Genomic DNA, 72,089 nt, shown 5'->3' on the forward strand with positions numbered 1-72,089 from the left:
AGTTGTGATGAAGTTGGTGGCCGGTGGCGGGGGGGGGCAGGGGACGGAAGGTTAGGTACTGACCAGATGGTGGGGGGAGGGAGGGAGCCTTGTATTTATTTGCAGTCATTTAGTCATTAGCTCTCCCTGAGAGCTTTGGGGGGGGTTCATCTTTGTCCTCAGGGTCACCTGAATCAGAGTACAGTTGGTTGTGGAATCTTCTTGGAACTGTTGCAAGGGCTGCGTTGTAGACTGGAGATAAGTATCCATCCTCCCCCCACCCACCATCCAATCTCAACTGTCAGTACCTATCTTTCCATCCTGCCACCACAATAGATGAAGTTTCTTGGTGGGAAATGAAATGTTTTGGTCTTTTTCCTCAATGGGAAAAAAACAGTCCAGTTGCCTTTTGGAAAAGCACTTTTGAGAATGCCAAGAGCCGTTCTTTCTCTGGGATCAATAAGGCCCAGGCGCTCTTTCCACTTGCTGTTTCCTGTTAGTAAAAATGTCTGCTCTTATTTTATGTAGAATAACTATGTAGAACTGTTACAGTGCTTATTAGGTCCCCAGCCATACATGTTTTACTCATTCTTGTTCCTGGAAGTTTTTATCTAATCAAAATAGACAATGTTGGGGATGAGAGAGAGGCTCAATCTGGTGTCCACTTCAGTATCATTGCAGTGCCAAGCAAAGGCCTGAGTTTTAAATAGTCTTTTAATCATATCTTAATCATGTTATAAATTGTGTTGTTTTATATTTTGACAATTACCTTGCTGCTGCTTAGGTTGTTTGGTGTCTTTATTTGACATTTTGTTGCATTTTATTAGGTATGTTTTAATTTGGATTACATTTTTAGTATGTTTTAATGTAAATGGCCCAGAGAGTTCTGGCTATTGGAAGATAAAGGTTATGGAGGAGGGGGAGGAGGGGGAGGAGGAGGAGGAGGAGGAGGAGGAGGAGGAGGAGGAGGAGGAGGAGAGAAAGAAAGAAAGAAAGAAAGAAAGAAAGAAAGAAAGAAAGAAAGAAAGAAAGAAAGAAAGAAAGAAAGAAAGAAGACATTTCTATTTCATTTTCTCTAGTCTTAATGTTTGTGATATGGCATCTTCATTTTATCCTGAATAACCTGTAAGATAAGTGAGGCTGAGAAATGATCACTAACTCAAAGTCACCAGATAAACTCTGGTGGCAAGGATGGAACTGAACCTAGATTTCTCCAATCCAAGTACAACTCCTCGTATACTATCCTTGTGTTACTTTTTCCTGCCCAAATGTGGTCCTAATTTTTACTTGTTTCTTGATTTTTTCCCAGCATAGTGGTTTCCAATGCTAGCTATGTTCCTTCAAGACTGGATTCCTGGAAACCCTGTTATTAGATCTTGAATGGCTTATTTGGTCATACTTTGTATAATTCTTCTGTATTTGGTTTCCAATTTCTCTTCCAGAAAGCCAAAGTGGTGCATTTTATCATAAGACTGTACAGTATTGTGTTTCTGATACTTAATCGTCAGGTACGGTGGAGTAGTGCCCTCTAGTGGACATTGTACACGAATGCAGCTGTCATAAAATTCAGGCCAGAACTCCATAGAAACATAGCAATTATTAATTTCACTAAAAAATCATGTTGTAACACAAAACAAACAAAATCGAACACAGTAATATATAAGTTTTTTTTCTTTTTTATATATTGATGAAGCTACTCTAGAAATATTACTCTTAGTTGCACCCTTTTTTAGATATTTCAGACAAATTATCTTGAGCTACATGATTACTAACTTTTTAGCTACCATTCATCTCTTTTAGTAATTGGGAGACAAACTTATCAACGAAATCAGTCCTTAACAGTTTTTCAGCTTTGATAAATTTCTGCTTCAGAATTATAAATATTGTTTTTCTAAAATATTTGGGTTTTGTGAATTGTTTGATATTCCTTTTTCAAAGAATTCAGGAAGTTTAATCATCTTTGGCTAGAGCAACTGGCAGCACCTAGTAAACTTTGACTGAGCACCAAATAAATAAATAAATAAATAAATAAATAAATAAATAAATAAATAAATAAATAAATAAATAAGCAAGCAAGCAAGCAAGCAAGCAAGCAAGCAAGCCATCAAAGCAGAACTAGATTTGACTAGTGATTGGTCAGAAGATTCTAAGGCAATTACAGAGCTATAAACTGGACTGGGAAGTAAAATGAATTAATTCATCCAGAAATGAAGATATTGATGACAATGACAGACACAATGGGAAGCCCAGTGCTTTTTTTGCAAAAAAAGGTGCCAGAACTCACATACGTAATACAACCTGCCTTGCCTACCCTACAAGGTTTACCTTTGTAGTTGAAAAAACCCCCTTCATTTTTAGTGTATCTAAAAGACTAGGATTTTGTTCAAGGTAAATTAATACTATTAATGTTACTATTCAATTTGTGGCTTTAAATTACAAGAAGGCATTTTATTAATCTTTTGGGACATTTACCATTGGCATACCCATTTAGTTTAATGAGTGGAAATGTCAGCTTTCTATGTGGAATAAAATTGTCCCAATAAAACAAAATTTGGTGATAATAATAATAATAATAATAATAATAATAATAATAATAATAATAATAATAATAATAATAAATAAAGTTGGAAGGGACCTTGGAGGTCATCTAGTCCAACCCCCTGCTCAGGCAAGAAACTCTATACCATTTTGGACAAATGTCTGTCCAGTCTCTTCTTTAAAACTTCCAGTGTTGGAGCATTCACCACTTCTGTGGTTCACTTAACAGCTGCAGTGATTTAGCAAAAAAAAAGTCATAAAAATTACAGTTGATTCAGTTAACAACTACCTTCCTCAGCAATGCAAAGTCTAGTCCCAAATGGGTTTGTAAATCAAAGACTATCTGTAAGTGAGAAAATTATGAATTTTACAACTACAAATTGACATCCTAGGCATCAGCAAATCGAGATGGACTGGTATGGGACACTTTCAGTCAGAAAATTACACTGTTTATTACTCAGGACATGAAAAACAAATAAGAAATTATATCAAGTTTGATTTTAAATTGGCAAAGCATGCAAGCAACAAAGGCTGCTTGTGTTTGAAGCCTGGAATGTCATAGCTGGAAACTTTAAAGAGATAAAAGTAGTTGGATGTACGGCTTAAGAAACTAAATTGAAGCAGGAGATCAACCTATCATTTTTTGTCATTCCAATGGTTTTTGAACCCAAAATATCTTTTATATCTTTTATACATGGATGTCATCAGATGCAGTGCATAGAAATCAAAATGACTACTATATATTACTGATAAAAGGCCCTGGAGAAGCTCAATTGTAACATCAAAGGCATGGCCAGGTGCTGACTGTGGAATAAATCACAAACTGCTCCTGTGCTAATTCCAAATTAAACAACAAGAAGAAAAAGAAAGCCAATCAGTTTCCATGATATGATCTTGAGCATATACCCATTATTTTCAAGGAGAACTTCAGGAATCTCTTTGAAGTCCTAAACCTGACTGATAAGAGAACAACAGAACTCTGGAATAAATTTAAAGAAGTCCTTAAGGCTGAATGTGAAAAAGACCATCAAATATGAAGAAACAGAAGGAAAAAACCTGGATGTCAGAACAAACCCTGGAAATTGCCAAGAACAGAAGAGAAGCCAAAAGCTAAGAAAGACAAAAATCTCAGGAAGGAACTTAACAAAGATGAGAAGAAATATTACAACATTTGTAAGAACCTAAAGATTGAAAATTGACATGAAAATCAAAGCCCTTCCAAAGATGTACTACTTTCAGAAGGGGATTCCAGCCTTAATCGTCATACCAAAGGACAGATAGTTACCAATTTAAATAAGATCAAAGACAGAAGTATATTGAAATTTTTACCCTAGAGATGTCAACATCCAAGATGCCTTAGAAGACATTCCTTGTTTACAAGAACCTGTAGTGCTTTCACTACCAAATTGGAAGTTTTCAGGAATGGATGGAATACCTTCAGAATTGTGGCAAATGGAAGAAAAATCAGTAAAGGTTCTTTTTTTTATTGAAAAGTTTTACAGTACATTTAATTTTTACCACAACAAAACAAAACCCCTCCCAACCCCCTCCCCTCTTCCCAACCCTCCCCAACACCTCCCTCCCTCCCCCTCCCCCCTCCCCGACTTCCCAGAGCTAAATACAACGTATAAAAATACAAACAATCCTAGTCTACCATATGCAAACAACAATAAACTATTAAATCTATCGCACTTTAACTCTTATAAAATAACTACAAGCCACATAAATATCACATCAGTACTTATTCAAATGCTAAGTGAAACTTTTTAGTCCCATATTTATTCTGAATATAATCAATCCATTTTTTCCACTCCACAATATATCTCTGTTGCGAATGGTCTTTCAAGTACGCTGAGATCTTTGCCATTTCCACCAGGTTGGAAACTTTTAAAGTCCATTCTTCTATAGTCGGCAGTTCTTCCTTCTTCCAATATTGCCCTACTAAAAGTCTTGCTTAATGTCCACAACAGTAGTGTCAGTAGTAATGCCCAGTAAAAACAATTGTGGACAAAACTTTATCCTTTTCTTAAATATCTTCTGCATATTCCACCAAATTTTGATCCAAAATGCTTTAACCTTTTTACAGGTCCACCATATATGAAAATACGTTGCATCTTCACAACCACACCTCCAACATTTAGGCTGGCAGTTCAGATACATACTTGCTAATTTTTTAGGATCTAAATGCCACCTATAAAACATTTTATAAAAGTTCTCTCTTAAATTTTGAGCTTGCGTAAATTTTACATTTCTCACCCAAATCTTTTCCCAAGTATCCATTGTAATGACTTCTTGAAAATTCTGAGCCCACTTTATCATACAGTCTTTAACAAGTTCTGTCTCTGAATCAATTTCTATCAGTGCAAGATATATCCGTTTGATATGTGCTTGACCTTGATCTCTAATTTGCTTTACCAAATTTTCATCAGTCATTGAAAAACCAATTTTCTGATCTTCTTTCCACCTGGCCTGTAATTGCCCATACTGAAACCAAGTTTGAACAATCTTTTCTTCTTGTAAGATATTATACGGCTTCAAATACCATACATTCCTTTCCAAACTTAAAATTTCCTTATATGTAGTCACATCATGTTTAAACCCAACATTTATATTTTCTATTGCGTGTTTCGGTATTGCCCATAAAGGTATCTTATAATTTAGCTTATGTCTATACTTTTTCCAAACTCGCAACAGAGCATGTCTTAAAATATGCACCTTAAATACATTATCCACCTTCTTATCATACAATAGGTATGCATGCCAACCGAATAGCAAATCATGACCTTCAAGATTTAATAATCTCACTTGTGTTAAATTAATCCAATCACTTATCGCTGACAAAGCAGCAGCTTCATAGTATAGTTTAAGATTAGGCATTTTAAGACCACCTCTCTCACGCGTATCCTGCATAATCTTAAATTTAACTTGTGGCCTTTTCCCTGCCCAGACAAATTTATTAATACCGTTTTGCCATTCCTCCAGGTTTGAATCCTTTTTAAGAATAGGTATCATTTGAAATAAAAATAGAAATATCGAAATCAGTAAAGGTTCTAACTAAGCTATTCCAGCAAATCTGGAGAATGAAACAGTGACCAATAGACTGGAAGAGGTCAATCAAATACCAATCTCATGCCACGGGATTACAGGCACAAATGACCAGGCTCAAATTATCCTACTTTGGACACATTATGCAAAGCCTTTGCTCTCCAATGCTCTCCATTGCTCTCCAATGGTGACAAGAAACAGAAGAAGTGAATGACCACTAGCATTATAGAGGGGTTCAATTACAGTGCTGATGAATACACTATTACTGATAGAAACCCTAAAAAATCATATTAGGAACATATCATTATGGGGGGAATCAGGCTATTCTCCAAAGCACCTGAAGACAGGATGAAAACTAATCAGGGAGAGAACAAACCTAGATCTAAGGAGAAATTTCCTGACAGTTAGAACAATTAATCAGTGGAACAACCTGCCTCCAAAAGCTGTGAATGCTCCAACTCTGGAAGTTTTTAAGAAGAGACTGGACAACCATTTGTCTGAAATGGTATAGAGTTTCCTGCCTGAGCAGGGGGTTGGATTAGATGACCTCCAAGATCCCTTCCAACTACTACTACTTCTTCTTCTTCTTCTTCTTCTTCTTCTTCTTCTTCTTCTTCTTCTTCTTCTTCTTCTTCTTCTTCTTCTTCTTCTTCTTCTTGTTATAAACTTTTATTCATAAAACATGAAACTCAGTCAACTGAACACTCAAATTGACTGGCACTAATGGTTGACACCGGTTGCTGCCAGCATCCTAGGTATCAACCAGGTATCTGCTTAAAATGTAAAATGTTCTGAGTAGCACACTTTTTTGTAGCTTTGCTGGAGTGATTGCAGGAAGCTGCAATTTCTTGATGTATTTTGCAAAGTTTTTGGACATAGTTCCCAGTGCCCTGATGACAATGGGTATCACTGTTACACATTTCATCCATAATTGCACAGTTTTGATGGCCAGGTCACGGTATTTCGTAATTTTTTCCAGTTCTTTTTCTTCGACTCTGGCATCTCCTGGTACAGTGATATCAATCAGCTGTACACTTCAGTTATTATTATTATTATTATTATTATTATTATTATTATTATTATTATTATTATTATTATTATTATTATTATTACCTGGGATAGGTAGATGTGGATGTTTGATGGTATTACAGATATCGTCGCAGGATGGAAGCAGTTCTACACTTGCTTGTCTTTGCCACAGTCTTTCTATTTCTATTTGTACGTCTTTGTATTTTGTTATCTTCTCCAGTTCTTTCTCATCTATTCTGCTGTCTCCAGGCACTGCCCCGACATCTATACAGACTTTTTTGTCTTTCTTATCGACAATTGTTAAGTCCAGGGTGTTATGTTGCAGGTGCTTGTCTGTCTATGCAATCTTCTTGCAGCAACTTGGTCCACTGTTTCTTCAGCTTCTTTGCATAGTAGGCACTTACTGTCTGTTGCTGTCTTCTCAATTGTGACTTTGTATGCATTTGTCCTTAAGGCTTGGTCTTGTGCAGCCAGAATTAGTCCCTCGGTCTCTTTCTTCAACTTTCCTGCTCTTAGCTATTGCCAGGTCTTGTTATTATCTCCTTTTCCAGCTATTTTTTAATGTACTGGCCATGTAGTGCTTTGTCTTCCCATGACTCTATTCTGTTCTTCATTTGCTCTTTCTTGTAGGCCAGTTTGGTCTCTCCAGTAGTCAGTAAGCCTTCCTGATATACTAATTTCAGTGCATCTTCATCATTGTCCTTCAGATATTCTTCCAAAGCCATTTTTTCTTCTTCAACCATCTGATGTACTTGCAGCATTCCACATCCACCTATTTGCCTTGGTAGATAGAGTCTGTCAATGTCACTGCGTGGATGAAGGGCATGATTCATTGTCATTATTTTTCTGGTCTTCCTATCCATTGCTTTTAGTTCTGCTTGAGTCCAGCCCTCTATTCCAGCTGTGTATTTAATGACTGGAATTGCCCAGATATTGATTGCCTTCATGGTATTTCCTCATTGAGTTAGGACTTTAAGATCTTCTTCACTTTCTTGATGTATTCACCCCTAACCTTTTTCTTGACTTCAGTGTGCTTGATGTTATCAGCTTGAAGGATACCCAAGTATTTCTGGTAATCTTCCTCATCCAGACTTTTATCGTTATTTTCCTGTGGCATCTTGATTCCTTCAGTTTTCACTATTTTTCCTTATTTGAGAGTAAGTGTGGCACATTTGTCCAAGCCAAACTCCATTGCAATATTTTGGCTATATATATGAACAGTGTTCAGCAGCGATTCTATTTCAGATGATGTTTTTCCGTACAGCTTCAGATCATCCATGTAAAGGAGGTGGGATAGTCTGGCAGATGTTTTTGATGTTTGATAGCCATGTCCTGAGTTATTCAGTATTGTTGACAGAGGAAACAGTGCAATAACAAATAGTCGTGGTGATAATGAATCTCCTTGAAATATTCCTCTCTTGATATTAACCTCTCCCAGTCTTTCACCACTGACCTGCAACTCTGTCTTCCATTGTGCCATCGATCTTTGCACAAATTTTCTGATGTTTCTACTGACTCCTGTTATTTCTAGGCACTTGATTATCCAATCATGTGGCAGAGAGTCAAATGCCTTTTGTAATCAATCCATGCCACATTCAGGTTGGTCTTCCTTTTCTTGTAGTTTTCCAAGATCATTTTGTCTATTAGGAGTCGATCTTTTGTTCCTCTGCTATTGGGGCGGTTTCCTTTCTGTTCCGGTGGAAAGAGATTGTTTTCAACTAGATGCTGTTGTACTGCATCAGCTACCACACCAGTTAGCAATTTGAAAGTTGTTGGTAAGCAGGTAATTGGCCTGTAGTTGCCTGGTGTTTCCCCTTTTGCTGGATTTTCATTATTAGGTAGGTTTTCCCACTTGTTAGCCACTTTTCAATTTCTGTTCCTTGTAGAATATTGTTGACCTGCTTGGCAATGAGTGGGTATATAACAGATGTTTCAACCAAAACACATGCAGCTCATCTTCACCTGGTGCTCTTCCTTGCTCTTTTTTGTTGCTATTACTAGTTCTTTCATTTCAACTTCCATGTTATTTGCATCCACCTCTTTTAACCAAGCCGCATCCTTGTTGTGTTTCTTTGGGTTATCCCATATCTGCTTCCAGAACTTGTAAGATATTATTATTATTATTATTATTATTATTATTATTATTATTATTATTATTGTTGTTGTTGTTGTTGTTGTTGTTGTTGTTGTTGTTGTTGTTGTTGTTAATCACACAGTCAGCTAGATATTCAGACTGGATTTGGCATTTTTGTGTACCTATCGAGTCCTTACCAAGGACCTGGGATAGGCAGATGTGGATGTTTGATGGTATTACAGATATTGTTGCAGGATGGAAGCAGTTCCTAGTAAGGCCGCCTTTTGCAATTGACTAGTGGCGAAATAATAATAATAATAATAATAATAATAATAATAATAATAATAATAATAATAATAATAATAATAATAATAATAATAATAATAATAATATGGAAGGGACCTTGGAGGTCATCTAGTCCAACCCCCGACTCAGGCAGGAAACCCTATACCATTTCAGGCAAATGGCTGTCCAGTCTCTTCTTAAAAACTTCCAGTGTTGGAGCATTCACCACTTCTAGAGACAGGCTGTTCCACTGGTTAATTGTTCTAACTGTCAGGAAGTTTCTCCTTAGTTCTAGGTTGTTCTCTCCTTAACTAGTTTCCATCCATTGCTTCTTGTCCTGCTTTCAGGTGCTTTGGAGAATTGCTTGACTCCCTCTTCTCTGTGGCAGCCCCTGAGATATTGGAACACTGCTATTATGTCACCCCTCACTCTTCTCTTCATTAAACTACACATACCCAATTCCAGCAACCGTTCCCTATATGTTTTAGCCTCCAGTCCCCCAATCATCTTTGTTGCTCTTCACTGTACCCTTTCTAGAGTCTCGACATCTTTTTTACATCGTGGTGACCAAAACTGGATGCAGTATTCCAGGTGTGGCCTTACCAAAGCATTGTAAAGTGGTATTAATACTTCACTTGATCTTGATTCTATCCCTCTGTTCATGCAGCCTAGCACTGTGTTGGCTTTTTTGGCAGCTGCAGCACACTGCTGGCTCATATTGAAGTGATTGTCTACTAGGACTCCGAGATCCCTCTCACAGTTACTACTATTGAGCAAGGTACCACCTATACTATACCTGTGCATTTGATTTTTCCTGCCTAAATGTAGAACTTTACTTTGTTCACCAATGAATTTCATTTTGTTAGATAGCGCCCAGTGTTCGAGTCTGTCCAGATCCTCCTGTATTTTAAGCCTATCTTCTGGAGTATTGGCTATTCCTGCCAGCTTGGTGTCGTCTGCAAATTTTATGAGTTCCCCATCTATCCCCTTATCCAAATCATTAATGAAGATATTGAAGAGCACTGGGCCCACAACAGAGCCCTGGGGCACCCCACTACACACTTCCTTCCATGTAGATGCAGTTCCATTGAGGACCACACACTGAGTAAGGCCGGTCAGCCAGCTATGAATCCATCTGATGGTGATGCTATCTAACCCACATTTTTCTATCTAATCAAGTAGTAGGTTGTGATCTACTTTATCAAATGCCTTACTGAAGTCCAAGTAAATTATATCTACAGCATTCCTCTGGTCCACTAATTTTGTCCCTTGGTCAAAGAATGTAATAAGATTTGTCTGGCATGATCTGTTTTTGACAAACCCATGTTGACCTTTAGTGATGACTTTGTTTGCATCAAGGTGTTCGCTGATTTGTTGTTTGATTATCTTTTTCAGAATCTTCCCAGGTATTGAGGTTAGGCTGATAGGTCTGTAGTCTCCTGGATCTATTTTTTCCAATTTTTGAAGATGGGAACTACATCAGCTCTCTTCCAGTCCTCTGGTACTTCCCCAGTGCTCTAGTTCAGTGGTTCTGAGATCACGACTGCCAGTTTCTTGAGAACTTTGGGGTGTAATCCATCTGGTCCTGGTGATTTGAACTCGTCTAGGCTGGACAGGTGTTCACTTACCATTTTTTTTCCTGTCTTAACTTGTGTTTCTATTCTGTTTTTTATGGCACTGGTTTTGGTAGGTTGGACTGTTTTTTCCCCTCTGTGTAAAGACAGATGCAAAAAACAAGTTAAATAGTTCTGCTTTCTCCCTGTTGCTTGTCACCTTCTTGCCACTTTCCCCCACTAATGGACCAATCATTTCCTTAACTTTTTTCTTGTTTTTTATATGTTGAAAGAAGCATTTTTTGTTATTTTTGACTTTGGTTGCAAGCCTTAGTTCATTTTGAGCCTTAGCTTTCCTCACTTCATCTTTGCAGGCATGGGCTATTTGCTGAAATTCTGAGTTATGTGCCCCTCTTTCCACTTCTTATACTTGTCCTTTTTATCTTTCAATTTATCAGAGAGTTCTTTATGCAGCCATGCTGGTTTCTTTTGAGAGCTGTTATTTTTCTTCTTTGTTGGTATTGTACTAGACTGGGCCTTTATTATCTCACTTTTCAAAATTTCCCAAGCTTCTTTAGTTGTTTTCCCCTTTAGGATTCTCATCCATGGAATTCTTCCCATGGTCTCTCTAAGTTTATTGAAATTAGCTCTTTTAAAGTCCAAGACTCTAGTTTGGCTGTGTTCTATTGCTTGTGCTTCCAGAATGTTGAATTCCAATATTGCATGATCACTTCCCCCCAAGGTTCCTGTGGCTTCGACATTTTCTATCATTTCATCTCTTTTTTTGAGAATTAAATCCAATATGGCTAATCCCCTAGTTCCCTGCTCTACTTTTTGCGAGAGAAAGTTGTCTGCTAGGTTTGTCAGGAATCTGTTTGATCTTCCACTTAGTGCAGAGTTTGTCTCCCAGTTGATATCAGGGTAATTTTTTTTTTCTCCCAGCTCCAAAGATGGCGGACGTGCTGGGGAGAGCTCCGTAACCCCCGGTTGTAAGGCGTCCCCCCAGGAGCCCCCCAGGGATGTCAATAGACCCCTGGGGTGGGGTGAGTATTTGGGCAGCTGAGATGGGCAATGTGCCATCCGCGGCCGCCCCGAATCAGCTGTAGGGCTGCCGGACGTCTCCGCCCCACCGCCTGGGCCGTTGGTGGCCGTTGGCGGCCGTTTTTAAATGGGGCCATCATCCTCGCCCAGCCTCAGCCTCAGCCGCCTGATCTTCTCTGGGCGGCAGCGGCGTCTCCGATGGATCAAAGGGGACGCCGCAGACCATCTGTGAGGCGGAGGCTGCAGAAGATCAGCTGTAAGGCGGAGGCGGCGAAAGTGAAAGTAAGCACAGCAACAGTCGGTGAGAGCGCTCAAAGTCCAAGCCGGTCATCTTCCCCAGGGGGCTGGAAACAGCATCTGGGCGGCGGCGGCGGCGGCGTCTCTGAAGGATCAAGGGAGGCGCCGCAGATCAGCTGTGAGGTGGAGGCGGCTTAGCGAAAGCGAAAGCGGCGAGAGCACCCAAGCCCAAAGCCGGCCATCTACCCAGGGGGCTGGAACAGCAGAGGCGGTTGGCGGTGACATCCTCGGCACACCCTCTGAGCCGCTGCGGCTGCACAGCCAGCAGACTTGCAGCCGACGCCTCCGCTCTACCTCGGCTCACTTAGCCCGCTCCCGAGCAACGGCGGCGTCTCCGTGGATCAGAGGAGGCGCCGCAGATCATCTGTGAGGCGGAGGCGGCGTAGCGAAATCGAAAGCGGTGAGAGCGCCCAAGCCAAAGCCGGCCATCGTCCCAGGGGGCTGGAAACAGCAGAGGCGGTTGGTGGTGACATCTTCGGCACACCCCCTGAGCCGCTGCAGCTGCACAGCGAGCTGACTTGCGGCCGATGCCTCAGCTCTACCTCGGCTCCCCTGGCCCGCTCTCCGGGCAACGGCGGCGTCTCCGAGGATCAATGAAGGCGCCGCGGATCAGCTGGGCGGTGGAAGAGGCGGCAGTGGAGACGACGGTGACCGGGACTGCCTCTCCAGGCCCAATCATTCACCACCCAGGGGCCTTGACAGCGGCGGTAGCGCTGACGGCATGGCATCTCCAGCCCACCCCCTGTACCGCTGCTGCCGCTACAACCATCCTGTGCGGGGCCGGAGTTGCTGTTCGGCCTCGGCTACCTAATCTACTCCCGGATAGCGGCGGCGTCTCCGAGTGATCAAGGAGACGCCGCAGGCCAGCTTTACAACGGTAGCGGCAGCGAATGGGTCCCAACGACTCCTCTATGCTCTATACGGCGGAAGCGGCGGCAACGGAGGCGAGGACGGCGGTGACATCCTCTCCGGTCCCCGGTCGACCGTTTTTGCCCAGGGCCCTCTGACAGCGGCGGTAGCGGCGGAGGCGAGGCATCTACGACTCACACCCTGAGCCACCTCTTTGAAGCGCCTTGATCGGAGACGGCATGACACCAGGGACTCCCATACCTCTGGGAGGCCACGCTCTGGACGGTCCCCAACCAATAGAGGCCCATGGAGCTGTGGCCAGGAACAACGCCCAGAGGATCAGGGAGAGAACTGTTTGGGCGGCTGAACCACCAGAGCTGACGCCAATTAATGAATCCCTCCATCTTGCCTTCTACCCACTCTCAACCACCCTTGCCCACTCTCTCCCCACAGGACATAACGGGCCTGGGTGCAAGCCACGGTGGCAGAGTGGCTTGGCCTTACACCTGCAACCCCATAAAGGTGAGAGCTCTATGGGGTTTGCTTCACCCAGAGTACGTTCTGGACCACCCCCGGAAGCAGAGTCACAACCCATTGTGAGAGGATGAGGAATGGCCTGCTTCTGGGGGTTCGCCCGGCCAAGTGGCAGTGGCAGGGCGACGATCCAGAAACGCACCTACCCGACTCGACCCTCCTACAATTCACCATCCAGGGGACTGCCTTCCCGGAACCCCTTATGACTATGATCGTTCAATACTCCAGCACAGTACTACACGCCCTCAGGGGTTCCCCACTCTCCTGGGTGCGACCCGCCTGCATCACATCCAACCTCGATGACGGGCCCAACCACTGGGCCTCTGAGAGATGGCCGGGCAGGGTCAGGGGCCTCCAGCATAAGCCCAACAAGAGGCCCCTGATTAAGTTCTTAGCTAAGTTTTTTGTGGGGTTAGGGAGGGGGGAGGGAGAAGACTATGGTTGCGTGGGAAAGGCATGCCTTCCAGCCACCATAACGCATGCCAGGCCCACGACCATTCGCGACGGCGTACAACGAGGACCAGTCGCCGATAACACCCAGTGGCGTATTGACAAACATCCCATCCCTAGGATGGTGGGGAATGGCAGAAGGTGCACAGACAGAGGGCCATATCATCACCGGGAGTGTCATCTCCGCTCTGTAAAAGCGGTGAGACGCTCCGACCCTCTGTTCTCCCCCGGAGGACCCGGGAGCAAAGGTGCGCCCCCTCCCATGCTAAGGCTGGTCTACCTGAATGCAAGGTCCGTAGCTAACAAAGCCCACCTCATTCGTGACCTAGTGGAGAGCGAGCATGCGGACCTGGCTTGCATCACGGAAACCTGGCTGGGCCCAGAGGGTGGTGTTCCTCTGGTTGACCTCTGCCCGCCAGGTTTCCAGGTGCTGCACCAGCCTCGGGCTCATGGGAGGGGTGGGGGAGTGGCAGTTATCATCAGGGAATCCCTTAGCCCGCGAGAGACCACCGTCCCTCAGATGGTCGGGTGTGAGTCTCTCCTACTGAGATACGGCCCAGGGGCGTAGTTGGGCCTGCTGCTGGCGTACCTACCACCTAATCGTGCAGCGGCGGCCCTGCTCGAGCTACTCGATGCCCTCTCAGGGTTGGTGGTTGAATTCCCAAGACTCATGGTCTTGGGCGACTTCAATCTACCGTCCCTGGGAGGATCGTCAGAACTAGCTCGGGAGTTCATGGCTTCCATGGCGGCCATGGACCTGTCGCAAATAATTTCTGGACCGACTCATGAGAGAGGCCACACCCCAGACTTGGTGTTCTTGTCTGGACGGTGGCGTGATGATATCGGTGGGGGCACCACAACTGTTACGCCCCTGTCATGGACCGATCACCACCTCCTGTGGCTAGACTTCCCCCTTGCCACCCCCCACCGTAGGTGCACGGTGCCAGTCAGATGGTACCGCCCTAGGCGCCTAATGGACCCTGATAAGTTCCAGGCAGCGCTTAGGGACACGCATGCACTCCCTGCTCACAGCTCGGCGGATGCCTTAGTGGAAGCCTGGGAAAAGGCAGCCACAGAGGCTCTGGACCGAGTTGTACCCTTGCGGCCTCTGACCCGGCGCAGATCCCAGCGAGCCCCATGGTTCACCGAGGAGCTCCGGGAGATGAAGCGTCGGAGACGGGGCCTAGAGAGCCGTTGGAGATCCAGCCGATCCGAATCCAACCGATTGCGACTAAGAATCCTCACCAGGTCTTATCTCGCTGCGATAAGGGTGGCAAAATCCAACTATTTTTCCACCCTCATCGCGTCCGCAGATAATCGCCCGGCTGCCTTGTTCAGGCTGACTCGCTCCCTATTAAACCAAGAGGTGAGGGAGGAACCCTTGCAGGGTCGAGCCGAGGAATTCGGTCAATATCTGCTGGATAAAATTGCTCGGATTCGAACTGGCCTGGACTCCAACTGGGCTGAGATGGAAGAACAAGACATGGACAGTCTTGTCGACGTCATCTGGGATGAATTTGATCCTGACAGGGGGACAGAGGTCGACCCCGAGGCCTCTCGCTTGCGGAGTCCCTCAGGGGTCGGTCCTCTCGCCTCTCCTGTTCAACATCTACATGAAACCGCTGGGTGAGATCATTCGCAGTTTTGGAGTAGGGTTCCATCAGTATGCTGATGACACCCAGCTTTTTATCTCAACTCCAAACAATATCAGTGATGCCCTAGACGTGATGTCCCGCTGCCTGAAAGCGGTCCGGGAATGGATGGGGAGGAACAGGCTTCAACTGAACCCGGACAAGACTGAATGGCTGTACGTTCCGGCAAACCAGGATATTCAGAATGTCCCATTGCTTAACATCGGGGACATGTTACTACCCCCTGTTGATAGGGCCCGCAACCTGGGTGTCCTCCTAGACTCGCAGCTCTCCCTAGAAGACCACATAGGAGCTGTGACCAAGGGGGCCTTCTCCCGGGTTCGACTAGTTCGCCAACTACGGCCTTATCTAGACCTGGATTCCTTACGTACAGTCACCCATGCCCTTGTGACCTCTCGCCTAGACTATTGTAACGCTCTCTACATGGGGCTGCCCTTGAGATCCACTCGGAAGCTTCAGCTGGTGCAAAGTGCGGCGGCACGGACACTCTTGGGAGCCTCCCGATACTCCCATATCACACCTCTCCTCCGTGCGCTGCACTGGCTTCCGGTTGCCTTCCGAGTGAAGTTCAAGGTGCTAACAATGACATACAAAGCCCTACATGGCATGGGTCCGGACTACCTACGGGAGCACCTTCTGCCGATGTCAGCACCCCGCCGTCCTGTGCGCTCCCACAGAGAGGGCCTCCTCAGGGTGCCACCGCTCAAGGAATGTCGGCTGGTGGCCCCCAGGGGGAGGGCATTCTCAGTGGGTGCGCCGGCCCTCTGGAACAGTTTACCAACCGAAATCCGGATGGCCCCCAACCTCTGTACCTTCCGTCGCGACTTAAAAACTTTCCTGTTCCAGCAGTCCGGCCTGGCATGATAGCGTTAATTGGGGTCCCAGTTTGTTTTCACTATTGTTTTTATTACTTTTTATTGTTCATCTGTATACCTTCCTTCCTCTGTACACCGCCCCGAGTCCCTCGGGAGAAGGGCGGTTTATAAAAACTAATAAATAAATAAATAAATAAAATAAATTAAAGTCCCCCATTACTATTGTGATGTGCTTCTTACATACCTTAGTTAGCTGACTAGCAAAAAGTTCATCTATTTCCTCTGCTTGGTTGGGCGGCCTATAGTATACACCTATGGCAATGTCTTTTTTTCCCCTTTTATATTGACCCAAATGCATTCAAGTTTACAGTTTTTGTCATTGTTGTGCTCTATTTCTGTAGAGATAAAGTTATTTCTTATATAGAGAGCAACTCCACCTCCTCTTTTGTTTAGTCTGTTTCTTTTAAATAGTTTAAATCCCTCTAGCTGTGTGTTCCATTTGTAGGTTTCGTCCCACCATGTTTCCGTAATGGCAACAATATCATATCCGCCCTCATTTACCTGAATTTCTAGTTCACCCTGCTTACTGTTCATACTCTGTGCATTAGTGTATAGACATTTGAGTCCTTTATGACTGACCCTGTGTTTACTTGCTGCATAACTTGTGTGGTGCCTGGCTTTTCCTATTTTCTTAGATTGCCGGGGACAGTGATGTTCTGTATCAATTAACTCACTGTCCCCATTGTTTAGTTTAAATGTTCCTCCAGAAAAGCTGTGATTTTATTGCCAAGTAAGTCAGTCCCTTTCTTGGATGGATGCAGACCATCTCTTTTATACATTTTTTCATTGGACCAGCTACAGACATTGTGACTAATATAACCAAAGCCTTCTCCTTTACACCACTCCTTTAGCCACATATTAAATTCTGCTATACGCTGGCCTTTTCCATTTTGCTCCTTATACACTGGTAAAACCTCTGAAAAAGTAAGCCTACAGCCTATTCTGCTAAGTTCCTGACCGAAGCTCTGGAAATCATTCTGCACAGAGAGTACATCTTTTTGGGACAGATTGTTAGTGCCAAGATGTACAATAGCATCCACATCACAGTCCTTGCTGGCATTCTTGATTATTTTAGAAATACGCTTCTTGTCCCTACTGGCAGTAGCACCTGGAAGACACCTGACCTCTTCCAAAATCTCTGTGTCCTTTCCTAAATTTACATCCCTTATAATTGAATCACCAACCAGAAGATGGCTTCTCTTTTTGGATGCCTTTCTGTTCTTGCATGACTGGTGTATAATACCAGATTCACACTTCTCCCTGTCGAAAACAAGTTTTTCATTTTGGACCATGATCCCCTGCTTATTTATTATCACAGATACCTTTACCTGTCCCCTTAATGTCCCTATTAAGGTCAGAAAGGGCACTTAGAGGGTGCTGATAGCACGGAGGCTCAATAGGGTTGAAGGGCTGAACTGGACACCTAATTTCTGCCTGAAGAGCACAGATTACAGACCCTAGATAAATAATCTGTTCTTGTAGACTAGTGATTTGTTTACAGATAGGACAGTTTCGAAGTTTGAAAACGGTACTGCGAAAGACAGCTGCAAAACAAGTGTTGCACTGAACTAAGCCAGACATGCTGAGATACAACAAATCTCAGATGCACTTGCCCTGAATGTACCGCTGCTGTTTTTGATTTTTATTTATATAATTTGGCGCGTGGGCTGCTACTTTTTTGGTGCAGCCCTTCCAAAACTTACAGGATGTAGCACTTCCCAGCAGCTCTGAACAGTTGAAATTCTGCTGAAAAGTGATGGCAATCCAATCAGGGCCCCAAATTCAGTTCAAATACAATGCAAACCAATCAGGGCCCTAGCTACTTTTTTGGTGCAGCCCTTCTAAAACCTACAGGATGTAGAACTTCCCAGCAGCTCTGAACAGTTGAAATTCTGCTGAAAAGCGATGGCGATCCGATCAGGGCCCCAAATACAGTTCAAATACAATGCAAACCAATCAGGGCCCTAGCTACTTTTTTTGGTGCAGCCTTTCCAAAACTTACAGGATGTAGCACTTCCCAGCAGCTCTGAACAGTTGAAATTCTGCTGAAAAGCGATGGCAATCCAATCAGGGCCCCAAATGCAGTTCAAATACAATGCAAACCAATCAGGGCCCTAGCTACTTTTTTGGTGCATCCCTTCCAAAACTTACAGGATGTAGCCATTTATGTTGTTGTTGTTGTTGTTATTGCTGTTGTTGTTATTGCTATTTTATTATAAATTCAAATACATAAATAATTGCCCTTGATTGAACTGAGCATCCAGGAACATGAGTGGCAATCAGGTTTTTTATGTAACTGGCTACCTTCTTGGCTGATGTCTTATGCTCCTTCTGCATTTCAGCACCCTAAATCTAGTAGTTCCATCTTCAGTCTATTGTTGCATAGCTGTTGGGAGATCCTAGTCTTGGAGAAGGAGATCCAACATCAGTACCCTGCACCTCTGTTTCCAAATATGCTTCTTTTTCTCTGACTGGATATGTTAAATTGCCATCATATTGCTTTTCTCCCTCTTTTGGTTGCCTCCTGCTCCAGACATTTAGCTGTCCTTAAGTATTCTGGCCAATTATTCTGTTATTTATTATTTCAATTTATCCTCAGTGTGGCTAAAGTAAGAAATCAAATGTGAAATGTTTAAACAAGAGTTAAAATCAGTATGATGCTGTTGCTTCTTCTTCTGATCCACCAGAATCTCTTCTTTGAGTTTTCTCATAGATCTTGTAGGGAGAAACCTACTCATATTGTAGGTTGACTTTCATTGGATTTTGATTCAAGGCTATATTTCCATATGAGATATATGTGCACTCATGCATGGGAGCTTAACATGAAAACTAGAAAACAAACAGAGAAGACGCAAGAGGTTTCCTCCCTTTCTCTCCTTGCCATACTCAGATTCCTTGTCTTTTATTATTCTATGGATGATCATCAATGAACATCTGCCTATCCAGGTCCTTGATATGAAGACAAAAATGCCAAATCCAGTCTAAACTTCTGCATGACTGTGTGATCATCAACAACAATAATATTAATAATTATAGGACTTCTGGTTTTGTGCTATAGTGACCGGTCACAAGCCTGCAGATTCTCCGCACCCCTGAAGCTAATTTTGCCCTGCAAGGGGACCCTAAATGGGTCTAAGTCACCCCAGAGAGACAGCGAAGAAAGAAGGGTGCTCCAGTGATTCTGGAATGGTGACAGCTGTCGCGTTCAACTTGGGGAAAGCCTTCTAACTCGACAGGAGAAAGGTTGGCCATATTGCATCAACCAGCCCAAGCTACTAGCAACCAAAGTCCAAAAGTACTAACCAGCACAACTGTGAACAGTGTGCTTGAAACTGGGTGAGGAATTCAATCTTCTCTTTCTTATTCTATATTTAATTTCCTAGAAAAGATCCCCAAGAAGCAAAATACCTGTGAAAGGGAAGGAGAGGGATTTCCACCCTACCCTTATACTAACAGAAGCAGCGAATTGATCTTCTTATGGAGGATCAAAATATATGGAAGTGAAATAAATATAAAACCTGAAAGTTAAAACTTAAATCTGGATAAATTTAAAATGTTTGAATGGTTAAGACTCTCATTCTAAAGATAATTGTTCATTTTGGAAATTGGAAAACAAATAGTTGCTGACACCTAGTGGTGGATGATGACTATGACAGCTATGACTTTATTATAAGACTTGGCAAAACCTGGGAAAAGCTAATCTGTGTTTGTGACCTTCAAAGCTTTAACAACAAAGAACAGCTGTGACCAAAAAACAATAATCTGGGCTTTAGACAAAGAGAGAATTAAGTTTTAAATATAATTATTTTTTTAGAAAGTCTTAACCAGTAAGAATACCTAGAATTTGGTGGAAGAAACAAACTAAAATAAGGACTGTAACAGGATCTATGATAAGGCAACCAGAATGATTGGATAGAAAAGAAATATTATATTGGTGTGATTATTATTTTTAGGAATATTGGGAAAAATATATATTCAATTGTTGTCTATCAAAACAATAAGAATTGTATTAACTCAATGTTTGCAAAAGAGGATATTTTGGGAAAAGAGGAAATCAACTAAAACCATTATGTAGATTATGGATTATAGAAATCAATTGTTAGTGATTGTTTTACAAATGTAAACCCAGACAACACACTGTTCACCAATTATTAAGTGATTTATGTTTAAAAAAATCAATAAAATATATTACAAAAAATAATATTGATAATTATAGCATGCCATTTCAGACAGTGTTTAGCCTCTGCTTATTGGAAAGACAGAGTAATCTTCCTGGGGCAACTTCTTCTGCTGTCAAAGATTTCCATTTTTTTTTCCTCTTGCCAAAGCCTGTTCTGTATCCTGAGAGATTCAGATTCAGGTATTCGGATATCTGAAGGTAACTATCATGTCACCCTTAATATTTTTCAAGTGAAATATACAGCTTTTCCAGCCATTCCTCCTAAAAACTTTAAATTTCTGATTCCTTGACATAATTTATATTATGTCAACATTCTGCTGGAGTAGTCTTTAGCCGTTTATATGCATTTGTTTATGCATAAATTAAATGCACTCAGACATAAACCAAAATTCTCTTAGGGTTCTTTTCTATCTTTACCTTTACTTATTAGCAAACAGTGCTTACCATAAAAAAATGTGGAGTTGTTGCTCTGGGTGCCTAGTTGTTTGCTTTATGTTTCATTATCCAAGTAGATAACATCATCTGTGTGATATTGTTACACCAATGATGTTACATAGTTGAGTAATGAAACATCTGCAAACACAACCCCAAGCTCTGACAGAACCAAGGACTATATAATTCAACCATGTACTACAAACATTTTCTTCTATTGTAAAAAGAATCTTCCTGTAAGCATATGCACAATGCTTTTTGCAGTATTTTATCATTGTGCAAAACATATTTGGGTGATACAGGGAAAGATGCAAATAACCAACAGAAAGTATGCTGCAAACTGGGAACATTCCAATTTTACTATTTATTTTGTTTTTAAAATTCTGTTAACAAAAATTATGTTGGGCAGAACAAAGTCACAGAACAATAAGAAGGAACTTAAAATAAAAGTGGATATTCTGAAGTACAACATCTGGTCTTTTTTCACCTTACCTCCTAGGAGAGGGAAAATAAGCCAGCTGATAGCAACAATATTTGTTTTCCACACTCCATTAATAGGTAAGAAACAATTCATGCATGATCCCCAAATCTGCACCAAGCTAATTAAAATGAATGTTTCATGTTTCCTCTTATGCCAATTGCATCTGGAATTGGTGGGCTTCTGCAAACATTCAGGGAGCATAGTTTGGGGGGGGGAGCAAGGGAAGGGAAGCATAAGGACAAATCACAATAAATCTAGGCCGACAGGTACAAGCAAATTGGTCGATGGAAGTGACATGTCTCTCTGCTTAAATGTCTACCACAAATCCCCAAGAGATGGGGGACGATTTAATCTAATTGGCTGTGCCACTTCCTTATGGCTTAATGTGAGAATCATAGCAATTACATCTGACTCTACTTATCCTGGGTTTCTTAGAATCCATTTAGGAGGCTATTAGAATCAAGAGAAACCTGAAGTTGGAAATAATTTGCTCCTGCTTTTGTATATGTAGTCCTGGGAGCTACTTTATGGTCATATTTGCCAAATGGATACTTATGAAACAGGAATAACGGCAGCAGATATATTTTAATTTAGTCACTTTAAAGCATTTGATTAAATCCCATAGTTCATAATATATTTATCTCAGGTCAGTTTACAGTGCAAAAGTTATCTGAATATTTGATTCCCTTCTCTTTTAACCTTCAGCAATTCTATCTAAAATATAGGCATAATATCATTTTAAAGACATGTTGTGCTGCAATTGATGGAGAGCTGTTCTTATCTACTGATATACTATCACAATCCTACATCATTTTTCATTACATCACTGTGACCAACCATGGTTGACCTTCTCACCCCTATAGGTGACCCAGCTACTTTATATCTTTTCAGCATGCAATGGTGTAGAAAGGAGAGCCCTAAGCAATGCAAAAAGGGGAAAGGGCATACAATTAATCTGGCCTATTGAGGGTATCAGTCTGGTGGAAGTTAGTTAAGTCATCCTCAGTGGAGGCTACGTTGAAGAAATCAACCAGGCAGTATGATGAAAAAGTAGGTTCTCTAATGACTGTGGACAGCAGCTATGGAATTCAGAGGTGGTTTTAGCAGCCATCATCTCAAAATTGTCAAGGTTATAAAACATTGTTCTATAATGTTAAGTAATTTCTTGTGAATTCTCTACTACATTAGCTTTAGAGACCACCAAGCTTTAGGAACCACCTTAAGTGGCTGGCAGAGTGTGCCCACCTTTCAACACTGGAATTACTAGGGGAATGCAGAGCTCAGGCTAGTTAGCAAAATCCAAGAAGTCACAGAATTTAAACATGGAAAGTTACAGATGGAGGCATGAAAAGGGGGCAAGTCAATGAATTTTGGAGACTAAGCTGTGTTTGGAGAGAAAAAAGGTCAAGGGGGTGATGGGAAATCCAAATATGGCTGAACAAAGGATAAATTTCATTCATTGATTTGATTTAATCAGCCAAAGATTTAGATACAATTCCTAAGAAATTGGGTTGTCTAGTAAATAAATAAAAATTCTATTTATTTTGATATATTGGGGGAGGAGGGAGAGAAGAAGGAAGAGGGAAGAAGAAAATACATTAACATAAAGAGAATAGTAATAAAAGAATAGGCTGGCCAGAAATCTCAGGGACACAGCAGGGATCAAGTAAGATGACAGAGATGATAGGAGAAGGAAGACACATTTGAAATGGGAAAGATGAGGCTAGAATATGATTTCCAGAGGGGAAAAAAGGGAGGTGAACAAGGGTCCTTCTGGGTCAGTCTATGCATATTTAGTCCAGTATAATAAGTAGAAATTATTTCTTCACTGCAAGGGGGAAAGTAACTGCTGTCTCTCTTTTTTTTTAAGTGCATACCACTGATAATTGGTGAGAGAAAGCCATGGACTGCACAATTGAAACCTTTACTTGCAGGGAAACCCAAGAGGCCTTTGGCAAGCTTTCTGATAATGACTGTAAGGACTATCAAATCATGCAATAAGCCCTTTTGAGAAGATACAAATTTGACCCAAGAGGGTTGTCCTTCCGGTCCCTGAGGAAAGGGATTGGGAACTGTTTCCTTGAGATAACTATACATTGGAAGCTTTGCCGGAAGGTTGGGTTTGAATGCAGCAAAAATTACAGTTTGGAACACCAAATTGATGAAGTTCTTGAAAATGAGCACATCAAGATCCTTTGGGACTTTCGGATCCAAACAGGCAAACATCTGGCCCACAGCATGCCTGACTTCACTATTATGGACAAGAAAAGAGTCTGGTTCATTGATATCACAATACCAGGTGATGCACAACTTGAAGAGAAACTGCTAGAAAAAATAAACAAATATTGTGATTTGCAAATTGAAGATGAGTAACTATGGAGGAAGAAATCAATAGTATACTAATAGTAATAGGAGCCCTTGGAACGATACCCAAAGGGTTGCCTAGATACATGAAAATTTTGAAGTTATTAGATATGAATATCCTGACTTTGCATAAACCACCTTACTTGGAACTGCCCGTATACTCAGATGCTACCTTAATAGCTCTTAGGTCCTTGGTTAGGACTTGAACTGTCAAGTTTTTACCAGTCCCAGACTGTGAATCAAATTGAAGATTAAATCTTAAATAACAACAAGAAGAATGTATTATAACTATATACTACCTGAGTCATGTAAGAAAGATGGGCAGCTATATAAATTTACCAAATAAATAAACAAACAATAATAACATATAACTATTCAAAGAGAGACGAAATAATTTGTTTTCTCTTTTTATCACTTGCAAGGTCCGTAGCTAACAAAGCCCACCTCATTCGTGACCTAGTGGAGAGCGAGCATGCGGACCTGGCTTGCATCACGGAAACCTGGCTGGGCCCAGAGGGTGGTGTTCCTCTGGTTGACCTCTGCCCGCCAGGTTTCCAGGTGCTGCACCAGCCTCGGGCTCATGGGAGGGGTGGGGGAGTGGCAGTTATCATCAGGGAATCCCTTAGCCTGCGAGAGACCACCGTCCCTCAGATGGTCGGGTGTGAGTCTCTCCTACTGAGATACGGCCCAGGGGCGCAGTTGGGCCTGCTGCTGGCGTACCTACCACCTAATCGTGCAGCGGCGGCCCTGCCCGAGCTACTCGATGCCCTCTCAGGGTTGGTGGTTGAATTCCCAAGACTCATGGTCTTGGGCGACTTTAATCTACCGTCCCTGGGAGGATCGTCAGAACTGGCTCGGGAGTTCATGGCTTCCATGGCGGCCATGGACCTGTCGCAAATAATTTCTGGACCGACTCATGAGAGAGGCCACACCCCAGACTTGGTGTTCTTGTCTGGACGGTGGCGTGATGATATCGGTGGGGGCACCACAACTGTTACGCCCCTGTCATGGACCGATCACCACCTCCTGCGGCTAGACTTCCCCCTTGCCACCCCCCACCGTGGGTGCACGGTGCCAGTCATATGGTACCGCCCTAGGCGCCTAATGGACCCTGATAAGTTCCAGGCAGCGCTTAGGGACACGCATGCACTCCCTGCTCACAGCTCGGCGGATGCCTTAGTGGAAGCCTGGGAAAAGGCAGCCACGGAGGCTCTGGACCGAGTTGTACCCTTGCGGCCTCTGACCCGGCGCAGATCCCAGCGAGCCCCATGGTTCACCGAGGAGCTCCGGGAGATGAAGCGTCGGAGACGGGGCCTAGAGAGCCGTTGGAGATCCAGCCGATCCGAATCCGACCGATTGCGACTAAGAATCCTCACCAGGTCTTATCTCGCTGCGATAAGGGTGGCAAAATCCAACTATTTTTCCACCCTCATCGCGTCCGCAGATAATCGCCCGGCTGCCTTGTTCAGGGTGACTCGCTCCCTATTAAACCAAGAGGTGAGGGAGGAACCCTTGCAGGGTCGAGCTGAGGAATTCGGTCAATATCTGCTGGATAAAATTGCTCGGATTCGAACTGGCCTGGACTCCAACTGGGCTGAGATGGAAGAACAAGACATGGACAGTCTTGTCGACGTCATCTGGGATGAATTTGATCCTGTAACTCCTAAGGAAGTGGACAGGATTATGAGAAGGTTGAGCTCCTCCACATGCTTACTGGACCCGTGCCCTTCCTGGCTGGCCTATGCAGCTCGAGAGGGGACACGTGGATGGTTCCTAGCGGTCATCTCTGCTTCTCTGAGTGAGGGTCACTTCCCCACCGCCTTGAAGGAGGCGGTGGTGAGACCTCTCCTCAAGAAGCCCACCTTGGACCCATCCTCTTTAAATAACTTTCGTCCAGTCTCCAATCTTCGCTTCCTTGCGAAGGTTGTTGAGAGCGTGGTGGCGCACCAACTTCCTCAGATCCTGGATGAAGCGGTTTATCTAGACCCGTACCAATCGGGTTTCAGGCCGGGCTACAGCACGGAGACGGCATTGGTCGCTCTGATGAATGATCTCTGGAGAGCCCGGGACAGGGGCTATTCCTCTGTCCTAGTCTTATTAGACCTCTCGGCGGCTTTCGATACCATCGACCATGGTATCTTGCTGCGACGCCTCAGGGGACTGGGAGTGGGAGGCACGGTTCTGCGTTGGTTCTCCTCCTTTCTCCAGGGTCGCTCGCAGTCGGTGCTGACAGGGGGACAGAGGTCGACCCCGAGGCCTCTCGCTTGCGGAGTCCCTCAGGGGTCGGTCCTCTCGCCTCTCCTGTTCAACATCTACATGAAACCGCTGGGTGAGATCATTCGCAGTTTTGGAGTAGGGTTCCATCAGTATGCTGATGACACCCAGCTTTTTATCTCAACTCCAAACAATATCAGTGATGCCCTAGACGTGATGTCCCGCTGCCTGAAAGCGGTCCGGGAATGGATGGGGAGGAACAGGCTTCAACTGAACCCGGACAAGACTGAATGGCTGTACGTTCCGGCAAACCAGGATATTCAGAATGTCCCATTGCTTAACATCGGGGACATGTTACTACCCCCTGTTGATAGGGCCCGCAACCTGGGTGTCCTCCTAGACTCGCAGCTCTCCCTAGAAGACCACATAGGAGCTGTGACCAAGGGGGCCTTCTCCCGGGTTCGACTAGTTCGCCAACTACGGCCTTATCTAGACCTGGATTCCTTACGTACAGTCACCCATGCCCTTGTGACCTCTCGCCTAGACTATTGTAACGCTCTCTACATGGGGCTGCCCTTGAGATCCACTCGGAAGCTTCAGCTGGTGCAAAGTGCGGCAGCACGGACACTCTTGGGAGCCTCCCGATACTCCCATATCACACCTCTCCTCCGTGCGCTGCACTGGCTTCCGGTTGCCTTCCGAGTGAAGTTCAAGGTGCTAACAATGACATACAAAGTCCTACATGGCATGGGTCCAGACTACCTACGGGAGCACCTTCTGCCGATGTCAGCACCCCGCCGTCCTGTGTGCTCCCACAGAGAGGGCCTCCTCAGGGTGCCACCGCTCAAGGAATGTCGGCTGGTGGCCCCCAGGGGGAGGGCATTCTCAGTGGGTGCGCCGGCCCTCTGGAACAGTTTACCAACCGAAATCCGGTTGGCCCCCGACCTCCGTACCTTCCGTCGCGACTTAAAAACTTTCCTGTTCCAGCAGTCCGGCCTGGCATGATAGCGTTAATTGGGGTCCCAGTTTGTTTTCACTATTGTTTTTATTACTTTTAATTGTTCATCTGTATACCTTCCTTCCTCTGTACACCGCCCCGAGTCCCTCGGGAGAAGGGCGGTTTATAAAAACTAATAAATAAATAAATAAATAAATTCTCAATATACGTAACATTTTAACAAAATACATAACATTTTAACAATAGTCTTTAATTTCCATTAGATCAAATAAATCAATTTTAAATCTTAATGAGATGCCTGGATAGCTCATCAGCATACAGTATGTATGATAGTATATGTTGGATAGCATATTTGATCAAAGTTTGGAGTCAGATTTGTTCAAGAACACATAAGAGTCAGTATAGCAGTCATCTTTATTTTGACTTTTGGTCTTGATTGCAAGGAAAGCTGAGTTTAGTTTCTCAAATATGCTGAAGGAAGCTTTATCTGTGAATTTTCATCCCAAACACTTTTAGCAACAATTATTCTTTCAACCATTTCAGGGTGATATCTGAGGAGAAATCTTCCAGCATCTCATTTTCATTTATGAATGCAGGAGAGGACCTCTCTGGCATCTGTAAATGAATGGATTCAGCCCTCCTCCCACTGAACCCCCTTCACATGGACCTTGAGGGTGGCTCAAGGAACACATTCAAATTATAACAGTGTGGAGAAATAATGGTGTTCCATGAAATGCTTTGTTACCAAAGGATTGCTGACAGACAGAAAAGTTTCACGCAACTGAGGATCTGCCGTGCACTACTTGTCCCTGCGGCTGGTTTTTTTAGCCTTTCATACAACCCAGAATTTTATTGATAATTTGCTCCAAAACAAATTCATTACGTTAAACTGCCATCATTCATGAAATAAGGGTGTTTTTTTATTTCCATAAATACAGATTGTAAATCATACTACATTTCCTCCATGCAAAAGACCTGTTTTTAAAATCCAGTATGTAAGAGGGTGAAGAAAGAGAGATTTTAAATTCTTTGGGGGGTTAACGTTGCCATCCCATGTTGTAAATTTTATGGCCAAATGCAACTGAGGTACAGCCTAATTTATTATTGCAAAAATGATTGGAAGTGGAGTTCTTGACACTATTACCTGTTAGGGCAGATTTATTGAAAATTAGCAATTCCATTTATAACTATGAAATTTCAGGGATTATTCTGCTGTAGACTAGAAAATTGACAGATTTACAACAGTGGTGAGTCTAGTTGTACCAACTAATAGAGAGAGGCAAGAAAATTTAGAGGTTTGTACTCCTAAAGGAGTTAACCTTTGGGCAAAGATACATTTTTCAAGTGGCTTCAGAGAAATTATTGGGCTCATAAATTAGGTCTGCCACTACATGAAAAATAACTTTAATGCAGAAGATTTTTTTGGTTGTATCTCTTTCTAAGGATGAGAGGTGGTGGTGAAGGAGAAACAAAAATTACAGGAATCTTCTTTCTTGACCATCTGCCAAAACCCTCTTGCAATCACTGATGAAGCAACCAAGGACTTTAAACTGAGAATTATAGAAGACATAGAAGATATAAAAAGCAATCGTAAGATCCCTGGGAAGTGCTGCTTCCTCAACAAGTCCACTGAGGGAATAACATAACAATTAACTCTTTCAATATCTTTGTCCTGACCGTAATCTTTCATTGGTATTGGGGGAAGGGAGATGGAGTGGTTGTGTATTGGCTGTATCCAAACCACTTTGTTTCCTTGACCTGCTGTGAGAAAGTGTTTAAGGTGGTTGTCATCATTATTTCCTTCTTAATGGAACAATGGGGAGCGGGAAAAAGACTAGCTTCAATTTACCTCTTATTCTGACTGTTGTAAGTTGGCAGTAAATGATGGAGGTGGCACTGCAAAATTTTCTTCCTCTTCTTTGCACATCGGTTCTTCTGTTACAAAGCAGATTTTTTTAATCCTGCAAACCAAAATCTTCCCTATAAGTCACTTTTAAACCGTCTAATTAAGGATGGTCAATCTGAACAAGGCCCACATGCAGTTTTCATTATCTGTGGTGCTTGCTGTATATCCTATGTCCTTATATCTGCATTAGTCTAAGCTACTATTCTCAAAGGAGAATACAAATAATGCTCATTCTACTAAGAAGCTTCCAAATGATTTAGCAGTTAGTACCACAGTTACTTATGGAGAACAGTCCCCATCCCTCAATTTTCCCTTCAAAGCTTCCCAATTACTAATCCATGTGCTTATGGCACTTGGTAGCAAAGGGAAACACTATGCAACCCTTATTCTGAGTGTTGTGTAGTGACATCTTGGAGACATTGACCAGGCCGATCTAATGCGACAGGTTTATTGCGAGAATAACATAATTGAACTCAACCAACAGAGTAACAGATATTTATATGTGCCGCCAGTAGGTGGCAACCCATCAGATTTAAAGCTGGTTTTCCCACTCAAATACAACTTCAGTTTCCCTCCAAACAGTTGGAGACACATTTAAACCAAAACACATTAATGGTTAATATCAGTACATAACACTGAGCTTGGCTTTTTGTCTGAATTCTGATTTATCTCAACAAATTGAAAACTGCTCTGACCACAAAGTCTAGCCAACCTTTGGGTCAATCCAGTAATGTTCTTTGTATATCTTAAGTGAATTTAACTCTTTTTGTCACTTTATTTTCTGTATCTAAATCACATATGCATTCCTCAGATATTGTTAGCCCCAGGAAAGATACATTTGTTCAACCTTGCCCCACCCCATTTAAGGTGAATATTGAACCCATGCTGAAAATATCTTGGATTTATTTAGCGTATGGCTGGTCACACACAATATTAAAAACATTTCATATTTACAAGTTAAAACAGTTAAAACAATTAAAAAGAAGCAGTAATAAAACCTAAGAGGAAAACAGAAATAACATTTCAGAGTTTGATGTCGAGTTTGGAAATCCAGTCAGTAGCTACCGTTGTTACGCAGAGGAAGTCCTTAAAATCTCCTGGGTATTTTCTATTAGTGCAAGACAATGCTGGAGCTCACAGGAAGTGACCAAGAAATCCTTTTCTGACTTTTTGAAAGGTAACACACAGAAGCAACTGCTGGATGGTTATAGAGGAGAAGCACACCAGAGCAGATTTTTGGTTCTTTTACATTGTGATTGGTCCATATTCAATAGCAACAGTCATCCTTATTACATGTGATACTTCCAAAGTAATAGGAGTAGGCAATAGGAGTAGGCAAAATGATATCCTCCCCAAAGAGGACATAAGTATCCGTGGTTTATTGCCTAAACAGCTGTAGAAGCTACAGTTGCATTAAAGTAACTTGGAAACCATGTGTAATTAACACAAGTTTTTGCTGCATCTTACGCAAGATAATAATAGAAGCAATTTAAAAATACTATCATATAAATCAATATAAGGAGACCAGAGCATTAGTGTTAGTGTTGGTGATTGCCATTCTTATTTATGTTTTTATTATATTAATATTGTAATGTTATTTTTATTTTAATATTAATATGTTATGTTATTATGTTTAACACAAATTATTATATTTAACATAAAGTATTTAATGCCTATCTTTTACTCATGTCTATATATTTCAGGTATATGTGTGCCCTCCTTCCTGGTTTAAAGTGATCTTCTGTGCAGCATGGGACTGATGTTTTTGCAAAAGAGAGCTAAAATTGTATTTCTAAAGGAACCTGTTCATGTCCCAACAAGCACTGTAGTAAATGCCAGCTCGATATGCCAGACAGTGGAAGCCAGAGGCGGCCACCTCATCTCTCCTACACATTCAAGTCAAAATGATGATGGAAGGCAGTTTTTAGTTGTTTCTAATTCAGTTGGAGGGGATGATGTACGTTCATAGCAGCCTGAATTGGTCAATTGAATCTGGACAGACCCGAGCCCTGACTATGTCAGCAATCAGATGGTTGATGAAATTCATGGCAAAAAATATTGGGAGAAAATGAAAATACTTAACATAGTGGAACATTTTAATTGGAACTTGTAACAGACAACTTAAGCTATCTAGATGTGGCAATGGACGAGATAAGTGCAGTATAATGAGGGTGTGTCAGAAGAAGCAGTTACCCATTATGTCTGTGGCACTGATAGGAATAAATTCAGAAGAATCCGGCATCTGGCAATGCAATAACCAGATCTTCTGTTTCCTGCCTTTGCTAATGTCACCTTCAGAAGCCCAGCTCCTGATGTATTCCTTTAAAACAAATTGGGACTTAAGTTATTTCAAGACAGAGAGACGGACCAGGTTCACAACTGACCTTCAGGCTATAGCAGAAATCCAAAAACCATCTGAGAAGCAGTTCAGATCAGTAAATAGCCACTGCTTGCTCATAAGCTCCCCCCCCCAAAAAAAATCCTCCAATTTAGAAGGAAGATAGGAGCCATCTGATTTCAGGACACTGATAGATTAATCAGCAGCCAGATCCCCTTTTCCCTGTGCACCACAAGGCACAAATGCCAATAATTCTAACAGTCCCCTAAATGCTGAAGGATCATTATAAAAGTGAGCTCAGCATCCCTGGTCATTAATTATAATCTTGTGCACATATGCCGTGTGATTGCAGGAAATAATCAGGTTTGTCTGCCAAATTGGCAACCCCGAGAAACTAATTTGTTATGACATGCTGTCGAAGATATTTAAACAACAAACCCTGAACCCCACTGCATTGTTATAATATCAGATCACATCATTAAAAAATAGTTAACATTTCCACAAGGGGCTAGTAAGATTTATCCTTGAAGATTTATTCCACTCCCCTTTTACAGTTACACTTGGATTCCCAACTAGCATTTTGAGTGAGAAGATGGCTGGATTTGGCAAAAGTGGAAGGACAACTGAGAATATGGCTTGACTGTTGAATATGACGTAGCCCCAATTACCACAAGTACTTTAATGGAAAAACATTTTTGAGTTTATTTTATCTATTTGTCAGAGGTGTTTGTAAATGGTCTAAAGCTGCAAAATCCAAGTAAACAAATAAAATCAAGACAGTACTACATATTACACATTTTTTCCACAGTGCTAGCCATTCAGTCATATCCTATCTAGCAGCAAGTAATGAACCTTGCATCCTGATGTTACAGCACAAACCATGGAACCTATGTGTTTGCATTTATATCAATAGGGTGCAAATACAAAAGGCATAACATCATTATGATGTTGCAATATGCTGATTCTCATTTGTATTTCAAGGTCTTATGAAATTTACCATAGCTGTAATGCATGCATGTATTTATATTTGTACTGTGTTTGATTAGTAGAATATATGGCTTCTCAATTGCTCCAAGACACAATTGATGTGTTCTTAAAATTCTTAATAAGAAAACAGAAATACATTTCTTATCATGTCAGTTCATCCTATAGGATTTTGAAAACATTTCATAACTATTCAGAAGGATGGGAAAATCATTCAACGAGGGGAATAATCATATCACTGTTACTCTGAAACTAGCACTTTTGGAAAAGAGGTGCAGTCTTCCAAGTCAGAAAGTAAAGCTTGTATTCTATTTCTACTGTAGACCTCATATAAATTATACACAAAATTATTTGATGGCTAGTATTCTGCTCATGGTGAGCGTTATTGCTCTATTGGTTTTATAGCCCTGTTGGGAATGCAAACTTCTGCAGCTAGAATATGATAGCTAAGTTCAATGTTATGAATAAAATAAAAAACTAAAAATTACAACTTTGAACCTAAAGACAGGATCAGAAGAATGATTTGAAGGAAGAGGTACTTGGATTTTCTGTAATAGCAAGAAGCCCAAAAAATCATAAGGTTCCATTTTCTGAGAATCAAAGACAGAAATGTTACTGGGGAAATGTAACAGGATAAATTTTTATATGAGTTCCCCATCAAAATCACAGATTACTGATTTTTACATCCCCCAATAGGTCAGTAACTGTAATAGGAAAAACATGTACATTCACAGTACTTTCTTATGAGCATTCAAATGAACACCATAATAAGAACAGAAGAAAATTCATTACTAAAATTTGTTTTCTGATTTCTTGCTAATTGGCAAAGGCAACAGAGGCTTCACTCACAAACACAACATGGTGAGCTACTTGGTGTGTGAATTGAGATGCAGAAGAAATATTTTACGTGAAGTATTAATACCACTCACGTGAAGTACTAATACTACTTTACAATGCCTTGGTAAGGCCACACTTGGAATACTGCATCCAGTTTTGGTCACCACAATGTAAAAAAGATGTTGAGACTCTAGAAAGAGTACAGAGAAGAGCAACAAAGATGATTGGGGGACTGGAGGCTAAAACATATAAGGAATGATTCCTGGAATTGGGTATGTCTAGTTTAATGAAGAGAAGGGTGAGGGGTGATATGATAGCAGTGTTCCAATATCTCAGGGGCTGCCACAAAGAAGAGGGAGTCAAGCTATTCTCCAAAGTGCCTGAAGGCAGGACGAGAAGCAACGGATGGAAAATAATCAAGGAGAGAAGCAACCTAGAACTAAGGAGAAACTTCCTGACAGTACAATTAACCAGTGGAACAACCTGCCTCCAGAAGTGGTGAATGCTCCAACACTGGAAGTTTTTAAGAAGAGATTAGACAGCCATTTGTCCAAAATGGTATAGGGTTTTCTGACTGAGCAGGGGGTTGGACTATACGACCTCCAAGATCCCTTCCAACATTATTATTAATATTAATTATTATTATTGCAAATTATGAAGTCGTATATCATGCTTCTGTGCCTACTACAATTAGAATGCAAATAGTTGTACTGGCAGAGAATTCTAGTTCCTGTAATTCCACTTCTGGAAGGTTTAATAGTCCAGCCACCCTGTCAACGTCCATATTGCTTGACAGCATTTTTCCAGAATTTCAGGCATTTGTGTTTCCTAGTACCAGAACCTGACTGAATTATATTCAACTTTCTGGAAACTGCTAAAAATACAGCTGTTCTGGAATGTGTTTTGGTCCAGATTGAAATGAAATCATGTGTGTGGAAGTGTTAATGATTAATATGTAACATAATTCGACTATTATTATATTCCAAATGGACTCTTTGGTGGTCTGATCCTGGCTATTTATTTGAAGATGTTTTATTACCCAACTAGTTAACATCATCAGTACTGGTCAATACGGGGCTTGCTCCTTATTTATGTACACCTATCAGTGTTGGTGGAATTGTGGTTTTCTTCCTGATAGTTACTTGATGAGATAGTTCCTTGGTAATTCCTTGATAAGGTACCAGTAGTTCCTTAATCAAGGAACTACAAGGAAGAAAACCACACCCCCACCAACAATTATTGTCAATGCATTTTAAGAAGTAATTTGTACATTTAATTAAATTTTACTAAATAATAGTTTTTATTTTTTATTTTATTTTATTTTAATTCCATTTATATCCCGCCCTTCTCTGAAGACTCAGGGCGGCTTACAAACTTAGCAGTAGCCTTCATTCTATGTATATGCCTGCTTATTAGGGCTTTTCACACACACCCCAAGTGGCATTATTACAAAGTCAGCTTAATTGCCCCCAACAATCTGGGTCCTCATTTTACCTACCTGGGAAGGATGGAAGGCTGAGTCAACCTTGAGCCTGGTGGGATGCGAACCTGCACTAATTGCAGGCAGCTGGTGTTACTTAAGGAGGCATTAGCCCACTGCTCCACCAAGGCCCAGTTTAATAAAATATTTAATAAAATAGAGAAAAAAGTAGTTATTTCACTGTTAATCAATGTTGAGATCAGAGTTCTAGAAAAGCAGAGATAACAGAAGGATGGGAAACCACATAATAAACTGAGTATATCAAACCCAGAAATTTTTCAGCACACAAGATGAAGGAAGCTATGCATGTAAATCCACTTTCAGCTCTATATTCGATATTTGTTTGCAGGAAGAAATATTTTGAAATAGTGATGAATTCTTCAAACAGAAGTCAGTAACCTTTAGAAACTTTAGAGCCATTTGAGACCAGAACCAGAAAAAATATGCTAATAACTAAGCAGAGGGAGCTTGAGGGAGCTGGTTAAAATCTACTTCACTTGAATGGCTATCCTCTGAGAACCAAGAGGCCAATAGATCCATAATTACTATTCTTTTTCAAGAATGTGCCAACTTTAAAAAAAAGGATGGCTGAAACATGGTATCTCAGTGATTATTTCAGTGCACCATCTTGCCTAGACGTTTCCCTCTTTCCTTTATGAAGAAGTATAATTTGAGAAAAAGAATCATTTGGTTCTCTAAAAAAATGTCCAGGATAAGAATACAGAGATAATAAAATCCTTTCAGTTAGCAGTCTTGTTTAGAAGGAAAGAATAGTTCTTGGGAAATAAGTAGGCCATTGTTGAATTAGACTCAAAGCTTTGCTAGTTCAACATCTGATTTTTCTACAGAAAGTGGTAATGGTCCCTCCTGTCCCAGTATCTGAGAAACTTAAGGTGGCAGATTCCATCCATTATAATAGTACTTTTCCATACTAATAGTATTTTATAATATTTTTGCTAGTTCTGATAGTCTGATGTTCTTTCAGCATTCTTTTCATCAATCTTTTCATTTGAGATTGAGATTGAGAGGAAGAGATTTACTTCTTTCTCAAGGAAAAAACAGTCCAGTTGTTTTTAAAGAAAATAGCACCTTTGAGACATCTTGGGGATATAGTTATTCAACTGTGGGGATTAATAGTCACCCTGATGGTGGTGTCTGGTATTATTGTGATAGGTTTTCTTCCCTTCCTCTTTAATATTCTGACAAACAGAAACATTTTTGTTTGCCATTATTGATTGCTGAGATTTGGTTTTGATTTCTTATTTTCACTTTTATTTTGTAATTTATAGAACGCTTAGAGTTATTTGGGGGACTGAGCAGCAGATAAATTGCAGTAATAAAATAAAATAAAGATAATCTTCAACCCATGTGTATGTCTGTGTGTGCAACTGCTAAATCTTTCCTCATTTAAAATCTGGTTCCTTCCTGTTATTTTTAATCCATTTATTGCTCTTTCTTTGAAATTAATGGGGCTTTGCAAATTACCATTGTACAATGGAGCCTGTTATAATCCATTACTGGTTTAAAAACACACATTCACATCAAGAGGTGAAGCCTAATATAAATTCTCCAATTTTCTTAAGAAAATAACTAAGGATATATATATATATATAACCACTATATATACATATGTATATATATGTGTGTGTGTGTGTGTGTGTGTAAATTACTAACAAAGAATTAAGTAGTAATTTAGTAGTAATTAAGTAGTAATTTAGTAGAATTAAGTAGTAATTTACACAAATATATGAACTGTCCGGTGTGACTACAGCCTGTTTGATGGCCTTTGAGATAAGGCTGAAAACAGGAAATAAAGATTTGCCCCATGTTTGGGGCCTAGCAAGGTAATCTAAATAGTTAACATTTGACTTAACATTTAACATTTGAAGCATGTGCTTCTCCCAGAAGAAGGAAGCTGAAGCCACCAGCCTGATGATGACGGATGGGAATATATATATATATATATATATATATATATATATATATATATATATATATATATATATATATATATCCCATATTTGGGCCTTGCAAGGTATTCTAAAATACTTAACAAATACTTAACACACACACACACACACACACATACGTATGTACGTATGTACGTACGTACGTATGTACATACGTACGTACATATGTATATGTATATGTATATGTATATGTATATGTATATGTATATGTATATATAACCACCTAATAATTATATCTCACTTTCACCATCAGTGACTTTGTCCAGCTAGACTTTGTAGATTCAGTTACTTTGAGGTCCCTCTAACTTTTCCCCTTCTTCAACATCATTATGTGTTAAAAATTTTAAGTACCACTATTGTGTTTCCAATACCTAATGCTGTACATTAATATTACTGATCAATTTCTGAATTCTGTGCAAAAAAGGTATGATACTATAAAGAGAAACACAAGCACTCATTGCCCATCATTCTCAATTTGGGCTACTTTAAAAAGGAGCTTTATTAATTCTGACTTTCCATGGAAACTTCTCTGGATTAATTTCATTTCCTAGTCAGTCTGGACTTTCCAACACCCTATTTTCTTTGCCAGCAGAGGCCCTCATCTACCAGTTTACCAAAAGCTGCTGGAAAGCCTTTTCATGCAAGTTTACCTTCAGGTCACCAGAATAACAAAAGCCCAAGATTTCCTGAGAAAACCTTTTCCCCAATACTGATTCAACCTGCTCTTCATTCCTTCTTGAGTTAGCAGAAAACAGTACTTGAATGAAAAATTGCAATTCCATTGCTAGTCCCTCTCCTGCCTCAAATTCATTTTTCTTACTTAACCCTAACCCTAAACCTCACACAACGTCTTGAAAGAGGTGTTGTTTTTTTGCAAGCCACCTGCCACATCTGCACAAATATGTATGCAAATATGCAGATTGGAGAGATGAGGGTAGTACTAGGTTGTGGTTTTTTTATTGTTTCTGGAGTTCTGGAAGCACAAATCTAAAAAGGGATCTTCTTACTGATGGTCTTTATTCTCTTTGCACATGCACTTTCAGCCTTACCTCAATGCATTCTACACCAATATAATCTCTTGCTACATTGTTCACATTGACCAATAATATGAAATATTATTACTGAAAGCTATCCTGTGTGAATGTAATATTTGTTTATCTTAGATGCCACATTACAGGTCCCTCCCTCTCTTTCTAGTGAAATTCTGAATCCTGCAGGCAAATCATCTTCCCTTTCTCTTTCAAGGGTTATTGGGAATATAAATGAGATGCATGTTTCAAAATTGTTAATGAATTCCACAATCTCCTCTAAATCTAAGCAATTAGCTCTCTTTAGCAATAACAGGTGTCACTCAAGAGACTTTGTCTCCACTGTTGATTATCTTTTTTTTTCCTTTTGCGAAGAACTCATAAAAGGGGTACAAAAGGACTAAAAATCACATAGTAGCTTAGGCCAACTTAAGGAAGGCAAATTAGAATCATTACCATTCTTTGGCTAAATAGTGAGCAGGTTTTATGTGTTCCTCATTTACATACTTAGATCTGATGGGTGTAGGTACCTAATTATATAGCAGCCAGAAATGAGTTTAGTGATGTACTTGGTTAATTAATATTCAGCATAATTATTAATTGTGCAGATTGTTCTCCTGCATATCCAGCTTGGTTGCTGAAGTGAAAATAAGAATCAGACATAAAGTATATCAACAAAATACATGGTAGATAAAAATATTATCTGAATATACTGCAGAATTCTAGCATTTATTAAAGAACCAAGCTCCACTTGATGTTATTCCTCAAAAATGTATTTTCCTTGTAGAATTACAACTGTAGCATTTTGTTGGTTTTTTTCGGGGGCGGGGCGGGTTTGCCTGGTTTTCAAGGTTGCTGTATAATGACATTATCATTGCTCTGTAGAAAAATGAATATAGGAATCAATTTATAGTAATTTTAATACAGTGTTTACAAAAACACTGATGTGCATTTCAAAAGTTAAGGAGAGCCCTGCTGATCAGACTAAATGCCTTTTCAGAAAGAAAGTCCTAGGACTTGTTAAGATACGATAACCTTTATTGTCATTTTTTTATTATGGGCACAATGGCACACATCAAAAATAAAATTTAGTTGCCCGCTCTCTACATGACACACACCTAAACATACTATATACACATATGTATAGACCCACATTCCTACATGTACATAACAAATAAATATTAAATACTGTACATCTTGAATATATAATGGAAGGAGGAAGGTTGAGAGTTCACAAGGTTAATGCTGTATGGAATGAAACTATGGCTGAATCTGGATGTTCTGCTACGAATACCACAAAGCCTCCTCTCAGAAGGTAACAACAAAAACAGGGTGTGGAGAGGATGCGTAGTGTCCCAGATAATCTTACGGACCCTGCTCAAGCAACGCTTCTGTGCTATGTCCTGGATGGGAGGGAGGGAACTGCCAATGATCTTTTTGGCCATCCTCACCACTGTTTGCACTAGACTATTCTGATTAATGGTAATTCCTGACTGATCAAATAGTACAATTTATTCTTTCTCCAATGTTAGTGCTAGACTTAGGCACCCTGGTCTTTTATAACTGCTACTTGGGATTTTTGTTTAATTTCTTATGGCGACACTGAGCTGATATGGGGCAGTAATATCTTTCTCTCTTCATCAATACTTTCTGCCAGTTTATCTTGAAAACTAACTCAACTCTAAAAATAACTCAATAATGACATTCCAGGTAGTCCTGCCTGAATCCTGCCCATTGCTCCTTGACACACTAAGGCTTTCTAGAACCTCAATCTTAGAAATAAGGGTTTGTAAGACATTATGATAAACAAATAACTGTTTTAATTTTGTTCTCTCCAATGTAGGATAATTACAACCCTGACATATTTGTAATGATGTTCCAAACATCATCATTTACCTGTAAAATGTTACATCTGAGGGCAGCTTAAAAATGATCTTTCTGGCAAGGTAATAGAGACATAACAAATGTCTGAAACAGCTGAACATGATTCCTTTCCAATCAATTTAGTTGTGGTGGTTTAAACATTATTATTAATAAAATAATAAAAAGATACTAATATCAGAAAGCTTTTGTGCTATATTTAATGTCATGTTATTTTGTGCTATATTTAATGTCATGTTTTATGGTAAGTACCTTGGCAGTTGAGTGAATTTCCATTTACAGTGTGATCTGGCTATAATTGGCTCATTTTCTAACTGTTCCAGAGATATTTAATGTGGAGTAATTTCTGTAGGGTTCTCCTTGCTAGAAGGTACTCCTAAAATATAAGATATAAAAATCATCCTTGGGAGGTTATATTGTTATCCCAAAAGTAACAAGCACTCTGATGATCTGTCAAAACCACATTAGTATGAAAATTTATTGCCCTCCCAGGCTTCATTTTTACCAAAACTAATTAAAATTAAAAAGAAAGCTCCCCCTAAGTTACTATTTAATCAAGGAGTTGGGCACCTGAAAAAGTCCTTAAGTGTGGTCTTCTTAAATTTATACTGAAGCTCTACATAACAGTTTCTCCTACTTACTAGAAGCTTTGATTTGAGCATTGAGTTACTTAGCAGACTTGGTCATCACTTGATTATTAATGTCATACATAGTTGAATTGAGACTAGCCTGATTTTCTCTAAATAACCAAATTCCTTAATAAAATGTATTCCAGAGACTTTAAGTACAGTATTATGAAATATAAAGGATATTTCTTTATATACCTAAATGTTTTACTTTGGTAGACAAATACATGTTAATCAACTAAGACACATTATTCATGGAAATCATAATATAAATAAAGTTTATATCAAGGCACAATATTGGAATCAAGGCTACGTGACTGGTTTAAAACTAAGAGAGGTATTTCTACAGGTGACATGAAGCAGAGATAGCCCACACAAGTACTAGCGTGATAGACTTTTTAAACTCAATATGTAAGCATTCCCAACTTCCTGGAGGGAAACAGAATTTAACTGAGATAAAGTAGCCTCTGAGACAAATATTTTTATATATGCAAACTTCATGGGTTCTCCTTTAATTCCAATGGAGGAACACCTTTTCATATGTATGCAATAATGTGCTCCTTGTACAAGATTAAGAAGTTCCTAAGTCCTGGAAAAATTGATTGGGTATGAAAAATAAGTTTTGAAGGCTCAAAGTGCATTCTATTTGGCTTGTCAAAAGAAGGAAGAAAGGTAGAAAGTAGCATCATTTCAAAGATATGTGATGCAAGTTGAAGCAGCAGAGGGAGCTCACACACTGTGGGAGACAGTCAAGGACATCCCGTTTTGCATTATCTGCCACTGTGTCGAGAGCTATCAAACCCTGGTCCTCTTTTTTTCTCATTTCCAGTCTAAAAATAATTTCATCTAATTCATCTTGTTTTAAAAAGTGTTTTTTTCTGGATTCTTTCTCTTCCTTTCTCCTTCCACCAAAACAAACCCAACTTAATTCCAAGGTAATAATACATTCCCATTGTCATTCTGATGTTTATGAATATCACTTACATTCAAGCTAAAAGTTCAAGTCTCCCTAAAAAATGGATTTGGTCTTTAAAAACAAAAATATGAGATGTTCCTCATGGGGAAGAAGTAGATCTATCACTTTTATTTTGCTTTGTTCTGTTAAAATTGTGCATATTTGGCATGGGCGCCAGACAAAAGAATGATACAACCGGAAGAAACCCTGGAGGACTTTAATCCAACTCCCTACCCAGAGAGGAGTCCTCAAACCATTCCAGATTAATTACTATCCAACCTTTGTTTTAAAAACTTCACTGACAAGGAACCCACAATTGCAGGAGGCAGGCTGTTTACTGCTTAATAGTTCTCAAGGTTAAAAAAAAATCCTTCTTATTTCTGGTTTGGAATTTTTCCTCATAAAGTTTCCATCCACTGGTTCTTGTCATACCTTCAGGCACTAAAGAGAATAACTCTACATCTTCTTCCTTCAGTAAATGTTACTGGAAGTCCGATATGTCACTTATTAGCCTTCTTTTGTTCCCCAAGGTTCCTACAGCTTCCACTTCCTCAGTCATTTCTCTGCTGAAATACTAAGTCCAATAAAGCCTGATTCCCTAGGTTTCTTCCCATCCTTGCACAGTAGCATACAGATGGCCTTGAATTCAACAGCTATTAGGTAAACACCAGCAGTAGAAGGGGAAAGGGACTGAAAAAGAAACTCAAGATAACCTCACCTTGATTCTTTGTAATATAAGAGGGATGAGAGAGAAATTCTGTCAGATTTTCAAGAAGGCATATTAACTATAAAACAGACTTCCAGAATTTCTTGTGGTGTGTATGTTTCTTAACTAGGTCTGCCTTTAAAGGGCTGACAACCTGTCCTGGCCCCCTCAGAGGCCGGTTCAGAGGAGGAGAAAGAGTTGGAGCTGGGACCACCCGACAGGGAAGGCACATCAGGGGCTGAGGATGATGCTGTCTCAGGCCCTCAGGCATTGGGGGAGGTGGTCGACCAGATAGAGAGGTGCCTGCCTGCACAGACACAGGGGAGGATCAGGTACTGACTAGCAGTGTGCTGATAGACCAAAGAATCTCCTCCCGAGTAGCTTGCAGGTTTCTTTGGGCTTCCCTATGCTCCACTCTCCTTGCCCTTGGATCAAGTGGAGCAGGCAGCTGTCGCTCATCAGAGGAGATTAGCTGCCTATCAGCACCACTGCCGGTCAGTACCCAATTCTCCCCTGTGTCTGTGTAGGCAGGCAACTCTCTGCCTGGTCAAACACCTCCCCCAATGCTTGAGGGGCCTGCATTGTCCTCAGCCCCTGGTGTGCCTTCCCTGTTGTGTGGTCCCAGCTCCAACTCTTCCTCTTCCTCCTCTAAACCAGCCTCTGAGGAGGCCATGACACAACCTTTTAAATAATGATGTTACCTGAAAAGCATTAAGAACCTGTTGGAACTCTCATGTGCTACAGAGTTTGTTTCCTTATTAATGTAAAGGTATCAATATACCTCCAAACAGGTGTTTGAATATGGCTAGAAACAGATAATTTTAGATATTAAAAGACTATGTTCAGAAAGATATGATTTATATGGGAAACATGAAAATAACAGTATGGTTTCTAATAAGGGAAGCTTTTACTCACCTCAGTGTAACTGCTGTTGAGAAAATCATAATGTATAAAGATATTTTGAACACTGAAGGGAAAACAAAATGGAAACAAGAGATGGGAAAACAGGATATTGGTTTAATAAGGTGACCATAATTGCAAATAAAATTGAGTTATGAATTGGATAGAAAAGATGCCATAATTTAGAAGCAATGTTAGTAGATACAATATTAGAAAAATATGACAAAGAAGAAACATATATTTAATGCTGTATGTATGTTATATGTATTAGAAAGAATTGCATTTGTTTAGTGTTTGAAAAGTGAAGAAACATCACTTGAAGAAGAGAGAATTAAGAAAAGGTCAGAATGTGCAGAAATTAAAGGTGATATTGAAGAACAAAGAAAAGGAAGATATAGAATAATTTTAATATGTATTATTAAGTAAAAAATGAATCCAGGCAACACGTTGTTTATTAAGCACTTATGATTTGTAAAAAATAGAAAATCAATAAAAAATTGTGTGTGTGTGTGTGTGTGTGTGAAATTTAGATTTTGCCAGCAAATAATTAAAGGGAGACTAATATAGCTATTTCGAGCTATTTAGCTTCCATCAGCTAGCCATACCCTTCTGAGATTCGAACTCCGGCCGCTTGCACGTTAGGCAGCTGTATTAACCACTAGGCCACAGATTGTCCTCACTTTTGTCAGCTGTACCAGGGAGGAGAGAGTAAGTGTTTTCCAGTGAAACCGGTCTAACAGAGCACCCAGTCTACCCAAATATGGGATGGAGCAATCTGCTATTGCTTTTGCCTTTCAGCCCCAATCTATGTATAAACAAATCTAGAAGATGATACCATGGCCATCTGATTTGTGAATATTTCATCTATATCTTCTATGTGCTTGGAAGGCTTGTAGTACACACTCACAAATATATCATTACAGTTTCTTTTCCCCTTAATATTCATCCAGATGCTTTTGGCCTGTTTTTCACCCTTTGTGTTACAAATGTCCAAATAGGTTAGTCTTTCTTTATATATAATGTGAGCTCCTGTCCCATTATGTTGTGTGTATGGATCCCGATGGATCTCAATAGACTTGAACACTGTGTCCTAGCTAAAAAAATGAAATTCAATGTAGAGAAAAGCAAGATTTTACACTTAGGCAAGAAAAAACAATTGTACAGGTACAGGTTAGGTGAATCCAGACTCAATAGCAGTAACTGTGAGAGGGATCTTGGAATCCTAGCGGACAGTCACTTAAATATGAGCTAGCAGTGTGCGGCAGCAGCTAAAAAAGCCAATATAATCCTGGAATAGCACCTGTTGCACCTCTGCTCCATAAGCTGCATTGTTCCCACCAGTGCTTTTTTTGTAAAAGAAAAAGGTGCCAGAACTCACACATGTCATACAACCCGCCTTGCTTACCCTACAAGGTTCCATCCAAAAAAGGTGCTGGAACTCCGTACTGAGCGTTTTATGACAAAAAAAGCCCTGGTTCCCACTTTGCTTTGTAGTCTATACTGTTTTTCATCTTTAAAACCCTTCATGATGTGGGACCAGGCTATTTGAGGTTTGCCTCCCCCTGATCACATCAGCCCACCCAGCAGTGGGATTCAAATATGTGAACCAGTTCTCTGTCTAGATGCCACTTCCGGAAGTCCATTCTGGGCCTGGACAACAAAAAATTAGCTACCAGTTCTGCCAAAGTGGTGCAAACTGGCTGAATCCCACCACTTAGCCCACCCTATTAGATCTGGCAAGGGCATGCTGAGTATACCCTCAGTTAAGGACCTACATTTGGTGGGACTGAAGAAACATGTCTTTTCTGCAGTTGCACTTGCCTTATGGAACAATCTCCTCCCTCCCCCCCCTCCAAAATTAGATTAGGTCCATCCCTTTTGACATTATGGAAGTCCCTCAAGATTTGGTTGTCAGACCTGGGCTCCAAGAAAACCAGAGATATGCTCAGATAGCTCCATTGTTAAGAAACTATTCTTATTATCTCTTTGCCAAGGTTTTGTATATTTGTTTTTATATTTATTTTTAATATGAATTTATATTGTTATATTAATTGTTTTCATATTTGGTCCTTGATTGTTGTACACTGTCCATGTTTTGTGAGAAAGGGGCAGATATACAAATTTGACAAAAATACTGTACATTTTTTAAAAGAAAAAGAAAAAAAGAAGGGAAGCTATTTGATCATCTCTGCTGCTCTGTGACTTTCTGCTTATTCCCAAAATACATCTATAATGCAGATTATGGTGGTGAATTGGATTCCCAGTTGCTAGCTTGAGTAGATGAGATGAAGTCCAACTCTGCTGATCATAGTAATCTTCTGCTCACTTCGTAAAATATGAAGAACTGTAATATGCACTTCTTCCCAAATCCTGATTTCATTGATGGAATGCAATAACATTTTACCATGGATTTAAAAGGATATTCAGTAAAACATGGAGGATCAAAGCAATGCATTTTAGGCTTATAGTAAAAGTTAAATGAAACCTGTAAGTTTATAGACAATGAGTTGGCTGTACTTTCACAGTAGAAAATAATGGAAATAACCTAAATCCTATACTGTAGGTAGTTAGTCCAATTCGGTTAGTCCAATTCAATATCTCTCTGAAAACAAGTTGACTAAGGAAAACAAATGAGGAAAATTGTTTTCTTTTCCTTTCTGTGGACTTCTCAAAATTGATCTAGCCAATGAATCAACTTTTCAGTCTTAGTGCCTGCCAGAAACTCATCATGTGAGGATCCAGTGAATTTCATTTTTAGTTCCACGAAGAAAACAGAATTATTATAATTCTTGTAAGAGCAAAGTAAAACAACATTCTTTAAAACACTTACTGTGATAGAAGATGTAAAAGAGGGAAGTAGTGTATTTTGCTATTTGTCTTGGCCTCCAAACAGAACTCATTATTTGGATTATTACAATACTAAATCTGTCAAGGTGCTCTTGTAGCCATAAATCCACTCCAGGTTCTGAATGTTCTTTGAGAAACAACATTGCACAAAAGAAGGCACAATGAGAAAGGAGTAAACACAGGAAGATGTTCAGTGAGGCCAAAGGCAAATACTAGTTCTTCGTAGAAGGAAAGTTGAGGAACCACTGAAGGCTGACACTGCTTAAAAACCTCCAACAGCAACACCTTTGCTGTGGAAAAAAAGAATAAAACAGGTACCAATTACTACAATAATAAGGTATAGGCCGGGATGATGCAAAAGGGTTTGTTTATTTATTTATTTATTTATTTATTTATTTATTTATTTATTTATTTATTTATTTGATTTGATTTGATTTGTATACCGCCCTTCTCCCGAAGGACTCAGGGCGGTGAACAGGGACATATATATCAAAATGCCCAAATACAGAAATTGAAAACAAATTAAACCCTAGTGCCCAAATGCAGAAGATAAATTACATTAAAACAATAATTAAAACAAAACCCATCAGACCAGGCCGGATTGTTCAAACAGATAGGTTTTTAGGTCGCGTCGGAAGGAGAGAAGGTCGGGACCCATCCGGAGCTCAACCAGTAAATGGTTCCACAGGTCAGGCGCACCCACAGAGAATGCCCTCGCCCTGGGGGCCACCAGACGGCATTCTCCGAACGGCGGCACCCTGAGGAGGCCCTCTCTGTGGGAGCGCACTGGGCGGAGGAAAGTTGATGCTGAGTTGATAGATGAGCGTTTGAATTTGGAAAGGTCTGCTCTGTGGTGACATCTCAACTGCAAAATCACATCTGTAGCAAAATTCATCCAATATCTTCCTTAAGCCTTTGCATCAGCCATTTCACATGGGCCTTTAATTCTAGACTTAACATCCGGCATTCTTATGGTGCTGTTGGATATGATTTATCATTTCTTCTGTTGGTGATGGTTTAGCTTGCTGTTTATTGTTTTACTCTTGTATTGTGATATATATTTGTTGAAAGAAAAATTTTCAGGTACAATAAATAAATTGGAAGCTGTTTGGAAAGAAAGTTCTTGTTTATTAAGTTGCCAGAAACTTCAGTGACACATCATGTTTCTGGGGTGGCTGACAAAATGGAGCCGGGACTGGTGGGTTTTTATACCTTCTTTGGGCTTTGTATTTGAGGCTATTCCTTTTCCTGTGCAATGTACCTTGAACTGAGCTTGAGTCTGCCCTTTTGGTATTCTAATGGTGGTGGGTTAATCCTATTATGTCCTAAAGGTCATGTTTCTGTCCTTAGAGTCTTTGTTTTTCTAATCCGATCAGCTCAAACCTTCTCTGGGGCTGTGGCTGAAGGCATTTTGCTTATGAATAGGTGGCCCCAAATCTGAATTTCTAAAATCTGGCCTGCTTGGAGGAAGAAGGTGGGAGCTGGTTTCTGCCTAAGATTTTTCTCCATTATTCCTTTCGGGAAATAGAATATTCTGCCTTTTTCAGTATGCACCAAAATATTTCCTTCTCTAGGAGGGTGGGTAGGTTCTGACTTCCAACATATTCTTTCATTTCTTGGTAGCCATTCAGACAGCATAAGCTATTGAAGGGGGGAAAAATGCAGATTATGGGAGTGGTGGAAGGGGAACGGTGCCTATAAAGGTAAATTTTGAATTAGTATTTGAACAAGCCACTGAGTCAGGGGTGCCAAAACTGAATAAAATAAAATAATAATTCAGAGTTTACCATAACTGTTTATCCCAATGTCACTTTTGCAAATTTCAGAGATTGTGCAATCTTAGCATTATCTAATCCCCTCCTCTATCTCTCTGCTTCTTAAACCATGAAGAGATCCAGGATTTGCTTACATAATAGTAAAAAAGAGTTGTTGCCTTCTTTATAGAAAAGTATGTACTTTTATCTAATTATTTTGCACATTTCAGTAGAAAGCCCCCCCCTTGAGTCCCCTTCTCTTAGATCAGGGCTTTTCAACTGGTGGTACGTGAACCTCCTGTGATACATTAGCAGTTGGCAGGTGGTACGCAGCCCTGCCAAGCCAAGAGTAGTGGGGGAAGGAACGAGCCAGCACAGACAAGGACTTACTGTGAGAGAGTCATGCAGAGCTGCAGAGTGGCTGGCGTGAGGCAAAGGCCCCAGGCTCACTTCCAGCTCACCCCCGGATGAGAAAGGAGAAGAAGGGTGGCGGAGACAGGAGAGACTATAAAAGGAGGCAGTTTGGGTGGGAGAGGGAGAGAGAGAAAAAGAAGCAGCCTTGGGAGGAGACAGAGTCAGCTCTAGCTGCACCAAAGGGAAAGAAGAAGAAGGAGGAGGGTGGGGGGACAGGAAATCAAGCAGGCTGGCCATGAGCCGATCTACAACTGCTATGGCAGCCACCTGTGCTGGTAGCAGCAAACAGGCAAGAAATGCAGTGGGGGAGGGGTCGCCCTCCATGAGGAATGAAGAAAGGCAGCATCGGCTGGAAGTGAGGCACGGAGGAGGGAGGGAAGGAGAGAGATGGAGAGTGGAAGGATTCTTATGTGCTTTTGTGACTTTGAAATTCTGGGATTTGTGCAATGTGGGCTTTGTGTTCTTAAGGAGTGTTTGGCAATTTCTATTTGGCTGATGGCTGATATCTCATGTTAGCTTCTATTGCTCTGCTATTGTTAGCTTTTGCTGCAAGGGATTTTGAAGTATTTTTCTTCTGAATGGATTTTGCCTCTAGCATTCCTTTACTTATGAATGGAGCCATTTGAGGAGGCTGCTTTAGCCAGCAGCCAGTACTTATTTACATTTTTTTTTTCTTCCTTAAGTGCCGGCTGTGCTCCTTAACTTTCCTTTCTATCCAGTAGCTAATTCTTAAAGGGGAATGAAATGAAATGAAATGAACCTTTATTGTCAAAGTACAACTATGTGTACATTGAGATTAGCTGAGCCTCCCTTTGTGCTCCCACCCCCCAACACACAGTGACAACAAACCCTCCATCTTACTACACCATGTGAACCAACTACACCACACACCAGCCTCCCAAGTCAATTCTGCATAAAATTCACAAAAGTTATTTCTCATTCAAAAGCCTAACAGCCCACGGATAAAAGCTGTTTTAAAGCCTGTTGGTGTGGCTGGCTATACTCCTATATCTCCTACCCGATGGTAGGAGAGTAAAGAGATACCGATCAGGGTGTGAGTCATCCTTGAGAATTTTCCTCACTCTTCCAAGGTAACGAGCCCTGGCAATGTCATCCAGTGGTGTCAGGGGATAGCCCACAATGTCTTGTGCTGTGCTCACTACCCTCTGTAATACTTTCCTATCCGTGGCTGTCAGACCAGCATACCAAACCACAATACCATACAAGAGGATGCTTTCTATAGTAGACCGGTAAAAGTGGGTCATTAGCTGCTGTTCTACCCTGTTCTTCCGCAAGACCCTAAGAAAGTGAAGCCTCTGTTGGGCCTTTCTAGCCACCTGGGTTGTGTTAACTTTCCAGGTCAGATCTTCACAGAGGCAGACTCCCAGAAATTTAAAGGAGGAAACTGTCTCCACACAGTCCTCCCCAATGTAAAGTGGGGCAGGTTCCTCCTTTTTTCCTCTGGAAGTCTAGCACAATCTCTTTCATCTTGCTGATGTTCAGGTGCAAGTTGTTGTTACTACACCATATGGATAGTGTACCTCTTTGTACCTCCGCCCTGTATGCTGTCTCATCCCCACCTCTAATGAGACCCACCACAATTGTATCATCTGAGAACTTAATTATCACAGTGGATGGGTCAGATGATACACAGTCATATCTGTATAAAGAGTACAGGTAAGGGCTAAGCACACAGCCCTTTGGCAAGCTGGTGCAAAGCTTCAGGGGGGTGGACAAAGCAGACCCGACCCTCACTGTTTGTAACTGGTCCCTGAGAAAGTCTTGAATCCAATCGCATATGGTGGGGGAGAATTTCAAGTCAGTCAGCTTCTCGATGAGAATGCTCAGCAAAATGGTGTTGAAAGCCGAGCTATAGTCAAAAAAAGCATCCTGACATAACTTCCAGGTTTCTCAAGATGACTTGCTACAGGGTGTAAAGCAGTAGCTATGTCGACCTATTTCCCCTATAGGTAAATTGTTGTTTATTAAAATCCAGTGGGAGGCATGTCCTGAGATGTTGGAGAACCAATCTTTCGAAGCATTTCATGACTACAGACGTTAACGCAATAGGTCTGTAGTCGTTCAGGCACTCAACTGCAGTTTTCTTGGGGACCGGGACAATAGTAGCTGCTTTCAAGCATGATGGTACACAGGCCGTTTGCAAGGAGATGTTAAAAATCCTTGTCAGGACCCCTGCTAATTGGTCGGCACAATTCCTAACCACTATCCCCACCACCCCATCTGGGCCTGCTGCTTTGCTGGGATTCACAGCCTTCAATACAGCTCTCACTTGGTGTTCACACAGGGTGAGTGGCTGAGAATCAGAAGGCTGGCCAGCAGAGGCTACAGAATGCGCCTTTTTAAGCTAGTTCCCTCAATGGCTTGTCTTTTCTGTTTCTGGATGCTTTTCCTTGTTTGATGAATATATGGAAGAGGGAAAATATGGGGGGGTGGGTGTTCAAATTCTTCCTTCCAAGGAGATGGGAATGAGCAAGAGGGAGGCAGGCAGGGAGGGAGGGAGGGAAGGAAGTCCCACCTTAACACTTGGCCACCAGCAGCCCTGCCATTGACTTTGCTTGTCTAAAGGTTGCAAAAGGGGATCACATAACCCTGGGACACTGTGACCATCATAAACCAAAAATGTTGCACTTAGTCCCAAATATGAGCCCTCCATGATGTATCAAGAGCAGTCTTTTTTACAAACAAGATGTCATGGTTCCAATTAATGAGACAGTTCAAACAACATTCAGACATTGTTTTTCTAAAAGTGTATACTAATGAGAATGAAGCATCAGCACTCATGGATGGATGCTAGAATCTGAATTCTCCTCCCCTAAACCCATCATTATCATGCACAACACCCTCCCTTAGTTACACGTCATTAATCACATTCTCCAATTAGCCCAAAATGCAAGCTTCACTTCTGTTATCTTGCGTGGCATTCTTATCTAATTTATACATCCAGTTAGCATACTCCTCCCTGCAAGTTCTTTATATTCAGAGCAAGCAGTTTAAAGAAAAAGGCTGCCTCTTATATTGTCAGAGCAAAAACATCCAATGTTTGCAGTGTTGACACAAGAGTGACCCAAAAGAACAATTCAATTACTTTTCCTGTTCCTTTGGTCTGAATTAAATGGTGGTACTCACACTGAATTTAAGATTTTCTATAGGTAATTAGTTTAAGACCAAGATAGATTCATGACAGCTTCTATCACTAAAAAGATGGCATTTTCTGTGTGCCTACAAAACTGCAGAGATTGATGGCATATATTCCAATACTCACAGATGCCCCTGAGTTCTTGCACTTTGATCAAGACAATGAGCTCTGCTTCACCAGAAGCCACCAGGAACATAATCCATCCACAACAGCTTGTATTTTCAGTCTATGGACTCTGAAAACAGGAGTTGGTGTTCTCAGGTGATCAGCTACTTGAGGCAAAGATTTCCTCCCTTTTCTATGTATAGCAGCCATATTAATTGTTCGGTGGATCTTGCTTCAAAGGCTAGTGACAAGTTAGAATTTTTCACCATGGTTGAGGTAGCTGGTTAGTTTGAAGGAGCAAGTAAGAGACCAAATCACATAGGCAATTGAAAAGATAATTATCTAATTATTAGATATAATTATCTAAAGAAATACATTATGCCCACACAATATGCCCTGGCCCTCTAGGGGTTTTATTTCTTTTCTTTCTCTTCTTTTTTTTTTGTCTGTGATATATAGATGAAATCTTTGTAACTGCAGCATTGTAGAAGCTCAGAATGAAGTAGTGATGCTCTTTGTTCTCAGCATTTTAATCCAGCAATAGGGAAGAAAAGTATAGCTCTCCATCAATAGCTGTGGGGAGTAAAACTGGCAATGTAGAAGATAGTTCAGATGCATATTACTGCATTTCTACTTTGCGTCAAACATTAATCTTTGTTGGTTTTAGAAAACAATATATTTTCCTAATATCTTTTCAAATGCCTTAAGAAAAACTGTCTGAATTTAATTGAGTGGATAACTTGGGTGTATAACTAGCTTCCAGCCTAATCTATTTCAATAAGTTGTTGTGAAAGGGGGCACGAGGTTGAGGAGACTGGACTGGACATTGACCAAAATCAACTACTTGGAGAAAGGATAAGATAAACATGTAATCAATAAACTATCTGATCAGTTAATGAAGAGAGCAATCATCCCTCATAGTCAAAATTCCATTGTTTCTCCACAATTTGTATTCAGAGATATCCTGGTTGAAAAATGAAGTAGTCCTCATGTGAAAATTTCTTTTCAAGCCACCTAAAATACAGACCATGATTATGTCTTAGCGTAGCTAACACATACTGGTTTGTGGTGTAAAGAAAGCTTACTTTTGGTGTGGAAAAACCTATTCTCTCTCCATCTTTCAATGTGGCCCATTGTCGATCTCAAGCCAAAGAATGAAGCAAAATGCACGTTTTAGGAAAGGATATCCTTTTGGTTTAAAATAAAAGGGCTTCCATGTCAATTTTCAAGTAATGGCAATAAAAATTGCTTTTCTAGATATTTGGGAGAAGTCACAAAACATTTTTTATCTATTTATGCATTACTGTTATTTTATTCTCTTTTTTTCCAATGTATTTATATTCACCATTTTAGTTTCCTTCCAAGATATGCATGCTTGTTTGCTTCCTTGTTTGTTTATTTATGTTTAGTCCTTCATTAGAAACACCAGAGCTTTGTACTTAGCTGTTCACAATATGAAACTAAATCATAATGCAATGAGCATTAATAAAATAGTACAACTTTAAATGCAGCTAAAAATGATTTTTTTAAAAAAAGTTGTAAGCAATTCTTGTGGAGTAATTATTCCATGCACAATGAGCAGAGGAAGCTAATAGATAAAGAGAAAAGTCTCTTCTGTAATGGTTGTTGGATCTATCTCACAGTAGCAGGTACCACCATTGGGGTGATTGATTGGTTGATTGATTGACTTTGTGCAATCAAGTCATTTTTGACTCCTAGTGACAATATAGATAGATTTTCTTCGTGAGGATCTGTCCTTAACCTGTTCTTTCAAGTTTCCCAACGGTGTACTCCTTGCCATTGAAACTGAATCCATCCATGTTGCTACTGGTCATCTTCTCTTTTCTTCCACTTTTTTCTTTTTTCTTTGTCTTTTTTTAAAATAATTGTTATTGAAGGTGTTTTTGCAAAATAAAAACAATACAAATTAAATAAAAAGTAAAATAATGAAAAATAAGAATGATAAGCAAATAGAAAATATATAAAAGAAAGAACACAAGAAAGTAAGAAAAAAGAAAGATTTAAAGAAGTGGTTTCTGATATTTAGAACAGTTATAAATGCATTTCTATTTTACTCTCTCTCTCTAAAGTTACATCATGGCTCTCTTCTTTCTATAACCTACCTTTTCTAATCATCAGATCCACAAATCATGTTCATTATTTCCCATTTTCAGCAAAAAAAATCCATAAATTGTTTCCTAACAAATGTAGTTTTTGTCTTCTCCCTAATCAAACAAGACAATTTTGCCATCTCTGCAAATTCTGCATATTTATCAACCTTTGCTCCATTGTGGGTATTTCAAAATCTCACATTAGAGCCCTTTTCCAGAAAGCTAGATCTGTGCATAATGTGTCTGATATAAGATAATTTGAACCTGTTTATTTAATTTAATTTAATTTATTTAGATTTATATACCGCCCTTTCCGGAAGGACTGTACCTTGAGTGAGAATTCTGGATTCATTGTCTGATTATACCTTGGTTTGGCTGTCCAAGGTGTACACATAAGTCTTCTCCAACACTTCTAAGGTATACAGAAAGGCATCAATACTCTTCCTATCCTGCTTCTTTAAAGTCCAGCTTTTGCTTTCATAGAGGGAATACCAGGGAATACCATGACTTGCATGATATATAGACATATCACAACATTTGAAGCATTTTCTTATAGGTTTAGTGCATGATTTTTTCTTACACAGTTACATTTTACATTTTTGCACCTTCAAAGGCCCTTTGTTCCCTACAGTGTATCTTGAAACACTGTCAGGTCACTTCCCTATTCTAGAATGTCCTGGCATGTGTATTGATTTCTTTCTTTGTATGTGACTTGTCTATTCAGAGAAAATAGCAAATGGCCTTTTATTTGTCCAGATACAGTTAAGAGCACTAGCAGCTTGAAATACCCTTCTCATTTATCCTTACTCCACTCCCCCCATCCCAGCTCTACAGACATTTTTGACTGAGCATTAGTTGATTTGATTGTGGTGTTGACATTACAGAAATATGGGGGTTTGGGTGACTGTACGGAACACAACTTCATGATACAGTAGGGATGCTTTAATCTCCAAATGTATAAATAGTATGCTTCTTCTATTTAGGCAATGAGCTGGAATGACTCAGATGTGTAGGAAACAGAAGAATCTGGTTTTCTAAAAGAGTTTAATTATGTCTTTAGTTGAGAGAGGAGGACAGTTTGTTCAGAAGTAGGTTGCCCTGTCAAGTAAATAATATGCATTTTGTGAAATTAAGTAATTACAGAGTGTAGAAAAGCGGGTCTCTCAGGTAAGCAATACACACTTTAAGCTTTAATTAAAAAGAAATGGTATTACTTTTTAATTAAAAATGTAAAAGGAAATGGATATACTTTTTTTTAAAAAAAATCCTAAAACACAATAATGCCAATAATCCTTTTGGTGGCAACCCTAAGAGGTTATGATGCAATGGTAGGATATGCTAGCATCACTTTGCTGCCCCTGGAGCATCTGCATGGGAGAGTTATAAAACTCCAAATGGTGGCTGTAACTGTGCAATCAAACCTCCACCCTTTTTTAAATATAAAAATTGCATACTGTTTTGGCTAATATGCATGTATTTCTTTGTACTAATTGCATTACTTTCTTAACTAAGTTTGCTGATGGCCAATTACTAGATGATCGTCTTTACTTCTTTTCAAGAGGCATTGAGGGGAATCAAAAGCTCCCAAAACATTTTTCAAAGATCATAAGAAGTGATGCAAAAGAGGTATTGAATGCTTGGTAGAGAAATATGAGTAGAAAGAACTTTGTTCCATGTTGAGAATCTTCAAACAGGGTGATTCAGGACTGACTGAAAGATAGAGCCAAACTGTGGATTTGATGCCATCCGGTGTGATTATGGCAACCAGTACAGATTGGCTTTAAAAGATTGCTAGGGAGCAAGAGTGGAAGAGAATTATTCTCCTATCCATATTGCGAATTTCCTCAGAATGGCTTCTTTGTGAGACAGAATGCTAGATTACATGGGGCATTAGGTTGATCCACTCATCTTTGTGTCTTTTGCATATTTGATAAACATTGCTTCTACTTTTTATCTAGTCATTAAAATATTGAATAGTACCATTGATCCGAAATTTGAGAATGAATGTAAGCCTAATTTGGGGTAAATTATTAGATCATACAACCCTTGCTATTCAGAGTGATATGGGATGGTTTGTAAAATGTTTTGCTGAAGTCAATGTGTATTATATCTATAGCATTCCTGAAACTACCACCATAGTAATCTCCTTCCCCTAAAACTAGAGCAACAAGACTGTAAAACTAACAAATCCCATACTGACCTGGTCATTACACTATTCTGAAACTTCAATCCTACTCCTTTACTTGTCATAAAAAAACAACAAAGCTTGTTGTTGTTGTTAGCTGCGAAGTCGTGTCCGACCCATCGCGACCCTATGGACAACGTTCCTCCAGGCCTTCCTGTCCTCTACCATCTTCTGGAGTCCATTTAAGCTCACGCCTACTGCTTCAGTGACTCCATCCAGCCACCTCATTCTCTGTCGTCCCCTTCTTCTATTGCCCTCGATCTTTCCCAGCATTAGGCTCTTCTCCAGTGAGTCCTTTCTTCCTTATTAGATGGCCAAAGTATTTGAGTTTTAGCTTCAGGATCTGGCCTTCTAAAGAGCAGTCAGGGTTGATCTCCTCTAGCACTGACCGGTTTGATCGCCTTGCAGTCCAAGGGACTCGCAGGAGTCTTCTCCAGCACCACAGTTCAAAGGCCTCAATTCTTTGGCGCTCAGCCTTTCTTATGGTCCAACTTTCACTGCCATACATTGCAAGTGGGAAGACCATAGCCTTGACTATACGCACTTTTGTTGACAGGGTGATGTCTCTGCTTTTTAGTGTGCTGTCTAGATTTGCCATGGCTTTTCTCCCCAGGAGCAAGTGTCTTTTAATTTCTTGGCTACAGTCCCCATCTGCAGTGATCTTGGAGCACACACACAAAACAACAAAGCTACAAGTACAGATTAGGTGAAACCTGGCTCAAAAATAGTAACTGTGAGAGGGACCCTGGAGTCCTAGTGGATTAGCACTTAAACATGAGGTAGCAGTGTACGGCAGCAGCCAAAAAAGCTAATACAATCCTTGGTTGTATAAACAGAGGGATAGAATCAAAATCACATGAAGTATTAGTACCGCTTTATAAAGCCTTAGTAAGGCCACATCTGGAATACTCTATCCAGTTTTAGTCACCACATTACAAAAAAGATGTTGAGACTTTGGAAAAAGTGCAAAGAAGAATAAGCAAGATGATTAAAGGCCTGGAGACTAAAATATATGAAGTACGGTTGCAGGATTTGGGAATGGCCAGTTAGAGAAAAGAAGGATAAGTAGGGACATGATAGCAGTATTCCAGTATTTGAGAGGCTTCCACAAGGAAGAAGGGGTCAATTTATTTTCCAAAGCCTGAGAAAGCAAGACAAGAAACAACAGATGGAAACTAAACAAGGAGAGAAGCAACCTGGAATTAAGGAGAAATTTCGTAACAGTGAGGATAATTAACCAGTGGAACAGTTTGCCTTCAGACATTGTGGGTGCTTCATCTCTTGAGGTTTTTAAGAAGAGACTGGACAACCACTTGTCTGAAATGATATATAGGGACTCCTTCTTGAGCAGCGGGCTGGACTAGAAGACCTCCAAAGTGCCTTCCAGCTCTATTCCAATTGATTGATCATTGCTTGGTGGAGAAAATCAAGCCAAGGTAGGAACTGAGAAACTTGGTCTCTTCTTGGTTACCTATTAGCATTTTGTCATTTCCATTGAGTAGCTGAAATAATTATTCTTTTTTCTCTATATTGAAATAGGTTTTTTTTAAAATGTAGCATTATTTGAGAATCTTATCTCATTTTGAAGTTTAGTTTTTCTGACCTTAGGCATCTATTGTCCTAAGTTACTTCTTCCATGGTGCCTTGACTATTTTCCTATTTCCTCGTTGTGTCCATATTTGTTTCAGTTCTTTACTGACCTTTTGTTCATTTTGTTCAGCTACCATGATTCCCTTTAGTAAGTATTCTTTATTAATTAATATCCAGTCAGTGATGGGTGACATTTTCTTCTCGACTCTCTGACGGAAAATGTTGTCAAGAATAGCACACACACAAAAATGTTCCTGGTAAAATTTGTCCTTCAACAGGATAATTAAAGTTCCCTGTTACTATTGCTTCATGCCTCTTTGAAAGATCAGTCATTTGTTTATGGAAAGCACGATCCACCTCTTCAAGAGTATCCAGTGCAAATCATGATGATGCCAAAATGATAAGATAGGCAGGCTAAGATCACCCATAAACACCACCATGATGTTGATGCAAATATCTCAATTTTAGCAATGGCATAACAATACCTTCAAACATTTTTAATCATCCCCCACCTCTCTTGCACATACCCATGCTTTCTTTAGTTGCAAGCAAGCTGCATTGTAAAGAACCCACTCTAAGGATTAGACAATAGAAACTACTATATTGGGTGAATAATAACACATAATAACATATTGATCAAATCTCTGAGTACCTAAAATAAGAGGCTCCAATTAATATCATCTTGATTTTAATGGCAAATCATTTCTCACTGCATTCCGCAAGTTGATTCTTAGAATCTGCTAGTACACCATATCTGAAATCCAAGAAAAATATACTCTATTGGAATTCACTTTGCACCAAAATGTACCATCTTGCTGCATAAATCTTTGAATGATATCTAGATCAGGACCCAGTTATGCCACTACACCAAATCTGAAAATTAAAATTAAATTTAAATGAGTCACCTATTCTGTGTTGTTTTGATTTATGATCTAAAATCAGTAGTCAGATAGCTTAGCTCCTAGTTGATTTTCAAGATAGATTGATAGATGATAGACAGGCAGACAGGCAGACAAATAGTTATGAGTCAATGGTGTGTGAATGATGGTGGCAAATCAACTCTTGGTCCCTCATAAGACCAATTAATTTGAGAAAACAAAGCTCAAATTGTAGGTAGGTAAGTTATTTCACCTTTTTAAAGGGTATGGAATTTTAAACAGAAGGAAAAAGTCACAGTTATACTCAAGGACAGCCTGCAGTGCCTGGTCAAGAAGAGCATCCATTTACATATACTCTAAGTCATAAATCTTCTGTATTTTGGCTATGCATACCTGGCACATGACCCTTATTTCTCCCTTGGGATTGCATTCTGAGAGACAATAGAACTCATCTCCCGAAAAGGCTTATTATTTCTATTTTCAGTAATATTTCACATATATCCATTACTACATGCAGTCGGTCATCAATATATCAAGGTGACATAGTTACAGTTTGAAAAAATAATAATTGTAATTGCTTAATTTGGAGATTTTGGTCATTAAGAGAAAAGAGAATTTTATAACTGTTCATTAGTGCTTGTTTTTAAGTTAGCTATTTTCTGTTTTATTTATTCATTTTGGAAGGGAGAAGAATCGTATTTGGAATCCTTTGTGGTTTGGCTCTGGTTTGATCTGTTTCTCATACATTAATTAGATTTATGACAATCTGAGTTGCTACCCAGTGGCCAGCTGGGCAATAGCAGATTATTTAGGATTCCTAAACAACAGGATCGTAGCAGAGTGAATGCCAAAAAGTACGTTATAGAATAGATGTTAAGAGAGATATAAAAAAGATGTACTATTATCATCTGTTCAGCTTGTCAGGAATTCCCAGAAATGGCAGTGGGTAGACCCCTTGAAACAGCCATGGTTATGCAGCACTTCTTCTTCCTTGGATTAGGTCTACACTAAGGTGGCAGTAACTATGGATTTTGCAACTTTTTTATGTTATTACTAAGAGTTAGGAACTGGATCATAACTCCAGGCAGTGGTGGGATTCAAATATGTGAACAACCAGTTCTCTGTGTGGATGCCACTTCTGGAAGTCCATTCTGGGCCTGGGCAACAAAAAATTAGCTACCGGATCTGCTGAAGTGGTGCAAACTGGTTGTCACTCTGAGTTGGGGGGGGCACGAAGGGAGGCTCAGCCAATCTCAATGTATACATGATTGTACTTTGACAATAAAGGTTCATAAAGGTTCATTCGCTGACTCCAGGCATTGACCCTCTGCCAGAGATTTCTAAGTAAGTTAGGGTGTCTAACAGGAGACAGTTGGTGACAGCTCTGCTCAATTATTTGGGAACCCAGATACAGTGGGTTCCTAGCCTGGTAATGAAATGTTCAGAAACTAACCCACAAACTCGGAAAATAAACCTTCACCCTCACCCCCTAATTCATGAAATAGTATTTGTCAGGCTTGGAGAAATACAGCTGCCCTACTAGAATTTTCTTTCTTTAACACAGCCATATTGGTGATGCTTCTACTATGTCATAAATATTAGTGATTATTCTGAAAGAGAAAGAGCCAATTATATAAAATTGAAACTTGACTGCTGAAAGAATGAAGAATCAAGAAGAATGTGCATGAGGTCAGAGGCCACACCCAAGGGCTTTTGGAAGTGTCCTGCTTATGAAAAGAGATGGGGAGACGAAAAAGGAATTGAGTTCTGTTTGATATAATAATTGCATCATTAGTTTAACATTAACTAGTATTTAATGGCATAATCACAGGGAGTGGGACAAGTTGCAATTTAATGGCATAATCACAGGGATTGGGACAAGTTGCAATTTTCTTTATATACTATATTTGTCCAAAATAAGGGCCAGTTTTTGCCCAAATACTTTACCTTTAAAAGGGTAGGGTCAGGTTAGAATTATACATAAACTATGACAGAGAAAATAAAGTAACAGAAGCGGTGGAATATTGCCTTTATTCTTTGCATCATATTCCTTTTTTATTAATAATTGTTTTAAATTTAGGACCATCTTTTTAAATATGCTACCTATGATTGCTAAGATACGCAGATGATACCACTCTAATGGCAGAAAGTGAAGAAGAACTAAAGAGCCTCTTGTTGCGGGTGAAGAAGGAGAGTGCAAAACTTGGGTTGAAACTTAACATTAAGAAAACCAAGATCATGGCATCTGGCCCTCTCAATTCCTGGCAAATAGATGGGGAAGAAATGGAGGTAGTGACAGATTTTGTTTTCCTGGGCTCCAAGATCACTGCAGATGGGGACTGTGGCCAAGAAATTAAAAGACGCTTGCTCCTGGGAAGGAAAGCCATGGCAAATCTAGACAGCACACTAAAAAGCAGAGACATCACCCTGTCAACAAAAGTGCGTATAGTCAAGGCTATGGTCTTCCCAGTTGCAATGTATGGCAGTGAATGTTGGACCATAAGAAAGGCTGAGCGCCAAAGAATTGAGGCCTTTGAACTATGGTGCTGGAGAAGACTCCTGCAAGTCCCTTGGACTGCAAGGCGATCAAACTGGTCAGTCCTAGAGGAGATCAATCCTGACTGCTCTTTAGAAGGCCAGATCCTGAAGCTAAAACTCAAATACTTTGGCCACCTAATGAGAAGGAAGGACTCACTGGAGAAGAGCCTAATGCTGGGAAAGATCGAGGGCAATAGAAGAAGGGGACGACAGAGAATGAGGTGGCTGGATGGAGTCACAGAAGCAGTAGGCGTGAGCTTAAATGGACTCCAGAAGATGGTAGAAGACAGGAAGGCCTGGAGGAATGTTGTCCATAGGGTCGCGATGAGTCAGACACGACTTCGCAGCTAACAACAACAACCTATGATCGCAGGATTAAGCTGAAAGAAATATCTAGAAATTACCACACTTGTTCCAAGTTGTTACCTCAGGCCCACCAAGCTATTTGCTTCTCCATTTTGAATTCTCACCCTGTTTCCTGGGCCCTCAAAATGATGGTTCACACAGTATCTAATTTTACATGTTTAAATTCTTTCTTTAAATGGCTGAAAAATCAAAGCGCTAGTTTCAAGCAGAATCTGTAATTCCAATAATGCTTCTGGGCCTAATAAATAACCCAGAAGCAGTCTTAGAAAATAAAACGGTAGATGCTACAACCCAGTGCTTTGTTTGATGTTTATTATTTAACTAATCAATGTGAGTTTTTTTAATTCATCATTAACCATTTTCTGAGAACGCCTATAACATGATTTCAAAATTCTAAATGTTTCCTTTGATCAATTAAGCTCATTTTAATATATCACAAAAAGAAAAGAAATACCCACATTTTTCAGTTGAACACTGCAGTTTAAGAATGCATTTTGTACATTCATGCTGCAAAAGTGAGGATTTTGCTTAGTTTATTGCTTAGCTTCCTGGCTTGCAGTTTATGGTATATACTGTATTTATTAAATATGGTCATTTGATGAGTGAAGCTTTTTCATTGACAACTGATAAAAAAAACCAAATTCACTGCTGTTTTTAACAAAGTTATTAACATTCATAGGAAGCATTTGACATTACAAAATTACACACAGAGAGCAAAGCAAAAATAGATCTTCACCCCTATTGAATACAATTATCATATAACACTGTTCACTAATTATCATACATCATCTTCAGTCTTATTAAATGTATGAGAGATGTACACTAGATTAATCTGTCACTTCTATTTTTCTCATGTTCTTTTTTAAAAAAATACTCTTAAATTCTTTTCTTTCAAATTATGACGAAATTAGAAAAAAAAGTTTTTCTCAAGAAGTAAATTGAACGAAACCCATATTTATCTGCCCTGGACAAATGCTATCATGAAGCCAATCTTGATTCCTGGTGACTTCATGGACAATCCATGTACTTTTCTTGCTCATATTGCAGAAGTACTTTCTTCTAGGATGTTTTTGGATTTCCCAGTCTAAAACTGAGAGAACAAGATTGGCCCAACTCAATAAGTGGGTTGTTGTTAGTTGCGAAGTCGTGTCCGACCCATCGCGACCCTATGGACAATGTTCCTCCAGGCCTTCCTGTCCTCTACCATCTTCTGGAGTCCATTTAAGCTCACGCCTGCTTCAGTGACTCCATCCAGCCACCTCATTCTCTGTCGTCCCCTTCTTCTATTGCTCTCAATCTTTCCCAGCATGAGGCTCTTCTCCAGTGAGTCCTTCCTTCTCATTAGGTGGCCAAAGTATTTGAGTTTTAGCTTCAGGATCTCAATAAGTGGGTATACTATACTTAAGAGAGGACTTGAATTTGGGATTCCCATTTCTTTGCACTATGTCTTTAACTGCTACACCAAACTGGCTCTTTACTGACCCAGCATGAATTAGTTGAATGTGAGAAACCTTTTTTTTTGGTGGGGGGACATTTCAGGGAACTCAGATTAATAGCAGCCATGCTTGAATACATAGGGATACCTCTCCACACCATCAAGAATTAACATTCAATGTGCTTTGGAAGTGAAGGGGTCTGTCAGTTTCAGTTGTGACCAACTTCGGAACTACTGATTCCTGTAAAGCCACTTCTGTATCAGATGCCAAAAATTGGTTGGCTACATTTTGCTCACTTTCAGTCTTTTAACGTGGCTTTATCAATTTAAAGAAAAGACTTAATGGTTGACTTCAAAGTTGAATTAATTGTTTAAATCTGAATGGCAATCATTTTTATATAGCTATAATTGTTGCAGTTATGTTTTTGCTCAGTTTTTTTTCCTTGTTTTTTTCTCCTGTATTTTTGTCGTGTTATATTTGTATTCATGTTTGTTCTGTTCTTTGCTTAAAGCAATATTGTATAAAACTGAATTAATATGAAATTATTTCTGCCCCATTTTTGAGGAAACTTGCACATTTTGGTAAATTCATATACTGCATTTTTTTAAAAAAAAGAACTGAACCAAGTTATAATATTTCTTGTCCTTAATGAAAGTCTCAGTATAAAAACATGGTTGAGGAATCTTAATTTTGGCGCAGGGTCCCACTGGAAATTAATTGCTTGATAGCAATATCAATTGCATCATTAAAGTCATGTTAAAACTGAACAAGGCAGTGTCAACTGTCCCTGAACTGTTTCATTTAAAGGTGAGTATCCCACCCAGAAAATGAAATGATCTTCATCAATAATTTAGTTGATAGCACAGTGCCAAGCTGCACCAGTGATGCCAAGAGAGTAGCACCTCTCTCGTTTTAATGACACCAGCAGGGAAGTATAGTAGCAAATTAACATTCGTTGCACATCTGGGCAGGCCTGTGGATGGAGGTATCAAGGACTAAGCTGATAGGACAAAGAGTTGGGAAGATAAAAATCAAGGGCATTCTTGAAGAATCTTTTACTTTGAATTCTTTGCATTAAGTCAGGATGGTAGAATATGTGTAGAATAGGTCATTAGGAAATCTTCTAGAAGGAAAAAAACAAAACTAACCTGGAGATGTTCAAAAATTTCTACACACAGGACTGCCTTAGTGGAAAATCTTAACATCCATGATCCTGACCATATTCATATTCAAATCTTACATACAGAGACATTTCGGGTTACTGTTATACTTTGGAACTGGGCATTATTTTAGCTTATAAATACCAGTCAGACCAGTTCCCTAGCCTGCCAAGCTCAAATCACACAGCAAGGGCCTTACCCAGGCAATATGTTACACACCATCTATCTACAAATGACAGAACTAGATAATTTAACAGGACAGAAGGTAATATACAGTGACCCAAATAAAATAAGGCCTGTGCTACTTCTTGAGTTCATAATTCCCACACCCCAAATTCAAATTTGAAGGAAATATATGTTTGCTCTAGTTCCATTAAGGTTCTCACCCTCTCCACTTTCTACTTGTTCTCATTTTGGACAGAGAGAGGTTCTGATGGTCTTTATCCACTCCTAGTCTGCTTCCTAAATCCATTTTGAGGCTTGGGATATATGTGCTATGGAATTAAATCTGTAATAGCCATGATCTATAATAAGGATACTTGTGGAAAAACAATTCATTTGAATTGGTTTATAATTTATTTATAAAGTTATCCATCTTAATACATGACTCTGGGCAGCTCACAACATTAAAACAAAACAAGATACAAATACAAAATAAATAAGAAATAAAACACAGCAGCTGGAGAATCATAAAAATGCTCTCAATACAACTAGGAAACAGATCCTGAAGCTGTTTAAGCCTTGAATCCAGCCTCCTACTTTGTAAAGGAATCAAGATTAAAACATTCATGACAGACAGCTTTAATCATCAAACTGTAAACTCTTATTCAGTTTCTTCTCTATTCCAAGATTATTCTTACATGCACTGTTTCCACATTGGTATTGCTTAATATACGCTGATAAATTTCTGTTTTATAAACAAAAAAGTCTCATATTTCATTGTTAAACTTCATTGTTTTAATTTTGCGTTCCAAAATGTGAAGTACCCTACCCAATTTTATATTATTGAAAATCTGGCAAGCATTTCCTCCATCTCCTCCTCTAAGTTATTAATAAAATGTTGAACAATACAGAATCCAGAGATGAACCTTGTGTTACTCACTTGATACTTCTTTCTGGTTTCATGAGAGGCCATTGACAAGCACTTTTTAAACATGATTTTCATCTCCTTTTCCTACTGCCAGGACACAAGTAAATAAAGGCATCCTTCTGCCCCTCTCTTGCAGCCTTTTTCATTTGCTTTCTACCAAAATGATTTGCAAATTCCACTACCTCCAAATAAGCTTGTGGAACAGCCTTCTCTAATCTGTCCCAATCTGAGTGAAAAACAGTTCATCTCAGTATGTGAATGTTGACAGTGTCATCCATACAAATTAGATAAAATAGGTAGATAATATATTTAGGAACATTGAAATTTAAATTCATATAAAGAGCACTCTTGTTTCTGAACAATGTGGTGTCTTTTTATGATAGATAGATAGACATTGTTTGAAAATGTGTAGCAGTCTCCCACCCAAACTAATTTAGTCAGATCTGAATGCTTCTCAAATAGAAAAGAAGGTTAAAATTATTTTAAATCATTTGTCTTTAAATAAATGTTGAAAGAGGTCTTCGTGTTCTTGTTGAATTCCTTCACTTGGTCTGATCAGGCCCCTTTTCTTGCTTTTACTTCCTTTGGGAACAATTTATCCTTAAGACCTAGATGATCTACTGCCTAAAAAGAAAAAGACCCAACTATTTCTGGATTTGGCAGAAAACAGCTTTATAAATGTCTATACATTCCAGATGGACTCTGTGTTGCACTGTCAAGCAGCCTACATTGCTCATCTAGCCTGACTATGGCATTTCATTCCATTTCAGGCACTTTTTAGAGACACATTTTAATCAGTAATATTTATTCTCTGTTTTCTTGTCTATGGAGATTCTCAGTCATCCACAACATAGGAGAACAAACCCATCAGGACAAGATTCAGCAGTCTGTCTGCTTTAAAAGACAAAGGTCACTTTTTTAAAGACAGCAAAGTCCACATTCTGGACAGAGAGGACCACTGATTTGAAAGAGAGGTCAAAGAGGCCATTTATGTCAAAACTGAACAGCCCTTTCTTAACAGAGGGGGAGGGATATGATATCATCTATCTCCAGACTGCAACACAGTCCCTCCAACAGTTCCAAGAAGGTTCCACAGCCATTTGCACTACTCAGGTGACCCTGATGACACAGATAAACCTTCAGGTGGCCTCAATGACTCTCTAAAAGAATGAAAATTCTCTAAAAGAATGCACATGACCAGCTGTCTGCAAGTAGTATAAATCTTTCCATTCCCCACCATCCAGTCAGAGTTGAAGAAGCTTCTTGGATGAGAAGAAAAACAAGAAAGTGCGGCTGCCTCGTGAAAAAGCATCTTTGGGATCTCTATTTTCTTATTAAAATATATGGAAATTCCCCAGATCAGATCTGGGGGGTTTTGGTTACAGGTTCTTTAAAAGCTTTACAAGATGGCCAAGAGGTATCTTCCTATCTTGGGGTGGGGGAGACTGCCATCTTTATAGTAGCATTACCAGGATTTTAAACAAGGACCATCCATCCCCTCCTCACTCCTTCCAGTGCCATAATTCCATTGCTGTCAATGTGTGGCCCTTAATGAATCTTTATCCACTTTTGTTTTGTATGACCCAAACATATTCTGGTAATGAATCAAAGAGAAATGGATCATGCTTTCACTGGGCTTCCTCTGAGTCAGAGTCCATTCTGAAAAATAATATTAGAAAAATAAATTAAAACATGTCTGTAAGAAAGTTGCTAGCCCTTAAAAATTAGATTGAGATTTTTTTTAAGTTTCTGAGGTTCAAGGAAAATAGTGTTCAGAACAAATCAGCTGTATTTGTGGCTTTATTTTTCAATAGCCCAGGCATTACCCACTTGCTTCCTCTGATTCTCACATCCATGATGGAGGTATAAATGTGAGAGAACTGCCCTAAGAATATTAATAAGGCAATGTTTTTTGAATTTTAATACTTCTTCTCTTTCCATCTTTGCTTAGCTCTGCAAATTCTGCTCATGAATGGGTTTCAAGCCTACCCTGTAAAAAGCTGACTATTTATATATCTGATTCTTTAAAAGCAATTAGGAATACAAAGCAGATGGTACGGCATTGTAGATTTCCCCTTTCATATTGCTTAAACACTAGAGATCAATAAGTCTAATATAAACAGATGATTTCCATAGCAGGGTTTTATAATTAGCTGGCACTGAATGTGTCCAAACTCTAAAATAATTAGCAGAAGCATGTGGCACACCATTAAAACCTTGTGGCTTGTCTGCATTTACATTTATAATTATTAAAGTTAATTATGATGCTTGTGGTATGGTTCCAAGCTCCTTTACAAGTAAGATTAATTTTTTTCCAGTTTTGGTTTTGCCTCTTCAGTCACCTTCTCTGAGCCCTCAGTGAAAATTCCCCAGCAACTTTATAGCAGTGGCAGGGGGCAACAAAGGGTCTTTCTTTTAATGCCAGACAGCTGTTGTTCTGACCAACAGTCCAACATTTTAAAGAGAACATGGCACAAGAGGGACAGAGTGTATCCTATTCTGATCATGTTGTTTCCATTAGAAATTAATGTGTTAAAACCCTGTTACACTTGGGCTTCCGACACTTTAAAGTGGAACAAAAAGGAATTTTGTATATGGTGTAAATAAAACAAAGAACCAGAGATGTATTGGGCACAGTGGCAAAAGATAGGAGTCCTATCCCCACAATGTCTCTTTCATGATTAAAGTTTCATGTACTTATTCCTGAGGACCAGATTGCTTTTAACAATTCCAAGAACCCTCCTTTGAAAAATGCACAGCTTTTCCCCACAGTTCCATACAAAATGCAGTATTTTCCCTCTCCGCTATTGATATCTCTTTCTGACCCTACCATCTCAGATGTTGCCAGATGAATCCTGGGTCAGCAGAGGTTGGCCAGAATTATTCTGCTTGGTATTTGCTTTGATAGCTAGAAGGGATGCATGAAGGAGTGGAGAGCTTTAAAAACATCCAGTATAAATTCATGAACTATTTCTAGAGTTGGGACCAAGTTCTTCCCCAAATTTATGGTCTGAAAAAGTGTAAATTTCAATGAATTTCTCCATTGGAAGAAAGAAATTCTCCTTAAAATATTATTGCAATATGGGAAGGCAGGAAGAAATGATTACTCAAGGAAAAAGGATACCTCTTAACTAACTGAATCATACCTGTGAGAATTTGTCATTCAAAATAAATTTCAAAAATAAACAATCTTTTATCAAATTGTATATGAGAGCTAGTTGAGAAAAATGTAATTTTGCTGCTTTTCAATTCTAGGACCTTTTTTTTTTACTATCCCATTCAGCAGAATATTGCTTTTATATTTTGACTTTTGTCTTGGTTGCAGACTTATATTATAAAGAAAATGAAAGTTGGGAATCCTACCTGTATTAATCCACTGGATAGCAAATGTCTTAGACAAAATATTTCAGAACGGTTAAACTTTTAATTGCATATCATCCAGAAGCGCTAAACCTTATATGTTCCAGATGTGTTTAGCTACAAAAGGCCTCAGAGGCAGCCAAAAGCCAGTTGATGAAAATATCATCAAGATAACAAAAGAACTGCTGTATTAAATTTTAATAAAGTTCAAAAGAAAGAAAGAATTTGTTTGCTGATTTATCATGCCAAAGTACCTTTACTCCCTTTGACCCCTTGTATGATTCTCCAGACAATTGAACCATAATTGCCAGCAGCTTCATAGCAGCATAGCTAATACTCACAGATCCTGAAAACTGTAGACCAAAGTATTTGGAAAGAACAATGTTGTGGAGACAATTATTTTATCTGCTATTCTGATTCTTTATGGAAATTATGGAAGGATCCCTTTTTAAAAAAAATAGTTAATTCTCCAAAATTTAATTAATAATAGAACATCTATAGTCTGAACAGGAAAGATACCACATCTAGAAAGAAGGAAGAGACGAATTAAGGGCAATTAAGACAATTGGACAAAATTCCTTTAGTGTTAGGGGGAATAGGTGCTTCATACTGTAAGAGGTGGAATTTTTTATACCCTATATCATGCCATTACTTGCTCCATAACAACTATATGTAATTACATTCCTATGACTTGTTCTTTATCCTGCAGATAATTTTAAAATGTTATGATGCCTTATGCATACATTTAGATAATACAAAATCCCAAAGTGGGATTATCATCAGTAGCAGCAAGAAGCTACATATTTTTAGTTTTTCTTTACTAAAACTTTTCCTAAAAACAGAAACTGGATGCAGTCAGATAATGATTCATAAAGTATTTTATTTTTTTCTATTCTATTCTTTGCTACTTATAAATCCAAGCCATCTGCAGTCATCTAGGAGTTGGGTTGAGTTGAGTTCCAAATCTTATTAAAAAAATAAAATAATAATATTAAATTAAATTAGCAAGTGACAAAAGTGCCTACAAATATCAATAGCCCTCCATGTATTTATTATTTGTTTGTTTTAGATTTGGGAAGTATTTGATCTTGTATTACAATCTAATGACATTTCAGTCCAAGTTCATTGATTAGATCTATTACTTTCACTTCATTATGCATTGTTTTAATTCACATATTCCTTATTATTCTTTTAATTATGTCAGATGTTTTAAATCTTAATTTCAGAGCCATTTTAAGAAAGTTATCAAAATTGCAAGATAAAAGTTTTCTACACAGAGATTTTTTCCATCCCAACCCAGCCAAACTGCTTACTTTTAAAAACAGTATTGCACATCAGTGTTCTTTAAGTAACAGCATGTCTATCAAACAGTTGCTGGCTCTCATTCCTACTTTCTCCAGCTCCAACCAGGCCTGGAGATGTTTGGAATGTGACAAGGTAGCAGCAAGCCTGCCAAGTTTGGTTGGCTAGCAAATTAATTTTCTTATCCTAAACTGATGGTGAAAATTTCATAATGTGATGTTCCAGCAGGACCCAAGTGCTGCCCACCCAGAGCTGGAGGTGTGAAACTAACCATAGCCAAGAGTGCCATAAGGAAAACAGTCCTTCTGCTAAGTATGCTGCTCTTGCAAAATGATTCACTCTGATCTGCCCTTCCCTCCAGTAATGTTATGCTTAGGTTTTTTCCACCTTTTTTCACTTCATTTTGAAACTATTGACTGTTTCATAAAAGAGATAGTATCATTCTACAACTTTTTTTATTTCTGCAGTCTTAGAACCCCCGGAACACAGAACATAGAATAATAAAGTTGGAAGGGACCTTTGAGGTCTTCTAGTTCAACCCCCTGCTCAAGCAGGAGATCCTATACCATTTCAGACAAATGTTTGTCCAGTCCCTTTTTAAAAGCCTCCAGTGATGAAGCACACACAACTTCTGAAGGCAAGCTATTCTATTGGTTGATTGTTTTCACTGTTAGGAATTTTCTCCTTAGTTCTGGGTTGCTTTTCTCCTTGGATAGTTTCCATCCATTGTTTCCTGTCTTGTCTTTTGGTGCTTTGGAAAATAGTTTGACCATGTCACACATTATAATGGTCTTTAAAGATTCCAATTGACAGTTATGTTATTGTTAGTTATGCTGTTGTTAAGATGTAAAATACATTGTCTAAGCTTTTTTGAAATTGGGGGTTGACTCCATGACCAAAAGTCCCTTGTAAGTCTATTATATGTTATATTATATACCGTAATCAGATCAGCATGTACAGCACACACATTTTATTCATGTATCTATTTACGTATCTGCATATATTCTTGTTGTGGGGGGGATATGAAAGTAGCAATGCATAGGTTGGTGATAATTGTATGTTATACTCCAGTGAATGGCAATAATGGGAGAACCAGAGATGAGTTTTGAGGGGGGGAAATGTGCCATATTCTAAATTAGCACACTCCAGGAGGCAAAATTATTCTACTAGATGACCTGAATGGATCAGTGGGAACAAGACAAGTGAGTACAGAAATAATTATTAGGCCATTGAGGAACTCAAGGATAAATGAGAATGGTAACTGTTTGTTGCACATCTGTTTAGGAAAAATGTCTTTTTGTTTTGCATGCATATTTTATAAGATTATTTATACGTACCTATGCAGAGGAGTGAATATAAATCTAGAAGCATGATTGATTTGGTTGTTTATTGTGAAGGACTAAGAGAATTAATGAAGGATGTAAGATTGATCAGTTTTTTCAAATAATTTTATTAAGAATTATAAATGAGAAGAATAAAAGTCAATATGAACTACAAAAATACAAACACAAAATAAAAAAGAAATAAAATGTTGGGTGGAGGGGATGGGGGCGGGAAAGGAAAAGGGAAGGAGAAAGAAAAAGAATGTAGTAACTTTCCTCTTCCTCCCAGCAGATAAAAACAGTTTTAATAGTTGTTTTAATCACTGTCTGTAAAAAAAAAATTCTCTTCTCCTCATAGCTTAATCTCTTAGTAAGAAAAACAAAGTCCAAATGCTACATCCATCCATCAATCTTTGTTAGCAAAAGTCCAATAAGGGCAACCGTATATAACTTTTTTTTTAACCCTGGTCAAGCAAGCCAATCTTATAAATCTTTCCTGATTTTTTTTAACCCTTCAAAGCAAAGATTCTTCAGAACTTTAACAATTTTCTTTTATATCAATCAGTAAAATTTATTTTTCATTTGTCACTTCTGGAAAAAATCCTTCCAAAACTTAGCAGAGCTTTTTTAAAATATCTGGAAGAAATAAATTATCCAAATCAGTTTTTGTGTGTGTGTGTGTGTGTGTGTGTGTGTGTGTGTTAATATGCGTTTATCTCCTTTAGGAAATGAGTTATCCATCAGATCCATTTGTATTACATTTAAATCTCCCTTCAAATTAATTTCATAGCCATCCATTACAGCTCGTTCTTATTTTACAACTTCATTAGAATATGCTCTGTCAATTTTATCCAGTCTTTCATGCATTCTGTCCAAATTTGTGGCTGAACAGTATTAAAAATTTTGCACTAATGATTTTTGCTCCATTTTCTTCATACTCTGATTCTAATGTCCAGCCTTCAAAGTCTCCTTATCACAAAAAAAAGCAATCTTGAAAGATAGAGGACTTGCAAAATTTCTGTCAGCTCTTTAGGGCAGATCAGATCAGGAAGCAAACCCATATGCAAGACTAGAACAATACTTTATTGAGATAGATTATTATAATATAATCTTGCAAGCCTGATTGTGCTTTACCTTCCCTCCCTTTTATATCCCAATGAATCAGAGAAGGGCTTGCCTGAGTCTCTTCCAAATGCCAGGAACTATTCAGCCTTCTTTGTTTACAGTATATAATAGAACTTGCTTATTTCCCTCAAGGTCATCACCCTCATTGATGAAAATGTGCCAGGACTTTCCTGACCACAGTTGCTGCATGTTCCTCAAACAAGAACTAATACTGCAATCCAGAAACTCCAGATTGCATACCAGTTCTCAGCAGATCAGTAAAATCTGATTCACTACCAAAGGCCAAAGTTCTCTAGAATCAGGAATAAGCAAATGTAGCTGTCTGTCCTTGCTAGGCTTGAGCCTAAACAGTTTTCCCATCAGATCCTTTAAGATGTATAATTGAGGCAGCTGTTCAAGATCCAAGAGTCGGGGCAGGGTGAGCTCCTGTCCTTTGCTCCAACTCTTGCCAGGGACATGAAAGGAGCCCCCAACTGGGCATCCCCCAGGACAATGGCGATGTCACTAGCTAATCCTTTTATCCCGGAAGTACCTTGATGTTTCCAACATGAGTGCAATCCGATTGAGGCAGCAATGTGATAATACCAGATCCTGAAACATCATATAACTTTCCATATTGGAGGAATGAGAATTTGAGCTCTGAGACAGTCCTCAAATCAAGGGCATAAGGCTGGACCTCTCTGGCCTCACCAACATCAACTGAAACTGTCTGTGGAGAGAGGAATAGAATTACCATCACACCGTGCCACTGACTTACCCTCTGCACAGCCAGTTTCAAAGGATACAATGGTCACTGTTATCAAATGTCACTGAAAGATTTAGTAGAATATAGTAGCAACGTATCAAAGAATGGAACTCAGATAAATGCTATGAATGTTATTATACAAGCAAAAGTGATAAAAACATAC

Source organism: Vipera ursinii, assembly GCF_947247035.1.
Source record: "Vipera ursinii genome assembly, chromosome: 1".
Taxonomy (NCBI): domain Eukaryota; kingdom Metazoa; phylum Chordata; class Lepidosauria; order Squamata; family Viperidae; genus Vipera; species Vipera ursinii.